Source organism: Gigantopelta aegis, chromosome 6 (genome assembly GCF_016097555.1).
Source record: "Gigantopelta aegis isolate Gae_Host chromosome 6, Gae_host_genome, whole genome shotgun sequence".
In the NCBI taxonomy this organism is placed as follows: Eukaryota; Metazoa; Mollusca; class Gastropoda; order Neomphalida; family Peltospiridae; genus Gigantopelta; species Gigantopelta aegis.
In genome coordinates, this window is record NC_054704.1 from 19,754,690 (window position 1) to 19,826,778 (window position 72,089).

The 72,089-nt window shown below is 36.1% G+C and overlaps 4 protein-coding genes across 6 annotated transcripts; 3 read left to right on the forward strand and 1 right to left on the reverse strand.

Annotated features, from left to right (window-relative positions):
• Window positions 1-3,540: 3,540 nt before the first annotated feature.
• Window positions 3,541-17,407, forward strand: LOC121376358. 3 transcript variants are annotated; one of them, XM_041504205.1, is made up of 8 exons: window positions 3,541-3,641; window positions 4,884-5,005; window positions 5,429-5,500; window positions 11,868-12,137; window positions 13,097-13,307; window positions 14,178-14,375; window positions 14,979-15,251; window positions 16,189-17,407. In XM_041504205.1, exons 3-8 carry the CDS (start codon window positions 5,435-5,437, stop codon window positions 16,455-16,457), a joined length of 1,287 nt encoding a protein of 428 aa, XP_041360139.1. In that variant the 5' UTR covers window positions 3,541-3,641; window positions 4,884-5,005; window positions 5,429-5,434; the 3' UTR covers window positions 16,458-17,407. The 3 variants fall into 3 exon arrangements, with proteins under 3 accessions (XP_041360139.1, XP_041360140.1, XP_041360141.1); XM_041504206.1 differs by having other exon boundaries at window positions 4,884-4,975; XM_041504207.1 differs by lacking the exon at window positions 4,884-5,005 and having other exon boundaries at window positions 3,560-3,641.
• Window positions 17,408-29,250: 11,843 nt separating this feature from the next.
• Window positions 29,251-39,033, forward strand: LOC121375424. The gene is made up of 6 exons (XM_041502868.1): window positions 29,251-29,388; window positions 33,182-33,906; window positions 34,319-34,514; window positions 34,810-35,010; window positions 35,508-35,780; window positions 36,771-39,033. Exons 2-6 carry the CDS (start codon window positions 33,214-33,216, stop codon window positions 37,034-37,036), a joined length of 1,629 nt encoding a protein of 542 aa, XP_041358802.1. The 5' UTR covers window positions 29,251-29,388; window positions 33,182-33,213; the 3' UTR covers window positions 37,037-39,033.
• A 9,765-nt stretch (window positions 39,034-48,798) lies between these two features.
• LOC121375429 (proteolipid protein DM beta-like) lies at window positions 48,799-59,864 on the reverse strand. Its single transcript, XM_041502877.1, has 6 exons — window positions 59,788-59,864; window positions 53,606-53,762; window positions 51,439-51,598; window positions 50,580-50,742; window positions 50,150-50,241; window positions 48,799-49,127 (listed from the first exon to the last, which is right to left on the reverse strand). The coding sequence occupies exons 1-6, from the start codon at window positions 59,795-59,797 to the stop codon at window positions 49,116-49,118; spliced, it is 594 nt and encodes a 197-aa protein (XP_041358811.1). The 5' UTR covers window positions 59,798-59,864; the 3' UTR covers window positions 48,799-49,115.
• Window positions 59,865-61,772: 1,908 nt separating this feature from the next.
• On the forward strand, window positions 61,773-68,755 carry LOC121375127 (ankyrin-3-like). The gene is made up of 3 exons (XM_041502378.1): window positions 61,773-61,798; window positions 63,780-63,866; window positions 65,806-68,755. The coding sequence occupies exon 3, from the start codon at window positions 65,824-65,826 to the stop codon at window positions 67,363-67,365; it is 1,542 nt and encodes a 513-aa protein (XP_041358312.1). The 5' UTR covers window positions 61,773-61,798; window positions 63,780-63,866; window positions 65,806-65,823; the 3' UTR covers window positions 67,366-68,755.
• The last annotated feature ends 3,334 nt before the right edge of the window (window positions 68,756-72,089 follow it).

The following is a 72,089-nucleotide window of genomic DNA, read 5'->3' on the forward strand; positions in this document are numbered from 1 at the left end:
CGCTACCCATTATTTTTGAGATCAGCAGCTTGACACCCTTTTTCTGATTCACTTTAAGGGTGAAGGATGGTAGTATTTATATCCGTGGTGTTTACGTCGATTGATACGCTGCAGGTAGGAGTTTTAGCCACATATGTTACTATTGTCGTCTACGGGATTTGATTAGGTAGTACACACCCTATATAAGACCACGCCTCAAACGTGCAATATATCAGCTTCAACCACATAATATATTATTATTGTGCAATAATTGTCGACAATGGTGCTATACATCCTCGTGAAGTGTGTCGAAAAATATATCCCATAAAACCCTCAAATATTTGAATTTGTATAAAAATAAAGAATTCCTAATGTATTAGTAATATTCCATAATTTGATTCGGTATTTGAATTATAATTATTGTATACTAGTACTTGATGATGTGAAATATTTTATTAACAACTATACATTGTCTTTTATTTATTTATTTATTTATTTATTTAATTTTTGTGTTTATTTATACATGTATGTTTATTTATTTAATTGTTTTGTTTACAAACGCTACATTTTCTTTTATTTATTTATTTATTTATTTATTTTATTTTATTTTGTGTTCACCTATACATGTATGTTTATTTTTATTAAAAAAAATTACAACTTATTTTCGTGCTTATATCCAATTAAGGTTTAAGCACGCTGTCCTAGGCACACACCTAAGCTATCTCTCCAGGACAGTGGGTTATTTGTTATTTGGTTAGTGAGGGTAGTGGCCTTACACCTACCCACTAAGCCCTCGAGAACTCGATCCGGGTTGGAACCGGTACCAGCCTGTAGTCCGATCAGGTGCGGATGCAGATTTCTGAAGGGGGGAGGGGGGTGTCCAAATGTTATGACTGATCTCTCCTTTTATACAGCGCGCCTCATACAGCATTTAGAACAGTTAATATAATCACGTTTCCCCTTAAAGGTTATGGTCGGTTTTCAAAAGGGGGGTCCGGAGCTGCCCTGGACACACCCCCCCCCCCCCCCCCCGATCCGCTATTGCCGATGGCTTAACCACTGCGCCACCAAGGCAGGTTGATACTAACTGTTAATAAAGTAGCAATAAGGGGACGTAACCACATATAGTTAATAATGCCACAGATCGAGACAGTTTGCTGCTCTTTATGAGATCAGTTGTCTATGAATTAAATAGCATGAACTACACACACACACACACACACACACACACACACACACACACAATGTTACTACCTTTTAACCAAATTATAATACCCTCCCTCTTCCAGTCACCAACTATATTGTCTTTGAGAAGGTTGAGAAAGTGTTTAACACTGAACACTGATATAACTATTATAGTTTTTTCCACAGGGGGCAATAAGATTTGCTCCACCCATGGTTGTGAAAGGGACAGCTGCTACTCCCCCATTCCCATTGCTGAAGCAAATCGTCGCATTCAATCAAAAAGATCACGACTGACGTTCAAGCAAAATGAGTCGGCCTGAAACCCTTTTCACCATGTATTTTAACCATTCTGCTCACAATATTAATTGTACACTATGTAAAAACGCGTAATGTGTATTTGCTTGATAGCAAGGAATAAACGTTGTTATTAGTGTGTGATGTTAGTACCAATATTGTTACGTACCCTTTCTGAAATATGGAGATGGTCTAAGTGAGAAAATACCAATGTTTGATCAACTGGTTGAATTTAATCCCATCTACACGCTCCTAGATATAAACCAACAAAAAAAGTGTGTTTTGTTTAACGACATCACTAGATTACGTTGATGTATTAATCATCGGCTATTGGCGCATCAAGCGAGCGCTTTACCACTGGGCTACGTCCCGCCCCCTAAACTAACAACGTGGTTGTAAAATAATTGTTGTGGCATCAAAGAAGAATGAAGGGCAAACAAGGTTGAGGTTAGATCGAATATTCCATCGTCATATATGTATGTATCTTCAACTGTGGCGGGCAAAATGTCACATAACCGAGTCCACGGTAGATGATGATGGCGTGGGGGGGGGGGGGGGGGGGGGGGGGGGAACTTCCCCCATAAACTTGTGTAAGTTTCCCACACGTTCTAGGAGCACTATGTTGAGACAGTTGAATCATCCCAACATTTAATTGTTCCCGGTTTGATACGCAAAGAATATTCGACACTAAGTGGGGACTTGTATTCTTAATTTTTAAATATTTTATTAGGTGCATCGGTGCCATCAATATAAACATCAATGATTATTTTCTGTATTTGATAATGTCAGTGAAAATTCTGTTGCGTTCGATACAATGGAATTATGGAGAAATGCAATTGTATTATAAACAAACAAACACAAACACAAACACAAACACAAACACACACACACACACACACACACACACACACACACACACATACATACATATATATATATATAGTGACCCTTATTTTGTTTTGCGTACAACATACATTTTTTGACAAATACTAATAGTCAGTGGGCCTATTTGGCTATTTCTTGTTCCAGCAAAAGCACCACGACTGGCATATCAAAGGCAGTGGTATGTGCTATCCTGCCTGTTGGATAGTCCATATAAAAGACTCTTTGCTACTAATGGAAAAATCTAGCGGGTTTCCTCTTTAGGTCTGTTAAAATTACTAAATGTACATCCAATAGGCAATAGCCGATGATTAATAAATCAATGTGCTCTAGTGAAACAAATTTTAATTTTAACTTTCTTTGACAAATAAATAATAACAATCATAACAATCGCAGGAACAATATTTTAATTTTTAATTTTTATTTTATGTTTGTGAATATACCCATTTAAATATACCTCTGCTACATGATTTGTCTAGATGGTCAGTGGTTACTGAGAGAGAAGTCAGTGTGCTGACCTTACACCTTCCTGCTGACCTATTAAAACAAAATCCCATTTTAGATGGGAGGCGGTACAGAGATGCGAGCTCAGTACCTACCTGCTGTAATTCCGGTGACAACCACACGTACGCGAACACATGTTTGGTTGTATCCATGTAGCAAAACAAATACAATGTCACGTTCTGTTGTATAAGCCAATCAACTACTGGTATCCCTGCAAAGCTGGCCTCAGATTACAGTTATCTTCCCATTTGGCGGAAATTTGACCGCGCAAGTAGTCTGCTGTTTGACTGTGATTATTTCATGGCAGACAGCTATGAAGTGGCAACTGTTTGACTGAAGTGACAGGGGATAGCATGTAGTTTGTAAACATGTGTAACTTGCTGACATTGAAGACTTGTTTGTGGTAATTCCGGCCCATGCAAAAGTAGTGCTTTTTGTGTAAAATGGGTGTACTCCGGCCTGGTTTAGAGGGTGTGTCTGTTTAAACCAATATGCTGGGAGAAAGAGATGGACAACAGGGGTTGTCCTTTTCAGGGTATGTGTCCCCCATGCAGGCAAAGGTACATACAAAACTTCACGGGCCTGCTGATATTAATAAAAATGTTATAGCCACTAAGGCTATATAGAAACATATAGCGAAATTAATTGTGGTCTGAGGCCAGCTGTCTGTTCTATTTTGGTATACTGGGGAAATACCCAAAATATCGGGTATTACCGTCCGGGATAAATACTAGCGAAGTAAATATATTAATGAAAATTACAATCTAGTTTTCGACATATGAAATTTCAGGTGTCAGGTAATTATCACCTTTTATTTATGCATTATGTTTGACAGGCAGCTACTTGTTAACACATTAACCTAAATACATCAACTAGCGACTGCAATGTCGAATCATAGACTACTCTGTCGTTAGTTATATTAGCTCTCTTCGGGCGTCAATTAATAAATATTCTTGCAATTAGCGACCAGGTGACCTATTGTTTTAACCTCGGTCACCATTTAAATTTCAAAACGTCATGCCTAACATAACAAGCAGACGCGTGTATAGGGTTAAGGTTTCGGGGGTCAAAACCCCTCACTGCTCAAGAACATTTTCTGTTTCTCAATATACCTTTATTGGGGGAGCATGACTCGACACCTTTATAAAGTTTGGTCGCCACACTCTACTACAATTCCGACACACACACCTGATAAGGAACCAAAATGTAATATCTTGCTCAGCTGGGTAATTATTACATGTAACGACATTTTTGTGCATAGGCGTATGGGGTGGAATTTTAGTTAGGGTGGCAGAAGAAATTTACCTCGAAACTATTTAAGATGCCATGATTTGCGCATAATAATCGCTATTTGTAGCATAAAATAACACAAATGTAAATTATGCCAATAGTATACACATCAGCAAGCACTTAAATATGTTCCGCCTCATGATGATGATGATGATGATGATGATATATATATATATATATATATATATATATATATATATATATATATATATATATGGCACAATTATAAATTATAGGTGTCGGGTATATGGTATATTTTTAATATAAACAATCTGATATAATGCAAACCCTCATGGTTTACATGGTTTAATAATTTTGCTATCTTTGTGGGGTTTTTTTTTTTCATTTTTCATTTTTCTTTCTTATATTTTCGTCTTGTACACTTATATATCTGGACAAATAGTTAAAGTTTGTTTTGTTTAACGACACCACTAGAGCACATTGATTATTAATCATCGGCAATTGGATGTCAAACATTTGGTAATTTTTGTCATATAGTCTTAGAGAGGAAACCCGCTACATTTTTCCATTAGTAGCAAGGGATCTTTTATGTGCACCATTCCACAGACAGGATAGCACATACCACGGCCTTAGGTATACCAGTCGTGGTGCACTGGCTGGAATGAGAAATAACCCAATGGGCCCACTGACGGGGATCGATCCCAGACCGACCGCGCATCAGGCGTGCGCTTTACGACTGGGCTACGGACAGATAGTTACTTGTACTTATTATAGTAAATTCATTCCAGCCGTTCGTGGATCTAAGACAAGTGTTTAATCCGGACTGGAAGCAGTTTGAATCAGATCACTTTACAGTGAAACACGGGAGACGAAGCTGACTGTAAGATATTAGAGGCATTCGCTAAACAATGTAAGTGGGGACACTTGAATGTTTTCAGTGCAAAGTAAATATCAGGTTTAATGTATCATAATATATCAAATCATATAGTTCGTATGCTATCATATCATATATTGTATCATATCTTATATCATATCATATCATATCATATCATATCGTATCATATCGTATCATATCATATCATATCATATATCATATCATACAACACTTGTAACTATATATGTATGTTTAAAACAAGTGTACTTGTTCAGTTTATGCTTTCATATTATTCATATTATTATATGATATACTAGTATATACATATTCATATTATTATATATATTATCATATTAGTATATATACTCTATGCCAGTTTAATTGGCTGAAGTGTTAGAGTTAATTAATGTTTTTGTTTATGTGCAGTTAGTTACTTGTATTACTGTACATTTATTTCAGTCGTTCATGGACAGAGATAGCTCCACTGAGTACAGCCAAGCTGACAGGCGGAAAATTGAAGAGCTGAAAGATGTAAGAGTGAACATCTCGAATTCTTTTACTTTATTAGCGTGCCTATATCCAAAAGAGGTTCAGGCACATCTCGAATTAAAGTTGGTTTTGTTTAACGATACCAATAGAGCACATAGATTAATTAATCATCGGCTACTGGAAAAAGAAAGAAAAAAAAAGTTTTATTTAACGACGCACTCAACACATTTTATTTATGGTTATATGACGTCAATCACGGTAAAGGACCACACAGATAATGAGAGAGGAAACCCGCTGTGACCACTTCATGGGCTACTCTTTTCGATTAGCAGCCGACTATTGGATGTCAAACAGTTGGTAATTTTTTAAACATGCAAGGTTTAAACCTTCCCTCATGATCACTCAAACCTCGTCCATAATAAACCATCGATCATTATAGATCCCATTTCACGTGTGAATTAATTATCTTGCTCAGCAAAACCTGGCTGTTCCATGTTGCATACATTTCATGTAATCCTGTTTGTTTCTTGTTTCTATCAGTCATGGCAAAACGTTGTAACAATTACAGCTCGTATGGATGGGAAATACTTATTACTTTAGTTAATGAACATCGGGATATAGTCGAGGATAAAAAACCCAGCAGAAGCAACAGCGATTGAGAAAATGCCTGGTCGTCTATAACCAATCGCTGACGAAAACACCCATACCCGAACAACCAAACAACTGAAGTTAAAGTTTGTTTTATTTAACGACATCACTAGAGCTACTGAAATGAATGAATGAATGATACCTAAGAACAAAAATACATCGGCTATTGGGTGTTAAATAATGGTAAAAAAAACAACAGAGGAAGAATTGATTATCAATATCAATATAAAATTAAAAAACAGTGTAAAGAACTGTATAATTATCACAAGTATGTCAACATTTCGTGTGTATCAGTATGACATACATATATTAAAATCTTGAACAAAAGTCAACGTGTCTTAAATATTTGATATACCAGTGTGGTGCACTGGCTAAAACTAGTTAGAAATAGCCCAATTGGCTTACCGTTGGGGATCGATCCTAGAACGACTGGACATCGGGGGACACTCTGTCACTGGCCTACGTCTCGCCATCCCAAACAAAGGCCTGCTGGAAAATATCAAAACATGGGCGAAGAAAACAAAAACCCGAATGTTAGACTGGAAACCCTCCGCACCGGTAGTTAAACTTTGGTACCTAGTTCAAATGGCGAAGAAAAGGCAGTAAAGGGAATTATTCAACATGTATATGACCCAATAAGTTTGATGATGATGCCACACCGAATGAAAATGATACGTATATATTGTATGGCACCTACACTCCCTGAAATTTACTATGGGAATTCACCAGATGGACATTTTATGTATTACCTATGCCGTGCTCCAATAGCCTATTGCACGGTTTGCACTTGCTATATTCATTGAAGTTAAATCTGCACAAACTATTTGAAAGGAACCGGTTGCAAAAAACCTCAATGTCAGTAGTATTTGCTGCATGTCTGTAATGTGATGGTCTATGCTTATAAGTTATAATTCATGGCGGAACATAATTTCCAAATTATTCACATCTTCCTTTGAAAAACGGAATCGCGGCAGGAATTCATCTACACTGTATGTGTCAAATGGGTCAGATTGTACCATAGAAACACACGACCACGGTAACGTCAAATAGGTCAAAATGACGCTATCTGTTTATAACTTTGTTGAAACCTGTACATTGTATATTAAACTATTTACTTTAATTTATAAATAAACACATTTTCAATTGTACTGTATACTTTATTTATTATAAATACTAGTATAATTATTCTCAGTTTATTACATATATGCATTGCAAATACTTGTCTTAGTGAGCAAAGTGACAGATATCAACACACTGCAATAGATCTTGGTGTTCATCTTTGCTTAAGGAAAACTAGCCATTTTCACATTTGATGTTGCGTCAGATGTACATGACAGACTTTACGTGAAACAATTGGCTGTTTTCCACGTATTACTTTATACTTTAAGTCTCCCACCTTTGCAAAATACAGTCCCTTCAGCACCACATTACCGGCTCGGTATGTAGCATTCCACGCGTCAGTTTTAGTGCGTACTAAAGTTGTTTTAGCGCTACATTTAAACGTAGTATTCTTCTGGTTCAGATAAAACAGCGATTATTGATCCGCGCTTGATATGATCTGTTTCATTGTGCTCTTCACTTCCTTCAATTAAAGAATGAGTCTCATTCTCAGCTTTCACCGTTTTTACTGTTCCGATCGTCTTCTGGTTTTCACATTTGTTCATGGAACCTTCAATACAACTGTCGCATTCGTAATATGTCGTGCTTTGATAAGTAGCTGCTTTGAATTCGCAGTTGCTCTAACTTGATGTATCTTCCGATTTTCACGAATAGCCCTGTAACTCTGAACTTTATTTCTCGGGATAATTTCAACATATCTGAATATACGACGTTTGAATTTATGTGATTTTGCTTCCCAGAAATTGCTCAGGAAAACTGGTACAAGTCATATGCACACTGAATATTAGCTTTCCCTCAAGTTACCGCGGCATATGCCTGATTGATTATTAGCTGTCCCGCCGCATATTGGGATGGGATGGGAACTCTATTTACGTGCCCATATCCACAGAGGTTCAGGCACGCCCACCTCTGACTTAGCCTCTGACTTCGCCAGTGACCAATTCCGGGGCAGAGGGAGGGGTGGGGGGGGGGGGGGTAAGTTGAGTAAGTTGAGAATAACCATGTCTGGAATCAATTAGAGGCCAAACAAAAAATTAGACTGCTCATCCAAAGTTGAAGGTGATTGGAGCAATTTAAACGGACTACCAAAAATTAAAGGGTATCAGACTATTTACAAAAAAAATAAAAATAAAAAATAAACAAAGTTTTTGAAATGAAGGCCGACAAAAGTTAAAGTCTGATTAAGTCCATACTCACAGAGGCAGAGGATGTTGGTGGGGTGGATGACGTCTAGGGAGTCCCGATAAAGTTGGCGCTGTCAAGATGCGGGAGGTACTTCCGGTACGGGTCGGACGCTAGTTGTCTGGTGAGTGGACGGTAGTCTGCCCCCGCGACTGTCTTCATGATGCGGTGAATAGTCGGGTTGTCCATCTCTTTCATGAACAGTCCTTGTTGGTAGCGACCCGCACGGCGAACGGTGATGACAATCGCGTCGTGTCCCTCCTGCAGCTTGACTTTATGGAACGCGAACTCCCCGTCTTGGTTCGTTGGAAGCTGTTGGTAAGCTTCGTGCTTTGGTGCACTAAGTAACTGTCTGACGTCATCCACGTTGGTCTTAACGAGCTGCTGGTAGCGTTGATGTAGTCTGCCGGCCTGCAGTGACCATTTTTCAGCTCGTTGGACATCGGTTTGCGGCGGTTGAGAAGACGGTCGGCTTGGCCTGGCTTGTTGGCCGCCGGGGGGGGGGGGGGGGGGGGGGGGGGGGGTTGCCTTCCGCTTCGTCACGGCTATCTTCTGGGCCTGGGCCTCAACGGTTGTCGCCTGTTTAGTCGGCGACAAGTCCGGAGGCTTGGAAGAGGCTGATGGACGAGCCGGTCGTTGATATGGCGAGTCGCAAATAGCGGTGTCCATCTCATCTACGTCGGCCATTTGTGAAGTTGAAACATCCGGGGCTGGCGCCTCTTCAGTTCCAGTCTTCTTCTGTGAGTTGGCGGCGTTGGGCGGCGAAGCAGAAGGAGCCGCCGCCGGCGGTTTAGCCGCCGGTTTTACCTCCCCCTGGACCGCCCCTGGCGCACGTCTCCTCTTCCTCCACCTTCCTTTCTTCTGAATCCTGTCTCCGTACACCAAGGTCTCGGTACTCTAGCAGCGAGCCGTATGTAACAATTAATCCCCCCAGGTGGGGGGGGGGGGTGTAATTGCACAGCGCAGTCAACAACGTCTTGTTGGATTGGCTTCATAACTGAGAATGGCCGCATATTGGGGTCCTTTGACTTGACTGCTTTCAAAGAAATTTCTGTAAATAGTTGTGTAGGCCTACTTACATTGGCTTAAGTGAGAAATAGCAATTTAAACGTGTTGGCAACCAATGCGCAATAATTTTAATTTGACTTAAGCCTCCACACAATATATTAATTTTGTGACATTTCCTTGGACATACGTAATTTGCTATATTATTTTAAAATCCATTTATTTATGAGAATGTTATACTTTTCCTGAAATTTAAGAAAAATAATATGTAGAATAAAGAGATAGATATGACAAATCAAACATTAAACATTAAATATTTGACCTTAAAATATGCATATCTACGGCAAACTGCATACTTTTCAGTTTAATTTTTCATACAATTATTTTGCGCAAACAATATGTCAAATATGACTTTATTTAGGAAGAAATGCTAAAACAGTTATTTTGCTTACAATATTACAGACTAATCCTGCTGAAATCTTGACACATTTTGCAGGCGTATATATGTCTGTCTGATCATCTTTTGCTTCCATAAATTGTTTAATTATGTAATTATGTGCAGTCATCTACTTAGTAGCCTAGTTACTTCAGTTACGTCATTTTCAGGTGATATTGTGGGCACATTTTCGAACAGTTTTCCGCGTTCATAAAGGAAATTTCAGCGCTTTTGTATAAAACGTGTTTTGCAAATGTTACCTGTCTACATAGCGTTTTCGACGTTTTTACAATGTTTTTGTCTCGTGTAAATAATTAATGTGGATTAATTCATGTTATTGAATTATAAATTCACATAGGCAAATGTTCTGGAATTAATTTGAGGCATAAAACATAAATGTACGTTCCGAATTATGCTTATTACAGGAGATTTAAAGTGATGGGACGCAAACATTATTGTGTAAGAACGAACATTGTGCGTAACGTCGGTACGTTAACGATATGGCGATTTTGTTGCAGGATTTTAAGATCCGTGGATAAACGTTAAACGCCCGATTTCGAGGTTAACCTTGAACTTGGTTTAAGAATATTTTGATCCAAGATTCAAATTTGATTTGCAAGGAGAAATGACAATTTCAGTTGAGGCGAGTTTAGCGAATCAGGTTTAAACCGGCGTTGAAAAATCGGCCCTAGAGGAAACCCGCTACATTTTTCCATTAGCAGCAAGGGATCGTTTATATGCACTTATGAGACAGGACAGCACACACCATGGCCTTTGATTGATTCATTCATTTTAACTGATTTTCGTGCTTATATCCAATTAAGGTTCAAGCACGCCGTCCTGAAACACACATCAGCTATCTGGGCTGTCTGTCCAGAACAGTGGATTAGTGGTTAGAGGGAGAGAAGAGGGTGTAGTGGTCTTACTGTCGTTAAAACTCGCTCTGGAAGGCAGCCGGTACCAGACTGCGAATCCAGTACCTACCAGCCTTATGTCCGATGGCTTAACCACGACACCACCGAGGCCTTTGATATACCAGTGGTGGTGCACTGGTTGGGATGGTAGGAACCAACCCATGGAATAGGTCCACTGAGGTGGTTCGATCTAACCAACTGAGCTAGATCCCGCTCGACATCTCGTGGTTTGTGTCAAGTATGATTTATATTTAATCGAGTGGGCTGAGACAAACAAAATCATGCATTTCTGTTTATTATATCACTTTTATAATTTTACTTTTATTCTAAAAAACCCCACAAACAAACAAAAATAACACCACCACCCCCCCCCCACAAAAAAAGAGAGCAAAACACACACACACACACACACACACACACACACCACAACACACCACAACACAACACACACACACACACACACGCAACACACGCACACACACGAATAAATCCATTAAGGAATTAGTATAAATCGTGTAACCCATGATGTAATTTTTGTATCGGACGTCACTACTGAAAATAACATTTACTATACTACTGTGGCATATAATATATTTTATGCGGGATTTTTTCACTAATAGTTGATATGACAAATCCTTACGGTCACAAGACGGGTTTTGCTAACAAAAGTGATCTAGTAAAACTTAAGGTACCGGTAATATGAATGAAGAAAACCTATCTACTTCTCTAGTTGGAGCTAAGTGTACGTATTTGATTTTAAATAATGTGCGGCAAATGAGTTTACTTCAATTTCTTGTTCATGGTTACATGTTTTTCGTGTATAAACTGTATTATATGTTTGTTACTAGTTTGTTTTGTGTTTGGTTTGTTGGAGTCTTTTTTGTTCTTTTGTTTGTTATTCTGCTTCTTTTAGCGGTGGAGAGCAGTATGTTGCGGGGTTTTTTGTGGGGTTTTTGTGGGGGTTTTGTGTTTTTTTGTGTTTGTTTAATTTATTTTGGAAGATTCTTTTGGTGTTGTTGATGGTGTTTAGTTTTTATTGTTGTTATTGTTGTTGTTGTTGTTTAGTTGGGTTTTTTAAAAGAAGTGTTTATTTTATTTCTTGAAGGAACTTAAGAACCATGTCTCAGATGTTAAATTCAATTTTGGACCGGAACTTGAAAAGTTAACCGAGGTTGGTAGCACGATATTTGATATCCAGGAGGTGACTGGCAAGATAAAATCCACTATTGAAAAATTGAATTTACCAGAGAAAGAGAAATATGAAGCCATAAACAAACAACAAATTGAAATAATAGAAGAGATGGAGAAACACATTAAACGTCTGGACGAATCTCTGAAAAAGGAAACGGAAGATCTCAACTCTCTTAGAAACGAGGTACAAGCAAAACTGAATTGATCAGTGAAAACACATTTTCTTTCAAACAATCATAGATCAAAATAATCGTAGGTTGTGACAATCATATTATTAAGTTTATCACTGCGAAAACCGGAACCATGAGGTTTAGTCGTAAAGCTAAAATCACAAACAGTCCTAACTGTATCAGTGATGTTGTTCGTAAGCCCTAATACCCACTTGTCAAATAATTATAATCTTAACTACAACACTTTATTATTTGCTGATCCTACCTTTAGTATCAAGAAAATATCTGTATATTCAAATTTGTCTACAACTTCAGTATATATAGCAAACGTTTCAAGATGTCGTAACAAATCACTGGTTTTAATTTCGCCTATACTTAAATATTGTAAATAACGTTTCCGTTCTCTCCCCCCCCCCCCCCCCTCTCTCTCTCTCTCTCTCTCTCTCTCTCTCTCTCTCTCTTTCTCTCTCTCTCTCTCACTCTTTCTCTCTCTCTCTCTCTCATTTATTATCCGTTAGCAATTTATAAATTCAATATTTATCATCTTGACTGTATACAAACCATTTGTATTTCTAAAATGTAGGGGGAGGCTCTGATCCCAAAACCTTCTATGTGATGGTAAATAAACATTGTTTAATTAAATCAAAATAGCGAAATGTGGCACTTGCAACTTTCAAAATGCACCTTAAACGTTTAAACAAATTTCTGAAAATCTTAAAAGAAAGCTTTTTTCTTCTTATTCTAAATTATATAGCTTTCTTATTACATGTGACACACCTCTCATTTTCACAGACATACAGAACCATGGATGAGCTCAGCAAAACAGGGTAAACAAATCTTCACTACACTGGTTTATGCGCTTTACGTTAAATCAAATTACCACATTTGAGACCAGTCAAATAGAGAACGCGAATGTTAACCTCGCTTGCTGTCACTGAACACAGGTTTGTCAGTCCTCGATATTTACTTACAGATAAGAAACATGAAGCCAGAAGACCTTTACAAGATGAAAGCGACAATCGATAAAATAGACGTAACAACTGGTGAGACAAAAGTAATAGTGAAGCAGAACAGAACCAGCTTAACAGAACTTTTGGCGTTGGCAGACGACATTCAAAGGCCAAACGCTGAACATCTGCCACGACATATACGTGGATTTGCAGGTCGCATCGAAAAGAAAATCAGTACGTTTACACACACCCTAACCCGAGTACTCTGACAAACAACAGCAAACAATTAGCAAGCAAACAAACAAACAACTTTACACATAATATATAACTGAATCTTACACTCCTGAATTTGGAAAGAATTATGGGGGAGAAACAGTTATATGGATTACAACTAATATTTTGGGTAGAATGATGGAAATGCATGTTAGCTCATTTTGCGAACTATTATAATGCAGATAATAATTATAACTGTCCAAATGTCCGTCATGCTCTGTTACGGTTAGAGTACTCTGGCAGATGTAAAAAAAAAATAATAATAATAATTTTGTAGAAATCCTTAACTGTATTAATGTTGGTAATCGATTGGAATTTTATCTTCGATCATCGGTTATAATCGGTTTGTTCCAATCGATCAACTTTCGATTATACCATTGTTTAGAATTATGTGAATTTATTAATGATTTCAGTTATTAAGACCCCTCAGGTGTTTACAGGGATAGCTATTACCTTTAATATTTATTCATGATTTGCTTTCTTTATGTGCATATTTATATCAGTTACATCATACATACTGTAGGAGTAATTACGGTTAACATTTTCAGCGGCAGTTGATTATGAACTTTCATAATTGATTATCACATTTGATATCAATGTTCAAGTATAATTGAATATCACTAAACTGTATTGTATTGTTATTGTATTGTTATTGTATTGTATGAAACGCCATCGCATTTCAAGGCAATTATGTAAGCATGTGTGCTACTTTCATTTCTCTTTGTTATAATATGTATTATGTTATTTCGTATATGTTTTCTATGGCGATCATTTCATGTTGTAATGAAATAGTGCTTTTGATAAACAGTTAGAGAAACCTTGTTTTCACAGCTAACATGGATATAGCAAAGAAACTTGGATGTGAGCTGGGATTAAATTCCACAAAGGTAGAAACGCTCGCTCGTGATTCTGTCGATGCCAATACACTGTTCTGGAAAGAGCTGTATGAAAGACAACTACCAGGCAGACCACTGACTATCGGGCTTTTGATTTCAGCTGGCCAGAGGGCTGGCATTGAATCAGTACAAGGTACGATCATATCATAGTCGACGGACATATTTGGGATGGGCATTTTACGTAACATAGTGGAACGTTATTCGTGCATTTTTGTAATATAGATATAAATATCTTTTTTATATTTACAAAAACAGATCTTTGAGTATTTAATACTATGCAATAAAAAGTGCAAAATCCATAGGATTATTGAGGGTATGGTGGCAGAGCATATTTTACAGTGAGCTTTTTTCTTCCAACAAACAACTGTGGGTTTTTTAATATTGCCTTTAATAAAATAAAATATTTAAAATATTTATTGTGGTTGAGTCAGATCATGTTGTTTTCAAATACAATGCATCCTAGGCGTATAATGTTCCTATTTTTCTCAACCTTTATGACCACAATGAGATATATAACTCGTCTAGAGAAAACATGGCACGCTACCCCATACGAGTTTGAATCGGATATATATATTAAAACAAAGTGTTCAGTGTTCGTTTGGATCTCCTTCGATGGATTTTGTTGACCAAATAATTAAATGACCGTGTTGGCCTTTGTATAAAAAGCGTTGAGGTGTCGTTACAAATATTTATTACCTTTCATGCTGTTTTTGGTACATTTTCGTTTTATTAACAGACGATCTAATGTCTCCAAGACACGCGGAGGCGATAGAAAATTCGTACATCAGACTTCAAAAAGACATCCGTGTAAAGGATGTTCTTCCATTCCTGCGTAACCGCGGCATAATGTCACGGGAGGACATCGACTACATTACCGAGCCCAAGACTGACCGAGAGCAGTTTAAATGCCTTGTTGACATCCTGCCACTTTTTGGAAAGAATGCTTTTGACTACTTCGTGGATGATTTAAAGAAATCGGGCCATGAACATCTAGCTGACATTTTAACAAGTAAGGATATACACATCATATACAAATATTGCATAAAACACCCCCACCAAGAATTCAGTAATGAAATAACATGCTTCTCATATATCACATTAAATGTATTATGATCGCATATCAGTCGATCATAGCTAACTGCTACGTGTTTATACAAAGAACATAACACCATGTAAACGTTCTTTCTTAATCTTTCGAATATTAGTAACGATGTCATTTATCACACAATAGTAAGAATACTATTTTAAGTCCTTTAGTTTATATACACACATATATACATATACATATATATATATACTCAGCGTCACTATTGAAGGGTCACTCATATTGTTAGTACTACACATATTAACGATGCCCATACTAATTATGAAAGAAGGAATGTATCGCCTTCGTGAATTAGGCCAAGAGTGAAGTTTCCTAAGTGTACACAACGCATTTTCAACTGAAGTGCGCGTGAAAAGGTGGATGGCAATCATGCACACTTTTATACCCATGGTAAGAACGCATTGCACGGGCACAACATACAGAATTTCAAACACGGGTGCGTTGAGACAACCCATTTGTTGGGGTAATAATAGGTACATGTGTTTGCATAACTTTTACCATTTTGTTGTGGCCTCTAACCGGAAGTACCATTACACATATTCAAATCCAAACATAACATAATATACATGTATACATATATATATATATATATATATATATATATATATATATATATGTGTGTGTGTGTGTGTATGTGTGTGTGTGTGTGTAAACCATTTTGTGAATGATTTGCTCTTTATTAATAATGAAGTTTGATCATTTGAAAATAAAGATATCTAATCATGACTCCATAAAGGAACATAATAAAGGAATTTAAACTAGTCAGATTATCCAACTACGGTAATTGTCTGATCTCTCCAAGTAACACCCAGTTGTAACGAACATTCTTCTGTTTATTCAGATGAGTTGGAAGACCTTTCGAGAGAGTCCGACATCAGCTCTGCAGTAGAAAATGATATCGGCTTTGAAGTAGAAAATGGTGTTGGCTTTGAAGCAGAAGATGGTGTCGGCTTTGAAGCAGAAGATGGTGTCGGCTTTGAAGCAGAAGATGGTTTCGGCTTTGAAGTACAAGATGGTGTCGGCTTTGAAGTACAAGATGATGTCAGATTTGAAGCAGAAAATGATGTCGACTTTGAAGCAGAAAATGATGTCGACTCTAAGAGAAAGTGAATTTATGATGTTCTGCACTCTACTTAACCTGGATACTCTTTGTTCCCAGATTGTGGATTAAGTTCAACAACAAAGCACTAGTTTCGGTGTTAGAAATTGTATTTCAGGATCGTACCTAGCCCAAACTGACCAGGTAAAGAAAGCACCAGGATAATACAGTCTTCTCCAGTTAGTCAAAAATGGACCTTGTTTCCTTCCCTCTACTAGGTACGGCCCTGTATTGGATTATTTGGTAATCAATTCCTCAGTAATTTGTCTGTTAGATTAACATTATCTCACACTACTTGTGATTATTTATAAATCAATAAACAGAGTATTGCGAGTACCTAAATTAATTCAGTCTTATGAAAGGCTAGTGACAACTGATTTGCAGCCATAGGCGTATGGTCTCTCTTTTTTGTATGGTGGGGTGGGGGGAGGGGCTGCCTGAATGTTTGCCCGAATTAAACAAAAATGCCTACATTTACTAATATTAGCATTACTACCAAACGGCTATGTAGTGTTGCAAACAAATCACTATGCATTTTTACATGTATCACAACTAATGATGTGATTAGAATGATGAAAATACATGGTGAAAGGGTTTCAGGTCTACTAATTTTGCCCGAATATCCCTATCGTTTTTGCCCGAATTGAGGATTTGCTCCAGGAATGACTGCTATACCATGTTCTATGGCTGCACTTTACGCGGAGATAAATACAGGCCCTCAGTGTTGTAACACTATTTGTTTATTTCCAACTAACAATTTTGTCTCATAAATATATATATATTTTATCTACAGCTCATTACTCTGGAATAATACAAATCAACTGACGATGGTCGTATGCTATACGGAACAGAACAGAACAGAATTTATTTACACTTAGGCCGTTCAGCAACGGCATAGGAGGGCTACATAATATAAAGGAATATATATATATATATATATATATATATATATATATATATATATATATATATATATATATATATATATACATACATGAAGAATTTGGGATTTACAATATAAATGTATATATATATTTCACTTTCACTTCACAATATACACATGACAAGATGGTGGTTGACAATATATGCAGTAAATAAGTTATTTTCCAGTATAAACAGTACAATCCTTAAATACTGTTAGTTTGGGTGCATTTTGAGCGTTTAAAGATATTAGTAATAACATTGATTAATTTTGATAAATTCTTTAATACACTGATTCGTTTACTGTTCATGAGTTGTTTGAATTTGAAAGTATTTGGTCGTGTATAATAATATGGATGTAAAAACTGGACCCTGGAATCATGAAAATATTTACAGACGAAAATATAATGGTATTCGTCACCAATGTCTATTTCATCACATAGGTTACATAGCCTGTCTTTCTTAGGTATGTTATTCCAGCGTCCAGTTTCAATAGGCAAATAGTGATTAGATAATCTGAATTTCAAAATAATTGTCCACATCTTTTCAGGGATAATAGTAAAATATTTTTCTAGACTGAGGTGTTCTTTGTAATATCTGTATGTAGTGCCTTTCGATGAGAGTTCTATTTCGTTACTCCATGTTTGTAAATATTGGTCATATTGTCTATTTTTTATTTGTTGAGAGAGGACCTTAACTGATACAAAAGATTGGGAAAGCCAGACATCGTTCATTCCTAAATTATTCAGGATATTTTTTACTGTAGTGATCCAGTTATAATTGGTATTATTGCTAAGATGGTCTAATAACATTGCTCTATATAATAAGAAAGATAGTTTAGATTGTTTCCCCGATACGATTCGTGCCCAATAACAGACCATTAGTCTGTATATAGTTAGCTCGATAGGCATTCTCCCCAGCTCTCCATATAACATAAATAGTGGTGTCGATTTTTTTACTGGTAAAATATGTCTGAAAAAATGTATTTGGAAAGCGTTTAAGATTTCAGTTTTCTCATGTCCCCAAATTTCGCACCCATGTAGTAAAACTGGAAGGATCATCGAGTCGAACATTTTAAGTTTACAGTCGACTGACAAAAAATGTTCTTTGGCTTTTGCAAGTACAAAATACATTGCTTTGGTAGCTTGTTGTTTAAGTCTCATCTTTGTAATTCGGAAGTTATTTTTATTAGTAAATGTAATTCCTAGATATTTATACTCTTTAATGTTTTCTAAAGCAGTGTTTCCTATCTTGAAAATATGTCTGTAGTCTTTAGCTGTACCGTTAAAAATAATTACCTTCATTTTACTGATATTAATTTTAAGTTTCCATGTCTTGCAATATTCATAAAAGGTGTTTAACGTATGCTGTAGGTCAGATGCAGTTGTTGCTAAGAGGGCTGTATCATCAGCATATAGCAGACAGATAAGTTGAAGACCAACGTCAATTGGGTTTTCGGAATTATCTGGGATAGGGGAAAGCCCTTCACATCCATGATTGAATAAGTAGTCTTCTAAATCATTTACATATAAAGAAAATAAAACAGGTGAAAATTTTCGCCTTGCCGGATACCGTTGTTGCATGGAAATAGCCCGGAGTGTTGGTTGTTTACGTATATAAGTGATTTAAGGCCTTGGGACATCTGGTGTATGATTCTAAAGAATTTGCCGTTTATATTATCGTGACGTGTTCTTCAATGCTGATTGTCCTATAATATACGGAGATATCGTCTAATGTCCTGAAGTGTCGATTGTCCTATAATATACGGAGATATCGTCTAATGTCCCGAAGTGTCGATTGTCCTATAATATACGGAGATGTCGTCTAATGTCCCGAAGTGTCGATTGTCCTATAATATACGGAGATGTCGTCTAATGTCCCGAAGTAACGATTGTCCTATAATATACGGAGATATCGTCTAATGTCCCGAAGTAACGATTGTCCTATAATATACGGAGATATCGTCTAATGTCCCGAAGTGTCGATTGTCCTATAATATACGGAGATGTCGTCTAATGTCCCGAAGTAACGATTGTCCTATAATATACGGAGATATCGTCTAATGTCCCGAAGTGTCGATTGTCCTATAATATACGGAGATGTCGTCTAATGTCCCGAAGTGTCGATTGTCCTATAATATACGGAGATATCGTCTAATGTCCCGAAGTGTCGATTGTCCTATAATATACGGAGATATCGTCTAATGTCCCGAAGTAACGATTGTCCTATAATATACGGAGATATCGTCTAATGTCCCGAAGTGTCGATTGTCGTAGAATATATGGAGATATCGTATAATGTGCTGTTCAGTGTTGATTGTCGTAGAATATACGGATGTATCGTATAATGTGCTGGTATAGTTAAACAAATAGTCCATTTCATTATTTTACAAAATTTTGATGATCATATTTATTCTGTATTAAATGTGTGTGTTTTTAATCAGCACTATGGTTGTGTGAATTTTAACGAGCGTATTTGGTTTTACTTTAACTATTACGAGTGAGTTGTTTTAACTGTGATAGTTTATTTACAAATATAGTGGGGGGTTTTGACACGTACAACATTTCAATAATTTTCAAATTAGTTGGCTTTTGCCCGAATTAAACCAAAAATGCCCGAATCTGGATAACGACATTTATTCATATTTGTATTACTACCAAACAGCTATATAGGTTTACAAACGAACCACTACGCATTTTTACATGGAATACAACTAAATGTGAAGGTAGAATGATAAAAATACATGGTAAAAAGGTCTCAGATTAGCACATTTTACCTGAATATCTGTATCATTTTCCCCCGAATTTGACGTTTTGCTCCAGGACTAGGGGGCAGGTGCCTCCCCACCCCACCCCACCCCCCACGCCCCCTGTCTCGTACGATTATATGTATACATTTGTGTATTTATATTAAAACCTATTTTAGTAGATCATCACTATCATTTACTTAGTATCTGGAAGATCTTATTTGGTGAGTCAAACCTTGGTGTCCAAGAAAATAGTTCATTATTACAAGCAAGAGGGGTCTACAATCAATTAACCGTTCATCATTTTATTATTTATATTTGTAATGAAACTAAATAATGCACTAGAGCACATTGATTTTAATCATCAGCTATTGGATGTCAAATATTTCGTAATTTTGGCATGTAAACTTAGAGAGGAAAGCAGTTTTCCATTAGTAGCAAGGGATCTTTAATTATGCAACAACCCACAGACAGGATAGCACATATCACGACCTTTGATATACCAGTTGTGGTGCACTGGCGGGAACGAGAAATAGCCCAATGGGCCCACCGACGAGGATCGATCCTAGACCGACCGCGTATCAAGCGAGCATTTTACCACTGAGCTACGTCCCGCCCCTTATTACGAATGTCATCTTAATAATATTGTTTTAAATATGTGTATTTGTTTAAATATAGAGCCTTTCACTAATCTCGATGGACTTATTTTGTACTGTAATACATTAAAGAAATAGTTTAAATTTTATATATTGTTTTTTTGTTTTGTTTTTGTTTGTTTTATTGGGGGATTCGGGTGTGTGTGTATTCTTGGGGTTTTATGGTGTGTGTTGTTTATGCAGTTTGTGTGTGTGTGTGTGTGTGTGTGTGTGTGTGTGTGTGTGTTTGGTTAGGTATTTTTTCTTCTTGTTACCAGAAACAGTTATAGTCGATGTTAGTGCTCGTTTAACTGACAAAACCCCAACAGAGAGAGAGAGAGAGAGAGAGAGAGAGAGAGAGAGAGAGAGAGAGAGAGAGAGAGAGAGAGAGAGAGAGAGTTAGTTTATATTGAGGGCACCCACTGTTTATTATGAGTCAACAAGAAAATACAAATAGGTGTGGGGGGGGGGGACTGTTGGTGGTATTTGTTGTTGGGCTTTTGGGGGGATGTGTAGGTCACACGCATTCATAAAATGTCAGCTTATCCGTTTTCAACATAATCTACGTTCCTTGAAGATAAATACATATTTGTAAGGGATGGGCACATATATTTAATAGGACGTTGCAAGTATTTGAAATGTTATACTTTTAACAATGCTGACACCTGTTTCAAACCACAGGTATCCCCAAACAAGAAAGAAGTGTTTTATTTAACGACGCACTCAACACATTTTATTTACGGTTATATGGCGTCAGACATATGGTTAAGGACCACACAGATTTTGAGAGGAAACCCGCTGTCGCCACTACATGGGCTACTCTTCCGATTAGCAGCAAGGGATCTTTTATTTGCGCTTCCCACAGGCAGGATAGCACAAGCCATGGCCTTTGTTGAACCAGTTATGGATCACTGGTCGGTGCAAGTGGTTTACACCTACCCATTGAGCCTTGCGGAGCACTCACTCAGGGTTTGGAGTCGGTATCTGGATTAAAAATCCCATGCCTCGACTGGGATCCGAACCCAGTACCTACCAGCCTGTAGACCGATGGCCTGCCACGACGCTACCGAGGCCGGTTTATCCCCAAACAATAACGTCAGATATTATGTTATATGATAATAGTAACGTTATATAATCTTTATTTATGAAACTATAGTATTTGTATTAGGGGTTTCTGTTTGGGGGATACCTGTGCTCCAAACCAGTTCGTTATTACAAATACCTGGACTGTTCAGGTAATCATCTGTTTATGAATTGGTATCAGGAAAACAGTTATATTGTAAATGTAATTCAGATCGGGTGGCGTTACATTTTCCGTCACCTTAGCAAAATACAGTCTTGTAACCACACAGTAGACCATTCCATTCAACAGGCGGCATACATACAGGTCTGGTTATTTGTGAGAGAAATACTTCATTTTACACCACCAAGGTTAAACTCAACTCCAAAACTCAACTAATTGCAATAATCTATTATTTGTCCACACTGATGAAGTATCAGCCTTTCAAAAAAGTGTCAACAGAGATATATGTAGAGTTACCACTGATGAGCCAATTGTTAATCGCCGATTACAAATTTAAAGCTATCTCCTATAGGTATGAGATCAAAGAAAGATGACACCTACACAGTACTAAATGATGACTGTGAAAAGTGGGGCCTCGTTAAGTCAATCGTCACGAACGTGTACACATGGAATTCTGTAAACAAATCTATGATGTAAAACGAAGCACATCACACATGATAGTATATTATGGACTAGTCCGTTCCCCTTATATAAGCAGAAATATCCGCATTGTAAAATATTGGTTAAAACCAATAAACGCTTGTTGATGAATGAATAAGAAAAGTACACACAACTATATGTAATTGGGACAGTCAAGTGTGGGATTTATTGTTCAACATTTGCATCACGGTTAACAGAAGTGCTGAGAAATGTGTTTCTTCACAATTAAAACAGAGGATAGCAGTTCAGTTTATCCGGTCTGTGTTACTGTCGTATTGGGAATCGTATTTACATCAGTTCCATCGTCTGAACTGTAGGAACAATTATTATTAACATTTTCCGCGACAATCGATTTTGAATTTTATAATCTATCATCACATCGGTACAGCCAAACCGATCAGTTTTCAGTTATAATTTATCACTGGAACTTCACTAGTTTACTGTACTAGTATAGATACATCACCGTAATGAATTTACCAATCTAATTAAAATTACCTCCACTATTACATGTGGATCTAACAGCAGCCCGTTGGAGCTCATGTCCAGTTGACCTTTTATTCGACCTATCAAAACCTTACTTGCAAAATCATGCCAGTGATTTGAGTGCGAGTGCGAATAATTTTTAAATGCTCATATACCACTAGAGTTTCGTTAAGGCCGTTAGGGTGCACAGCTTGTAAGGACGAGATGGGTTGCATCCCGTCAAGAAAAACCCCTAGATTGACAGTCAATAGACGTTGAAAGTGTAGTGCTGTGCTGAAATACAGATCTTGAGAAGCCGGATTCGTCTGAACGAGAGAGAAAAAGAAAGAAAGAAAGAAATGTTTTATTTAACGACGCACTCAACACATTTTATTTACGGTTATATGGCGTCAGACATATGGTTAAGGACCACACAGATTTGGAGAGGTAACCCGCTGTCGCCACATAGGCTATTCTTTTAAGACAGGCAGCAAGGGATCTTTTATTTGAGCTTCCCCCAGGCAGGATAGCACAAACCATGGCCTTTGTTGAACCAGTTATGGATTACTGGTCGGTGCAAGTGGTTTACACCTACCCATTGAGCCTTGCGGAGCACTCACTCAGGGTTTGGAGTCGGTATCTGGATTAAAAATCCCATGCCTCGACTGGGATCCGAACCCAGTACCTACCAGCCTGTAGACCGATGACCTGCCACGACGCCACCGAGGCCGGTGAACGAGAGAGAGAATCAGACTAGAGTATAGTCCAGTCGCCATGGGTTGGTATAGTGGTGCGGACTGGGCTCGACTCCGGAGGATACGAGATGGTATCACAATAAAACAAAGTAAAGTCTAGAAAAGTGTAGTAGGGGCTGATCCCGCTTCCCATTTCTTCATAGAGTGGGGCGGTTAATATTTCAGTGCTGCTAGGATAGGCTCGGACATGTAGAGACTAAACGCGAACAACCGTGGCGGCCTGTAGAATGGCCGTCATACGAGTCAACATAGTCAGACGGAGAAATGACGTGGAGGCAAGGAATCTCGCTAAAAAATAATCCAAAACTAAAAGCGTTCCAGCGTTCAATCAGTTCCAATGACCGCATACATCCCAGTAGAAAATTTCACTTCTCTGACAAAAATAACGAAGTAAAGGATCCCCAAGTCGAGCCGCGAAAGCACGTGCAGTGTGCACAAGCGAAACAAACACGTCTTACCGCGTCGAGCTGCAGACTGGGAATGCAGTGATTTGAAAAGAATTACGAAATGATTCGGGTGAATTTCAATATAAAATTTGATATAAAATTCGTTTCAAGACGGAAAAAAAACCGTGATGGTATAGCCATGAAATCTGTTTATACCAGTATACAATCCAGAGTTTATTGCTGAACTTTTCCCCCTGTTTTTTCAATGTTGAAATAGACCAACAAGTTCGTCTATTGCATAAATAGTCTCGCACGATATTTTTAGAATTTGTATGTTTCCGAATGACGCTATAAAAGGCGAAGTGTAATTGGTCGATATTTAAATTGTTATTTATAGACGGAATGTCACATGGACGTGGGAGTCCGCGCAATGCTGTTTGATTTTAATTTTAATCAGATTGTGAATTTACAAACATATTGCTAATAGTGTATCCTTTAAATCTTATCTACAGACACCTACTGCATTTAAATACAAACAGTTTTTGTAAATACAAGATACCTGCATGTAGCCTTTCTATATAAACAGCAGATATAATATAGACATAAATGGTAGAATCAACTCTCTGTAATATCAATGGTGTAAAGAACAATTACCATTTCATCACAGTTTTAGAGTATTTATAGGGCAGATACATTAAACCAAAACAAATTATATCTTTGCACAACGTAGTCGAAAATATATTACGCAAAGTATTTAATAGATTATTGTTTCCATGATCCAATATCAAGTGCTCGTCCTTAGGAAAACTTTAGGACATTCGTAACATGTAGGATTACTGCCACTCCCAAGAATAGCTTAAAAAACCCAACTTTTCCTTACAATAAACCATCAATATATAAATTAAATCAACTACTTTCCATTGATAACACTACAGTTGATTAAACTATGTGGATTTTAGATTAAGCTACCAAATACAAAACAGATTATCACACGTGAAAACGGAGTGTATACATGTGTAAATATTACATAAATGTAAACTACACATTTCTTAAATTCTTAGTGTATATCGTGCACGTTTGTGAACATTATTAGTCTGTATATAATATGTTCATGTCGCGACCGAGATCGGGATGGACGTGCACGAACCTTCAGTCGATTTAGGCATGTAAACACAGTTTTGGTTAGTTGGTATACATGTCTATCTTACGCCTCAAACTGGGGATCTTACGGTGGCTGATTTCCGCCAAAACAAATAAATCACTACTTTTAGTACGGCGTTTTAATGCCGTAATAGGGCATTATAACGCCGTATTACAGCGTTATAATGCCCTCTTACGGCGTTATAACGCTATAATAGTGTAGGGGCATATGTAGCTAAAACAGGTGCCGTTGGAATCTCATGTTAATTTTTGGAACCAGTGATATTAATAATCATTAATGTTAATGTTATAATGGGAAATTAAAGTTGCTGCAACTTCCGCATGGGTATACCCAAGTTTAAAATATTTCTTGATAATTGCATCAAAGTCATCCATTTTAATCTGGAAGGCGTGGGTAAAGATACTATAAGATTGCAATTTTTTAGTACGGCGTTATAACGCCATATACAGCATTATAATGCCCTATACAGCGTTATAACGCCTTATTTTACGGCATTACAACGCCCTAAATTAGAGCGTTGTAATGCCGTAAAATAAGGCGTTATAACGCTGTATAGGGCATTATAATGCTGTATATGGCGTTATAACGCCGTACTAAAAAGTTGTAAGTTTGTTCGGCGGAAATCAGCCACCGTAGGATCTAGCCTGGATGAGAGTTTAATCATATTTACTATATAACGAACCGGCAGTTTCTCGCTCGCTCAACAACAGTACCGTTTATTTATTTATTTATTTATTTATTTATTTATTTGCCTATTTATTGAATTGGATGAATAATTTCATTTACCCAGACCGCAGTTCCGTTAATTATTGCACATTTGATAAAGCAATCAAAACGGTAAATAGTTTGGGACATGGTACTTTGATAGGCAAGATGAATATCAAATCAGCTTTTAACACTTTCAAAATTTCTATCAGATTTTGAACTTTTTTCAAGTTACTTGAACACATATTTATAGATAATATTAAATGTTTGCCAATAGGCTGTTCAGTATCTGCCTTGTTCTTCATATTTAGAATGAATATTTAAATTTCATTAACAAAAGGAAACTGATCGATTATTTATATGATTATGTATTTAGTGGTCGAAAAATACACAGATCCAATGGCGTAGCCAGCACGAGGCAGACGAGGCGCTTGTCTCTTCTGAAATTTCCCCAGATTTATTTAATTTTTCCCATGACACTGATATTTATTTTACAGATCTGGGTTTTCCTCGGCGTTTTTTCCTCTCTGGCTACGCCCCAGAGAACATATTTCATTGATTTTTAATTATGAAATTGAGGTTTGATGTACTTGAGAAAGCCAGAATTAGGGTTGCAGAATTAATTCGTTTGGATGGATACATAAAATACCTTGAAATTATAGCCTCAAATTCTAATTTATTTTCCCCGACCAGGTTCATTTATCTTTTCCTGGTAACAACTGCAAATTTTTTCAGTGCTTTGTAACTACCACCGATAATGTATGTCATTCATGTGGAGAAGTCGGTCCATTGCAGTTTTGTGGGTAGCCGCTGGCTGGCATGGCATATATACAATTGGCCACGGCTCGGTTCTGTTGGCGGTGGCTGAGATCCGCATGGTGACGCTAGAACTCGCAGTTTTTCGCTCAACAACAGTATCGTTTATTTATTTATTTGGATTTTATTTAAATTGGATTTTGCTATATTTTCATTGATAATTTATTTGCATATTTTCGGCATGTGTATATCTGGTTCCAGTGTACACTGTTGCTGAATTTATCTATTTATCAATTTGTGTCCATTTATTTATATTTGGGTTGCCCAACTGCCATATTTTCGGGTGGTAACCTTAAATAAAGCCGTGGCTAATTCAGCCAATAAACACATAAACACAATATTTTGAATTGTTATCTTTGATAATAACATTTAATCTTTCTATTAAATGAAGATATATATATATATATATATATATATATATATATATATATATATATATATATACTCTTCAAAAGAAGAAACGCAAAACCACATTGTCGTAACATTTGGAGAATTGATTTAATTATTGAATGGTGAGTCCGATAATTACCAAATGTTGCAGGATTGTTCACAATTCACTCTAGTCCATTGTGAGTAAGTGATAGGACACACCACCAAGGTCAAGGTCATCTGGAGTCAATACCGAGTGTGGCCTCCGCGTGTGTTGACAACTGCCTGGCACCGCCTGCCCATTGAAGCAACCAGAGTACGGATGACGTCCCGGGGGATGGTGGCCCACTCGGCCTGCAAGGCTGCTGCCAGCTCGGCAGGGTCTGGGGCTGTGGTTGTCGCTGTCGGAGGCGTCGGTCCAACTCGTCCCATAGATGCTCAATTGGGTTCAAATCCGGTGATGTCGATGGCCAAGGAAGGACATTAATGTTGTTGTTCTGTAGGAAAGCCGCTGTGAGACGTGCTGTGTGAGGCCTGGCGTTGTCATGTTGGAACACTGCGTTGGCGTTGGCCATAACTGGAACGATGTGTGGCCGGAGGATCTGGTCAATGTAGCCCTGTGCATTCAGGTTGCCCTGCACGTGGACCAGGTCAGTTCTGCCAGTGTGTGAGATGGCTGCCCACACCATGACACTACCCCCGCCGAATCTGTCCACTTCCTGCACGCAGTTTGCCGCATAACGTTCACCACGACGCCTATACACGCGACATCTTCCATCATGACGTCGGAGCAGAAATCAGGACTCGTCACTGAACCACACCTGTCTCCATCGCAGTTGAGGCCATTGTCGATGAATCTGGCACCACTGCAGTCGGAGTCGACGGTGTTGTGGTGTTAAGATGACACCTCGAACTGGACGACTGGCACGAATTCCTACCTCACGTAGGCGGTTCCGTACGGTCTGGTCGGATATCCTGCGCAAACCTGGTATTGCTGCGGCTGTGGAGGTGGCAGTAGTCAATCGTTCCCGAAGGTGGCGTACCCGGATGTAGCGGTCCTGCCCGGGGGTAGTGACCCGTGGTCGACCGGATCTAGGGAGGTCACGTGTTGATCCATGTTGCTGGTAACGGTCCCACAGTCTGGAGATGGTGCTTGGGGACACATGGAATGCCCTGGCAACGGCCGTTCTGGATTCGCCTGCGTCTAGTCGGCCGATGGCATTGTTTCTCTGCGGTTCACTGAGACGTGGCATGTCCTGGATTGTCAACTGTCGGCCAGATACAGAGGCCAGGCAAGCGAACACCCTGCACTTTTATACTGTCGGTGTTCATGTTGCACGTGCAGACAACGCACGTGCAGTGGTGACATGGTTTGCACGTGGCTGCGTTTTTGCGAATATTCACATTTTGGAACTTTATTGTACAGTAGCTGCGTTTTATCGAATGTAACCGTGGGAATGTGTTTGGGACATCCAATGACCTTATATTCACAAAGCATGAACCGGTAGGAAACAAAATCGGAGTTATAACCCATTTGTACCCTTTTGCGTTTCTTTTTTTGAAGAGTATATAAACTGGGGGCGTAGCCAGAGAGGAAAAAACGCCGAGGCAAACCCAGAACTGTAAAATAAATATCAGTGTCATGGGAAAAATATGTATGTATGTATGTATGTATGTAGTGATATATATATATATATATATATATATATATATATATATATATATATATATATATATATATATATATATATATATACACATACACACACACACACATTGGGGAGGGGGGGGGTATATGTATAGCATTACATTATACACTGTCGCGTGGCATGTAATATTCGTAAGAAAAAACAACTTAATTTGAATAAGTAAACTGCGTTACGTAACGCTGTTCGGCATACATGTATACATACATACACACACGCACATGTATGCACAATATACCCTCGCCACGCCACATGACGTTTAGACCTACGTCTCACCAACCTGAGCGTAATGTAATGTTTGAATAGCACTTAACAATACAAAATCATCCAGGCACATATTCAGTCTTATCAAAAGCATAATAAATAGAAATCGTCTGTTTTGTATAAGCCAATCACTGCCATGCTGACGTTCTATTTTGGTGTATTGTGGAAATACCTAGAGTACCCATTTAAATAAATAAGCTATAATTCATGGCTCCTACTTATGTTTCTTAAAACATTCAAAAGCTAAGATGTCATATGGATGAAACTCAGCAACGAATGAAAGAGATATCAGGTAGGCTAATGAATGGTGACATTAAGACAACTTTAAGACAGCTTTATTTACTACTATATGTTTAAAATGCAGTTACCTGTTAACACACTGACCTAAATTTACCTGTATCATCTGTTGAATCATTACTAGCGGTTTTCTTTGATCACGTCGATTATAGAAATGTGTATCAGGACCCCGTTCCACGAAGCCCTGATAAAAATGTCCTGTCCTAGGTGGGGTCGCTGGCCATGCCAGAGATCGGACCTGCGACAGACGTGCCTGAAAGCTTCGGTATATGGGCACATAAACAGAGTTCCGAGTCCAATAACAATGTAGTGAAAAATCTCCGAGAAGAGCCAAGCTCTTTAAGACTGACGTTACTATGGTGTTGTATCACTATCAGCTAACACGGCACTAAATTACCTGTATTAAGATAACTGTTGGTTGCTTAAAGGGACAATCTCAAAGTTACATAATGACCAAAAATATTCATTAATTTTTTTTTGTGATATGTAAAAATTACACCTTGAATTACATCCAAATAATGACATTTATTACTACATATTTTATTTATAAATTCATACTATTGGAAAATAAGAGTGATCGGTTGGTCAGTTTCAGTTTGGATTTATCACTGACAAATTTACAGCTGCCATTTTGGTGGATGTGTTGGGGGGTGGGGGGGGGGGGTTTCCATGCTTATGTACCACGAAGGTTTCGAGCATATTTGTCCCGGGTTCCGTATCTGGAGAGCCAGAAACCCAACCCGGGACAGAGGATACATAATGCAGATTTTTCATGCACATGTACTTTATATTTTAGCCAAGGATTCTTAAGGAAACACTGTTTACGTCGAGTCGCAGCGCATTGCAATTTTTATATTTTCGAGTTAATTATGCAAATATTTAATGTGGTATTGATTAATTTGCAGTTATTTATAGCAAATAAATATTTTTAAAAAAATAGAGAAATGTAGCAACAATAAGAATACACCTTTAATACCATATTTAACATATGTTTACGGTTAAAACGATGTCAAATAAAATAAAAAAATTAATTATTTAAAACATTTAGGGCCAATTTTGTTTTCTTAAAAGCAGATGGATAAGTATTGTAAATATATGTAGCTATACGCGTTTAGTAATTTTTAAAAAAAACCCAATCTTTTAAACAAATATTTGATTATATAATTATATCGGGTGATTTTATTTTTATTTTGCCCCAAACCGGTTTTTATATTGATTGATTATTATGCTGTTCATCACTTAATTGTTGCATCTTCCTTAATTTGACACCAAATAGCCTATGTATTTTTCGTACTGGCGTATCGTTAGACATTCATTCATTCGTTTATTCACTCGTTCATTCATTCGTTCATCCATTCATTCTCGGAGAGACAGTTTCATACTGAATAATCCACCGGGTTGCAGTCGGGGGACATAAAAAGTAAATTTCGAAACGCTGGGGTCAAAAATAACACTCAAAGGAACAAAGATTTTTTTGTAATCCTAGAAAAAATTATTTGCTGCGTAAAAAGTAAATGGTGCGATAATCGGCCATCGTTGGTAGTACTTTATGTACGGTAGATGTTGAGTAGGTTCTCATTGGTACAGCAAATTTCACCATCAGTACAAAATATAATAAACTGCTTTTGTGCAAAATATCAATCATCTGCTTTGCAAATTTATCCTGCATGTTACTTAACTTGAAAAAGTGGGACGTTTTTGTTTTGTTTTTTAATCCCTTGACATATATACGAGTACATAAAAACCATGTTATCGATGAGTCACTCATTCTTAAGAAATGACAAATGCCCCAGTATTTGTACAGTAAGTTCCCGTTTCCCGAGAAAGTCTGTCAGATTACGACACCTACCTGTGAAGGTATATTTATTTATACCTTATGATACATTATCATGTGTTGAATATTTTATCATTCTTTCTTTTATTTGTAATAATTAGTCTTATAACTCTGTGGTGAGTGGACTTTAAAATACTTATAATAGTATTATTTATAAATAGTGATATATTATAGATACGGCAATAAAACATTGGATAATGAAACATTATTAGATAAACAGAAATAAACAGACAAGACAGACAGACGTATTCATTGTGTACATATTATTATTATTATTATTATTATTATTGTCAATATTATTATATACAGGCGTGTGTGCAGGGATTTATGCAGGTGGGGTCTAAAATGTGGCGAGTCTAGGTGGGTAAGCGTGTGTGGGGGTGGGGGTGGGCTCGATATATGCTACCCTAGAAAATACCGATCCTTGAAACTCCTCCCTGTACATGCACCTAATATATTATTGTATTTAATTTTTATTGAATAATAATACTTATATAATATATAGCACTTATATGATAATATAATCATTATTCTAGTATGTTACTGTTTTTATAATAATAATAATAATACTTATATAATATATAGCACTTATATGATAATATAATCATTATTCTAGTATGTTACTGTTTTTATAATAATAATAATAATAATAATAATAATAATAAGAGAATAGCACAGAACAGGAAAGGACAGAGTAGAATAAAAAAAAGAACATATGAGAATAAATCGTATATAGGAAAGGATGGACGGTTAGAGCTAACATTACACACACACACACACACACACATTACACACACACACACACACACATACATACACACACACATACATACACATACACACACACACACACACATATATACACACACATTACACACACATACACACACACACACACACACACACACACACACACACACACACACACACGAACACACATATACACACACACACACACACACACACACACACACACAACACACACACACATACACACACACACACACACAACACACACATACACAAACACACACACACACACACACACACACACACACACACACACACACACACACACACACACACACACACACACACACACACACACACACACACACACACACACACACACACACACACACACACACACACACACACACACACACACACACACACACACACACACACACACACACACACACACACACACAAACACACACACACACACACACACACACACACACACACACACACACACACACACACACACACAACACACACACACACACACACACACACACACACACACACACACACGTTCCCTTTCATAACCCCTTCCATCCTTTCAAGATAACACGGATACATATTATCACCATTTTATTAGGGAGGCGAGACGTAGCCCAGTGGCAAAGTGGTCGTTTGATGCGCGGTCGGTCTAGGATCCATCCCCGTCGATGGGCCCATTGCGCTATTTCTCGTTCCAGCCAATGCACCACGTCTGGTGTATCAAAGGCCGTGGATTGTGCTATCCTGTCTGTGGGATAGTGCATATAAAAGATCATTTGCTGCTAATGGAAAAATTTAGCGAGTTTCGTCTCAAAGACTATATGTTACAGTTAAGAAATGTTTCACATCCAAAAGCCGATCATTAATAAATCAATGTGTTCTAATGGTGTCGTTAAACAAAACAACCGACACCATATAACCGTAAATAAAATGTGTTGAGTGCATCATTAAATAAAATATTTCCTTCCTTCCTTCTTTAAACAAAACAAATTTAAACATTTAACTTTTCATTTATTCGTTCATCCATTTATTCTCATATTGAATAATCCACCTGGTTGCAGTCGGGGAGCATAAAAAGTAAATTTCGAAACGCTGGGGTTAAAAATAACAAACTTTAACTTTTATTATCACCAGTTGTAAAGAATGCGTCTTTCTCCTTATTTTGCAGTTCCTCGTCAGTGAATAAAAATAAATGGAATAATGTTTAGAAGATCTTTCCGTAAGAAGAAACCCAAGAGAGATGAAAATTACCAAGAGCCAAGTTCAACCGAATCATCTCGTACAGTTAACAAACTAAGTAATTACAGCGACGCACTTCAGCTAGCTGAAGGTTTGAAAACCGAAAACCGTAAACTGAGGCTTGAAAACGAGTACCTCAAACACGCTAATAATCAAAGTCTCTCGGGAAACAACTTTGGATCAGTCCAGTTTTCTGCAGGACCGAGGTCCACCGACAACCAAGCCAATGCGAGTGCAGATCGCCCAGACAACGAAGTTCGTGTTCAGCAACGAATAGAAGAACTGGAAGACAGGTTAAAAGAAGCAAATGAAAAGCTCATTCAGAAAGATGACGAACAGAAAAGGATGCTTCTTGAAATGACAGACAAGCTGGATGCCACACTGAGACACCTACAGAAGGATGAGGAGAAGAACGCACTCTATGACACACTAAACAGATTGGAAAACACACTCAAACGTCTGGAGAAAGATTCTGATACAATACACAGATTGGACCCCGCACTGGAACGTTTAGGTAACGGCAATACCCTACAGAGATATGATGCTTCGCTCAGACGTCTAGAGCAGCATTTAAGTGCCAGCACAAAGAGATGTGAAGTGATGGAAGAAAGCCTTACACGAGAAATACGAAACCACAGTGACCTGCAAATAAAGGTAATCACTCAATGGCATGATGTAAATTAGCACATAGCTGCTTTTAAAATGTATATATATGTATGTATGTATATATGTATGTATGTATGTATTATGTATGTATTTAAGAATTAATGTATGTTGTATGTATGTATGTATGTATGTATTTAAGAATGAATGTATGTTGTATGTATGTATGTGTATGTATGTATGTATAGTGCAGGTAAAGTCCAATTTTGCTCTCTCTCTCTCTCTCTCTCTCTCTCTCTCTCTCTCTCTCTCTCTCTCTCTCTTTCTTTTTATCTTTGCCATTATTAGAAATATATATTTTGCTATGTATGTAATCATCATGTGAAGTCAGTACAGCATTTGTGATGCAGCAGTTACAAAATAATATGTCAAATTTATATTTATCGTATATATCAACTTTCAGATAAGCAAAGCGATTTCAAATGGACAATCGGGAATTCAAGATATTGTCAGTCAAATACAAGAATTATCAAGAGAGACCAATAGCACATTGACAGAACTTTTGAAACTAGCAGATGCTAAAGCTGTTTCAAATGCAAACATTGAAAAGCTGCCATTACATCTGTTTGGTTTTGCTCTTCGAATTGAAAATGAGATCAGTAAGTTTAACACACACACACACGCACACACACACACACACACAATGACAGCTGCATAAAAAAAACCCACCTAAAAAAACCCATAAGATAATAATCATTAATAATCATTATTACATTATTTAGAAATATGCTCAACTTCCATTATTATACAGCAATCATTTCAATTTGTGTCACTGTTATAGTAATTTGTAAAAAAAAAGAAAAAAAAAAGAAAGAAATGTAAATAAAAATAAACAAACAAATAAACAAAACAACCAAACAAACAAATAAATAAATACCATTACTATTTCAACAGATACTATGGATAAATCCAAGAACCTCGGACTGGCACTGGGATTAAATCCTGACAGTGTTGAAGAACTTGCTAATACAGAAGATGACCCCAAGGAACTGTTCTGGAGAGAGCTGCATGAATGGAACCACGGGTCAGGAGAGAAGCATTCGCTTGCAGTTTTGATTGCAGCCAGTCAGAAGCTTGGCATTTGTCCATTCCAAGGTATGACCTCATCTTCATATTCAGTTTCAGTAGTTTTTAACTATCATTGCTTTACAAGAAATTCAAACTATTTACCAAGACTATAGCTTCAGCCACTGTACTAAATTATTATCATTATTGGTTTATTGTCACTTTGAAAGAATTTTTTTTTGTAATAAATGGAATGTTGTTTTAGCATAATAGCAGGTGCTGCAAGAGTAAGATATGAGATATGAACCTTAAAGGCAGGACAATGAAATTGAGCAGTAGATATAAAACAAAAATAAAAACTTGAAAAGGAAACTGAGCAGTAGATCAAAAACAAAAAGGAAAACTAGAAAAGGAAATTGGGCAGTAGATCAAAAACAAAAATGTAAACTAGTTTTTATAATTAATATTATTTTAATATATTTTATGAAAATATCTATAATTAGGAAGCATTTGGTAAGTGATGTTTTGATGTGTATATTCTTTTGGGATCGTTTAAACCATTGATATTCTTGTAATGTTATTTTCAGATGGTATAATGGGTCCAAACCACAGCAAGGCAATAGAAATATCATACAGCAGACTTGAAGCAGACATCTTTGTAGGCTACGTGGTTTCGCATCTACGAGATCAAGGTGTGCTGTCAGCCCATGATGTGGACTACATCCTTAGTCCCAAAACAAGGCGAAGCCAGTTTCGGTGCCTCGTAGATATTCTGCCACTTTTCGGAGAGAAGGCATTTGACTACTTTGTGGATTCTCTAAAGAAGTCAGGTCAAAAACATCTAGCTGATGTGCTGTTAGGTGAGATCAGATAGTGTATTATCATTGATTATCATTAACTATGTAATATTCCATTTTCATTATCTTACAATATTCAGTATTTTTAATTACCTTCCACCTCACACATCTAGGAAGGCAGACAAACATTGATTTCAGTACTTGATAGTTATGATGAATAGAACACACTTGCAAAAAATGTTTGGGTAAAAATAAAGCATTATGGTAAAAAAATGTACTTATGCACAGCTTTAATATATCAGCATTTATAAAACAAAAAATTATACATGTATTTATTTCAATTTCAACATGATGAGGTATACTGGCATGAGAACTACCAAAAATTTCCACTTCAAAAAGAAATAGGTTACTAGTTAGCACTGAAGAAATGCTGACCTAAATACACATATTATAAGAAATATTTTCTTGAAGGTTTTTTTTAAAAGACAATCTCAAGATACATGCCATTCACTTCATCTCACTCTATACAATGGCAGCTGCTAGGACCATGGTCATTCTCAAAACTCTTGTCCTCCATGTTTAAAACATATTGACCATTTAATAAATGTTTGCTGATACCATGTGGTCATTTTAATATTAAAAATCTGATGACTGTCAAGATATTATTTTCAAAGGTCATGGATATGATAATTTTCAGCTACGTAATTACATGTAATTACATGTACCCTAACGCTAAGTATGACTGCAGTTTGGTGGATAGCATATTACAAATATTTCTGTTAGCTTTTTAACAGGTGCACAGATATTGACAAGTCTTTTTAAACATGCTTTCTTTTTAAACAGATGAATTAACAAAACTATCCCAGTATCAACGTGAACCTCAGAGAAAACTTTCTTTTTTAAAAAACAAAGGACAGCATATTACGAATATTTCAGAGGAAACTTTTTTAAAAAGCCCAAAGGATAGCATATTACGAATATTTCTGTTAGCTTTTGAACAGGTGAACAACTTTTGGGATATATTTTTAAACATGCTTTCTTTTTATATAACAGATGAATTAACAAAACTAACTGAGGATCAACGCAAACCTCAAACAGAGGAAACATTGAAAAAAGGACCGAAGGATGACTTCAAAACAGAGGATTCTGTGACGATGTTAAACTTGGAAGCCTGGACCCCAGACGAATATGATTTGATGGACCTGGACACAAAAACGTTACTGGTAAAACTGCTGGCCACTATAATCACAAATGTCAACCACAACAAGGAGATGCTGACAAATCTGTCATCAAATGAGAATACGCTAATCAAAAAATAACATTAATGTTTTACATCCACTAAAATGATGACAGTATGAATTAAACCACCCACCATTTAAAGACTAATGTTATCCCTAAACTTGACAGTAGGGAGCTTATTATGTACACTAAACTGATGACAGTATGAATTAAGCCATCCACCCTGGTGTGATACCACCAGTGAATAATTCTGTGAATCATTTACACTCTTAATGTTATCCCTATACTTGACTGTAGTGCTATTATACATATTGTGAAAACTTAAAAAAACATGTATGTATTTAAATTCCACGTTCTTGACATCAAGGTGCATTAAGGTGTATATATTCGTGAAAAAAAACCCCATCTTAATGTTGACTAGGGTGTGGAAATAAAATCAGTGCAAATAATGATGGGTTTTTGTGGGGAGAATTGAGGTTGTTTTTCCGGGTGGGTTTTTGTTGTTTGTTGCTTTGTTGTTTTTCTTGTCTATTTTTTTAGGGTGGGGGAGAGAGAGGGAGAAGAGTTAAAAATAATTTTTTGACTGTTACATATACAGATATATTACCTGGTGAGGATTTTGTCACATTAACAGTCATATATATCATATGTTTTTGTAAAAACAATCTGTTTTAAAAATACATTAGTGTTAAAAAGTGTCCATTTGTCATGATAGTATATTAATACATTCAGTACTTGATAGTAAAAATCAGGGTAACATTACTGATTTGGGCGACTGCCTGGAGGGATTTTTTGTTGTCGTTTATATTTTTTTCTTATTTCAAACTGCCCCTTTTCTTTCTCTCCTTTAAATTCCATCTGACAGCTTCTCCCATCTTTCAACTTTTTCTGTCAATCTCCACATACCAGTCCTTGTCTCTCCAACCACAACCGATCTCTAAGGATGTGTCTGGTAAGTTCAATCATCATGTTGGCTATCATCTATACAGATTACAAGAAAAAACCCACACAGTAGGTGTAGCTCTGATTATTTTCAGTATAATGTACTATTCTTATTGCAAGATTGTTACTATTTTCTGCATGGTATGTAAATTTTATAGAAATGTACATTCAGTGCTATTTACACCAGTAAGTGTAGATCTGACCATTTATAGTAAGATGGGGTGGGATATAGCCCAAAGGTAAAGCCCTCACCTGGTGCATGGCTGGACTAGGAATGATCCCCATCAGTGGGTCTATTGGGCTATTTCTTGTTCCAGCCAGTGCTCCACAACTGGTATAAAAAAGCCCAGTTATGTTTTATTGTATCTGTGAGATGCTGCATATAAAAGATCCCTTGCTGCTGCTGGCAGTGGATTTCCTCTCTTATTATCTCTGGGGTCCTTAACCATATAACCGTAATTAAAATGTGTTGAGTGCATCATTAAATAAAACATTCCTTTCTTCATTTCTTATAGTATGGTGTATGTTAATTGTTCTTATTGTCAAATTGTTATTTGTTTGTTTTTTTTTGTTCAGTGGAGGGTTGTAGAAGCCATGCAGACTTTATGACTGGGAAACTTTTTTTTATGTTTTTGACAAACTCCACAAATAGTTTGGTTTATGTTTTAGAAGTGTACCATCAGATCAGTGCTATTTCTATCAGAGAGAGAGAGAGAGAGAGAGAGAGAGAGAGAGAGAGAGAGAGAGAGAGAGAGAGAGAGAGAGAGAGAGAGAGAGAGAGAGAGAGAGAGAGGGAGGGAGGGAGGGAGGGAGGGAGGGAGAGTATATATATTTATTTTGTATTGACATGTTGAATTTTATTAATATACTTCCAGAAATTATGCAGTCATGGTTGTGATATCCAAAAGTTCCAGTATTTTGGATATTCACTGTATAGCTAAGTCACATGCATGTGTCTGCCTCTGTGTGCGCACAAGTGTGTATGCATGTGTCTATTTTTGGGTTTAGAGGATTTTTTTTTTTTTTTAAGTTGTTATCCGTTATCATTTAATATTCAAGAGTCATATTTTTATATGCAAATGTGGATCACTTGTTTGTTTTGTGATAAAAGAGTGATTAAACTATTTTTGGTGATTTTATGAAAATGTTATATTATTTAAAATATTGCCAACAATCAGGCTATGTATTTTCAAAGTTATCTTGGTGCTACAATATCATAAAATCATCGTAACCTATGACACCATTATGACAGATGCCATAGCTTTATTGTAGTGCTAAGATGGCTTTGAAAATATGGGCCCAGATTCTTACTGTATAATGCTTAGTTGTTGTTATGTTATGTTGAGTGCTATACGTAACACTTGGTTCTAAGTGTGAGAGAGGAAACCCGCTGCAACATAGGCTACTCACACCAAACACAATGACTTGATGAATGTTTATCGACATGCAGTATCAAAAAACACGTCGAGTGTAGTTACATGAAATATGGATGACTGATACAAAGAGCAACAAGGATTTTTATATGCACATTTCCCCCAGACAGAACAGTACATACCACAACATTTGATATATGACTGGTATACAGTCTTTTTTTTAAATGTTACACACATTTTATAACCACATGAAAAATTAATGAATGAATGAATGAATGTTTAACGACACCATCGGCTATTGCGTGTCAAACTCTGGTAAATGCAAAAATGACCACATGAAAAAAGCAAACCAGACCAAGTTTGCGAGAAATTCTTTAATAAAATGGATTATGTTGTTAGATTTCAGTGAATGTCTCAACTCTTGGGTGTTTTCCCATTCCAATCAGTGTTCCACAATTGGTACACCAAAAGCTGTTTTCTGTTTTTTGTCTGTGGGAAAGTGCACATAAAAGATATTCAGTAGAAGTAGCCTATGTTGCAGCAGTTGTACAGACCCCCCCCCCCCCCCCCCCCCCCCCCACCCACACTTAATATTGTTGGGTGCTGTTCTGTAACTAATGAACCCGGTAGTCTTAAAAGACCCATTGTATGTTGACCAAAATCGTTATCCGAGTTTATATGTTGCTTATATTTGTCTGTTGACTATTTGCATTTATCATTTATCATGACCAATATATTTTAATATTGCTTTGTACATTTTTTGATAATTATTTTACAATACTGACAGATAACTGAATTTTTTAAAATATTCTTTTGATTTGACAATTTACAACTCATTCATATTTTATTGTTGATTTTTGTTAATAAATATATTTCCAAACATTCAGTGTTTTGCATCCATGTTAGTGTAATGACTACTGGTACTATATCAACAAGGTGTAAAGTTGATTAAAATTCTAGTTCTTGAAAATATTAGACTTTAAGGCAAGTAATATTTGAACAAATGCCTAAGATTTTTTTCTCAAAATGGCTGCCAGTGTCTACTGTGTGAAAGAAGCCAGCTTTCCAGCCAACTCTGCCAGACAATAGTCGACTGAAACAAGTCTTTTGAGAGAAACTTCTAAAGCAATGTCTCCTACCACGCCCAACACATTTCTGTATCTCATAAGTTCCAGAGCTGGTTTATTCTAGTAGCATGTGCTATGGTCCCCGCACTTCAGGGGCCCCACAGTGATGTGTACATTTATTTTCCCCAGATCATTCCACCTCCTCTCCGAGGGGGTTGCAAAATATATATATCCTAGGATGGGAACCCTACTGTTATTTGTGCTACAGGCCCTGTAGATCCTTAAACTGGCTCTACTAATTTAAGGTGCAATAATTGTCAAAAATGGGCCAATCTCCAAGAAAGTCAAACTTGATATGTAACTCTACATAATAAAGCTATACACAAAATGTCAGCTCAAGATCTTGAGGCACTGTGGGGGGAAAAAGTCCAGAAAACTATATGTGGGACAGACAGACAAAAACTTGTGTAGTACACCAGGGTCAATGCTCGGGCCATAGTGTCAGTCTAGTCTCCTCCGATTGTTGCAATAAGGGACTAATAATGTTTTGTAAAAATATATAAAAGGAAATAAAATTCAAATTGCTTTCTTTAAATCTTTTGGTTCTATGGCTAATGATTATCATTGGGAAATTAAAATGAAATAGTTATTAAATAGCAGAATGTTGACATATAATAAAACAAAAAACTCGCAGCATGCCATATTGAAAAGAATAATTGACCTAAAGACAGAGTTTGCAAAATCTGCTAGCCTGACACCCGTGGCTAGTGCTTTTTAACACAGGGCTAGTGACAAATGCACACCCAATAGCCCAATGGGCTAGTGGGTTTAAACAAAATAAAAAATAAAAAACCCAGCTAGCTCTCAATGGGTTTTTTTCTAGGTCAGATATAAAACAAAAATGCCATTCATTGAAAACATTATATATTCTTTAAGACAAATATACATTTACAATGTAAAAGGACATTTATTTCAAATATTTGGTGTATATGTGTTCATGCATGCATGTAATAATAGTAAAAGATGACAAGGAAACTATAACCCTGTACCTTCATGGAACCATCATGACTTTCCTTTCTTTAAAACAGGTTTCCAACTAATAGATCCTTTTTACTGATTACAATTACATTTTTTTTTCCACGAATTTAATGTCTATATCAAATGTTTTTAATCATCCTAAAGTTTGTGGTAATTCAAACTGTATTTTACATCTCAACAATATATATAATACTGAGATGTATAATGCAGTGTTATGTACTACAAATATTAGGATGGTAGAAACGCACTGATAATCGTACAATGTAACTGAAAATAAAACCGGAATAATAGGTTTTCTTTCTCTAAATATTTTATGAATTACAGTATGAAGATAACCAGTTTATGACATAGGTCACATAGGATATTGGCTTTATCCTGTACAGTGCCCAGATTAGGTTTCTTTTCTCTCATTTTTTGATGGATTACAGTATAAAGATAATTAGTTAAAGCCGCACACCCTAGTTCCATCCAGCGAAAATAAATTATAATTTGGTTAATCTACAAACCTGTAACACACTTAGATCACGTTTTTATCAAATGGAGTGAAAAAGCAAGTTTTATATCGATAAATACCATGGGAATCCCCATGTCCCAATTGCTTGAAATAATTTTGAGTTAGTATTCTGTCACCGGTAGATGTCGCTCGAAGCACAACAATGCCTACGTCACGACAAATTTCACAGAGTGCGCACAGACTTGGGGTGTGTTCTTTTCACCTCTCCTGGACATGTTCCAACTGTTCTGTCCTGGTTGTATCCCCTTTCCAGATATTGTAAGACTTAGCAAAATTATTGGTTTTAAGGGTTTGTAACGTTTTGTATTGAGACACTTACTTGTCTGAACTTTATTGTTACTGAAAATGTTCATGAACTGTGAAGAAAAATCTCACAAATGAACAACAACAAATCGGATGTTGATTGCGCGAACCGTGCACGAGAAAACAAACCGAACCAAAATGATAACGGTCACGTGGTATACCAACGTCTGTGACATTGAAATGGAAATATCCCATCTAAAAATAGATTAGACCTTGTCTGCTCAACGGTTTTTTCTCAAACGTGCGTCCGTTTTTAAGAAATACGAAAAATGCATTTTGTGGTATTGCAAAAACCAGGATTACCAAAAAACACTTCAGGTGAATGGAAATGTATATTCTAAATAATAAACGGTAAGTAAAGTGCAATTTTATTTGTGAAAAAATGGGTTTAATAGCGAAAGACAACACCGTAATGGTTAACAACTAGCCGTAACTAGGGTGTGTCCCTTTAATAATGTTGGCTATTGACTTTATCCTGTTAAGCTACCATATTTTCAGATCTATCTTAGTGCTACCATATCATAAAACCATTGTAGGCTATGGTGTGTCATAGTGACATCACAACCTACAACAGTTTTCTGATATCTGAAAAAAAGAAAGAAGTGTTTTATTTAACGACGCACTCAACACATTTTATTTACGGTTATATAGCGTCAGACATATGGTCAAGGACCACACAGATTTTTTTAGAGGAAACCCGCTGTCGCCACATAGGCTACTCTTTTACGACAGGCAGCAAGGGATCTTTTATTTGCGCTTCCCACAGGCAGGATAGCACAAACCATGGCCTTTGTTGAACCAGTTATGGATCACTGGTCGGTGCAAGTGGTTTACACCTACCCACTGAGCCTTGCGGAGCACTCACTCAGGGTTTGGAGTCGATATCTGGATTAAAAATCCCATGCCTCGACTGGGATCCGAACCCAGTACCTACCAGCCTGTAGACCGATGGCCTGCCACGACGCCACCGAGGCCGGTCCTGATATCTGATATCGTAGTGCTAAGATAGTTTTGAAAATCTTTAGCCTCATCATTAACTAGTTATTATTAATTAAATTGTCAAAAAAGCTCTGTTAGCCTGAAACTTACAGTTACAGTGACATTCAAAAAGACTGTAAAGTACTTAATTATGGCTGGGTTAGGGCAGCTGTGTATACTGCTACAATGTTGTCAAATACAGTGACAAACAACATTTATTATAAGATATAATTTTTTTTATTAAAAATAACCTAATTGCTATTTAAATAATTTTATAAAATGACAACTAGTACCTACTAATAGTATAACACACACAACCATCAAGTATTACTATTACTGTATGTAAGTGATGCTGCAGTCATGTTTTTACCTTGTATGAGGCCAGCTGGTGACAATGGTTTATAATAATTATATAAGTATGAGAAATTGTTTTCTGAATAATGGAAACCACTATTCTAAATAATACAAAAGCATGCTGGAATCTAGGAGTCAAAATAAAATATCTTACAGATTAAAGTAAACTTGCTACATTGAATATTTTATAATGATTAATGAAAACCATTGACTATTAAACAACTACAATGCCAAAACACAAAGGTTCTGCAAAGACACCGGGGACATTAATCCCACTAATATGAAATTTAGTCCAGATGCATGGATCCTGTGATAAAAACAGATTCTCTGTTAAATCACCTTATTTTTGGAGTCACCGAGATCGAAGCACAATCTACACAAATACTACATCATAATGTACTTCCTAAAACACAAGGGATATTTTATAAAAGTAATATGACGTTTTTTTTAAAGATAAACATGATTTTATTTTTGTTTTTGTTACCACAGTACAGATGAGACAAAAACCAAAACAAAATGGACACAAATGCCGCACTGTAAAAACGATTAACATAATGATATAAAAAAAATACAATAAAAATTTGTATTAAAAAATAACATTTTAGACCCGAGTACTTAAGTCCTGTGAACAGACTCGAATCACGCTAGACTCGGCCCGTACCCGAGTACTCAAGTACTCGTGGAGACCCAACTTTGTTTCCATTATTTAAATGAACCAGAACATGATTACAGTCTTGCATAAAATGTAGGTACAAGCGCAAAATAATAAACATACTTATAATATGATCCATGATCTGATGACAATACTATATTTACAACAACAAAACAATAAGTACATAATACAACCAGTATAAAAAGACGTACAAAAACTAAAACTTAATTGAATAATATCGATAAATACAAAATATTATTTAAATGTGTACTGTGATATGCAATACATTTAAGATCACCATCAAGGTGTAATTGTAACAATTATAAGACACAACCAAGTATGTATTGTATGTATACATGTCAATAAGTGACACAATAAGGAAATACAAGTAACAACCATGAGCACAATGTAGAATTTCTTGGAATGTAGGTTTTTGATATGTTATATGGAAACATTACACAGATGTAAAATCACTTTGTGATATCAATAGTTGGTAACAATGAAAACTAGAATGTTTTTATCAGCCTGGGAATATGATCATTTTTCTTACTACAGTCTGTGAATACGAAAACGTGTTTTTTTCAACAGTTTTTGCCCTTAGTCGGAGCAGATTTTGCCCTTAGTCGAATCTTCTGTACTTTTTATATGCAATAATATATCTGTAAAAATAACTTTATAAAAATGTAAAGACTTAATATGTCAAATTCAAATACAATGTAACACTTTTTTAAAGACACATTTCTGGTTCCGAATGTCCTATTTTCCTATCAATCCTGACTTTTTATTTCTGAAACTATTAAAATTTAAGAATTACATATATACTGATGAGTATACAACATGAATGTGGGTCTTTTCACCTGAAGGAAATGTATGGTATTGGCCCTATGTGTGTATATATACAGCATAGAATACAATGGATAAAAACAATATAATTCCACACAATGGCATGGACCAGGTAATTTCACATTTCAAACCACCAACACATCTTGATGATGGCAATCATGGCATTCTCATCAAAAGCACCAATATAGGCAGAAATTAAGAATATGGTTTCATCTGCCAGGCTGCATGTTTCAATGATCCGATGTTTCACTCGAGTGAAATACTAAAATGAGATGCGTCAATATGCCTAGAGCTGATGAATAAAGAGACGTCGTCAAGGGTGTTGAATACAAACTTGTAGCCAGTTATTTTAACTTAAATGATGCTAATTATCAGATAGCAATACGACCATTTTCTGTTGTATTAAAACTACAATTATTTTACATATTTTTATTGCACAAAAGAATAATTGGTTTGAGGTGACTAAAAAACCAGAGTATTTGTTTAGGTTAGGTAACTACTGTTACGAACGAGTCCCTGTATTGTGTAAACACATTTTTAAGTAAATAGAAAATGTGACAGAGAACCGGTAATCACATGTGAGACACCTGTCCACCTATGCTCAGCACCACAATGTTAAAATAGAGGATCATACAAGACAGGTTTCGAAGCCAATGAACACTTTTATGACAAAATATCTCTTGTGAGAACAGTAATAAAAGTACTTTTGTCAAGAGACACATCACAATGATTTTTTCATTTCTAATGGTTTTCAATGCTAATAACATGATTAAGTAGCATTTTAACAATGATGGCTGAGGTCATTCTTAAAAATATTCTGGATCTGTTGTGGCCAAACTAATCATTTCAGCAGTGGGACATGATGGTCAGTACAGTTAGTGAGACAGAATGGTCAGAAGGTCAGTGGGTCACTATGATCAGTACATCAGTATGGTCAGTGGTTAGGTATGGTCAGTGAATCAATATGATTAGTGCTTGAGTATTTTAGGGAAAATATTTAAAAATAAATAGTTATGGCTGGAAAAAAAAGAAGCAAACAACTAATAATAGAAATTGGTCAGATGACAGTTATAAATCATATTTTCAAAAGATGTTTATCCTCAAGTCTTGCTAAACCTTGCATTTATATGCTGTTTTAATGATGATAAACACAGGTGTTTGGCCACATGCACATGCTAACTTTTCTTTCTGTTTAGGACTTAAATGTGTTTAAAATAAACACCCAATGATTAGAGTTGTAAATTTTTCCAAGTATGCCTGGTTTAGACACCTGTAAGAGCCCATCAAGACACCATCAACACCCTTGACTGATTCCCTTTATCAGCCATCAACGGCCAAGGTACGGCGGTGGCCCTTTCTGGCTTCTGTCATGAATGCTGTTCAATTCCAGTTCCTCCATCTCAACAGCGTCTCGGTATTCAGTGAGTTCCTTCGATATCTTGATACGAGTGTAGTTAGCTGCCAGACATATCATGAAATGTGTCTGCAAACAGATAAAGTTATTAAACAACTTCAGTGAAATTGGTCTGAACCGGATCACACAAGGGACATAATATTTATTCAATTTAGACAGGATCTGATGTTAAGTGGGTGACGTTTTAGAATTTATAAAATTCGGAACCATGATATTTGGCTTGTTTTGACAAAATTCCTGTTTATTCAGGGTCCGGTATAGATAGGTTTCACTGTATTACTATTAACATATCTGATGATAAACTAATGATAATCCCTGTTAAAGTTTTCTTACACATCTGTTGGTGAGAACACCATGTGTTGTTTTTGGTTACACATGGTTGTTAACACATGTACGTGTGTTAACAATTTCAAGACATATGACTGGCTGCTCCTAGGTGATGACCAGGTCACCAATGCCAATAGGGAAGGTGCATGTCAATGCTGATGAAGTAAATTAAGCAACTTCTTTAGCAATTAATCACTACATGTTCTTCATAAAAGTTATCTTAATATGAATATACTTTACTTTCAGACATATCATGAAGTGTGTCTGGGGAAAGATTAATTCAGTTATTAATATCTACTAATAAATTAAAGTCACTAATCCTAGTTATCTTCTTTTTTCTCTCTCTCTTTCTTCATTTAATGCATTTTGACGTACCACAAAGACCAGAATGATCAGAAACACATTGAGTTTTTCCAATTTAATAATTTAAGCAAGAAGTAGTGAGTAATGTGTAATTTAAGGGTACATTAGAATGGCAAAGCTATGACAGATAGCATGTCATATATAGAGGATAATAAACGAGTTACCAGTTATTATCAAATTCATGTCCAGAGTGAAATAAATTTCAGTTGTCACGAGCTTTAGCGAGTGACAAATGAAAATTATTTCACTCGGGACATAAATTGATAATAACTGGTACCGAGTTTGTTATTCTATTTATTACCTCAGCTATTTTTCTCTAAAAGCCTTTAATTTCGACGCACATGCACGAAGGCCAACCTGTATAGGAACAATGTAAACCACTTTACGCACTGTTCTGAGAATTACTATAATGTTGTAATTTAATCACGTTCATAGATAATTTTTAAAAACACAAGTTCTCTTTATTCTGCTTCCAAATTTATAATGAATTGCATTAAAATGATATTTTGTTATTAATTTAACACCAAAAACAGAGACCCATAAAGGCAAACTCTTTAAAGTACATGAATTAATTTTGTGTGTTTGTCAAATCGTGATGACGTCATATTTAGTACCGACAAAGTCATTGGTTTGTAAGCGTCAAATTGTCCAATAGTATTGTTCGTTAGACCAATGCATGATAATTTCTCAGTGAGAAATTATGATTTTTATTTTCCCTGTTATGAGTGACCGCTGGGGTAATAAATTGATTATGTATATATTTTAAAAGTACAAGATACAAACAATATTTAAAAAATTAGGTGTACATTTATACAAGTAGAAATACAGAGGCTAAGTAAAATGGCTGAAAGTTATTTTTAAATATACTGTTATTGTCATCAAAACATCACATACTAATGTACCACAATATCTGGCAGAACATGGGTAGTAGCTGAAAGTTATTTTTAAATATACTGTTATTGTCATCAAAACATCACATACTAATGTACCACAATATCTGACAGAACATGGGTAGTAGCTGAATTTTTTTTATTTTGCTTTCTTGCTTGCCTACAACATATAAAAACATTTTCCCATCCAAAATAAATAAATTAAATAATATATATATATACACATACATACATACATACATATATATACATCCACATATATATATATATATATACACACAGTCAAACCTGTCTAAACCAGATCATGTCGGGGACGTAATATTTATCCAGTTTAGACAGAATCCAATGTTTAGTGTTACATTGTAGAATACAGAGTTATTTCCCTTGACATCCGCATTGAATTTGTAACTGTCAACGAACAAGTCCGAGAATTACCAAATGAATGCGACTGTCGGACTAATAATAATGTTGTTATATCCCAATTTTGTTATATATCTTTCTTATTTATAAACCAACATTAAAACATAAATAAAAATAACAAATTTCAATGTAATTTAGTTTTAACCTCAATTAAGGTTGCAAAATGACATAATTCCACCCGCCTACATTTAGCCTGTGGTGGCAGAGACATTTTCATTCTTTCTTAGCAAAATTTATTGCAGAAAAAATAACATTTTCTGTTTGTATTTAGTGTATAAAATACAAATTAAGTCACGTGTGTGTATTTTACTCCAATTTTAGTTGTTTCTAGCTATTTTACTATCAGTGTGACAGTATTTCATTTTCAAAGCGCATTAACAAAAAATCAATGGTGGAAACCCTAATGTGTAAGTATCTGAGATTTGTCTGAAGCTGCAAGGAATTTGCCCTGCACCAGACAGTACAATTGAAAACAACTGAGCATTAATTACTCTGTCTGCTAAACAGGACTGAGACCGCGGAAATCGGTGACCTGTGACGTAACACTGAATGCTGCACAAGATATATTCCAGTCAGCATTGTTTCCTGGTAGTCGTGTTTTCATTAAGTTGACTCTTCATTCATTTACACTACGCTGGTTTGTTCAGGTTAATTGAGGATTTTACATTTCTGAATCAAAAATCAGTCCAGTTTCTGAAATAGACAGGTTCTGGTTTTATCAGGATTTTAATACATGGTTTAAATAAAGAGAAAATTTGGGGCCGTGAACTTTGGCCGGTTTTGACAGCATTTCAGTGTGTTCAGGGTCCGGTTTAGACAGGTTTCACTGTGTGAGTATATATATTTATCCAGCAATCACTGTATACATTGGAAAGATATGATGACTAGATAAATCTCTATATTTTCGGTTACTGACCAAAAATATAGGTCATGTGACATAAGCCCGACTGGACTTCAGAGTAGTTTTCAGTAAACATACTCTTCAAATAATTTGTTGAAGTACAGTAAATACAAATAACTTTTAGTTTTGCGATAACAATACAAAACTTGTATATTTATTTATGAATTAGAGTTTAGAAATGCCTTTTTAATGTGATAGAATGTAGCTAGTGTAATAATATAGCAAAAGCCTTGCTAGTTTGACAATATTCAATTTGCGTACACAAAACTAGAATAAATAATGGATTTCCGAATATTCCTGTAGAATTGCAGGCTAAAAGAAATAACTGGTTACTGTCTTAAGATATTGGCTTTATCCTGCTCAGGATGAATGGTGAATGTGGCTTGGCAGAGCCTCCCCGCATTCGTCATTCTAACCTTCTCAGGATAAAGCCAATATCTTAAGACAGTAATCAGTTATTCCCTATATATATGTATTTATAATTATATATACATGTATATGTTTTGGGCAATGGTATTTTTTAAACTCTGATGGGTTTAAGAATATGCCACTATAATTTTAAAATCAAACAAATAATTTTAGTACTAAATATTTGATCAATCCATTAGTAGCACGGGATCTTTTATATGCACCATCCCACAGACAGGATAGCACATACCACTGCCTCTCATATACCAGTCGTGGTGTACTGGCTGGAACGAGAAATAGCCCAATGGGCCGACCGACGGGGATTGATCACTAACTGCCCCCACAGAAATAAAGCACTATGCCAATCTAGATTTGATAGTAAAATCCCTGCATTCAGTCAATATACCTTGTCACACATTCTTTTCACTTCACCTTCACAAATAGAATCTTTCCCTGGTGATGAAAAACTGGTTGAATAGGTGGACCCTCGGTAAACACCTAATTAAACACAAACAAAATAATCTCATGAGAAATTATCATAGATATCAATTGTTACTTATTACTATCCTACAGTTACTTTTTGGAATGGCTGTAAAGCTTACATAAAACTAACCATAAGTCACTGCAATCAACTGGAGATAGGACTATTTCGTAAAACGGGGTCTAGCATTTTAATATGCATCTCAAACAGTGAGGCATTTTCAAAATAAGAATTTACTCTTAACTCACACAAAATATTGTGTCTGTTAAAATGACCAACTGTTTATGTAGTTCTGTTTCGTTTAGAAATGAGTGTGCTAGCACGTTCATGTATTTCACAAGAATAAACAGCTTACCGAACTGAGTCAGATTGAAGCAGTAGGTCAGGGTATCAGCGTTTCTGTTGTAAACCTCATTGTTACATATGGAGTAAATAGCTGTGTAGAGAATAATTGGGACAATGGAAAAACACATTATCACAATCCAGCCAAGGTTCAGAATATAGGTGATCACTGTGAACTGAAAGATACGGCATTTAATAATGTTTAATAGACTAGTTAATTCATTGTATTATTTATATAAGTAAATGAAAAATATCCTCCACATTTTCAATTTGCATGTTATTTAAAAAATATAATTACAGAGATAGTATACTATACTGGGAACTTTTTGGTTTTTTCAAAGTCTGGAATTTACTACAAGTTATTTATTTCCAAGCCGAATGTTTTCTAAATTGTATATAAAAACAGTAGTTTTTCATCATTTCCCAAAAACTTTTACTTTTCTTCCAAACTGAAATTATTTACAAAAAACATTTTTGTAGGAGGTTGGGATGGACTATAGACATTTTCTAGTTTACAGAAAAAAACAATGCACAAATTTAAGTTAGTATTTTTTGCAGACGAAACCATTAAATATGAAAAAATATATAATAATACACAGGATTTCTCTCTTTAAAAACCATACACAGTCAAACTTTCTCATCATCAACAATGATTTTAGTACCGTACTACTTTACTGTGTCACAATATATTTAGAAATACTGTTGACTATCTTGGGAATTGTTTTTAAGGCAAATGCATATTATTCATCCGTAACTTGTAATTTTAAGCAAAACAATTCTTCAAATTGACTTCAGGATAACAAAAACATCACCTGTAAAAACAAACTGTGAACACAAACAACATTTAATGAAAATAATCACAAGATACTAACAAATGCAGCAGACACTCTGCCTCCCATAATGCACTTGGCACCAGAGTACACATTCTGACGTGTTGCACCAGTTGCCAGGAATCCAAATACCAGTAGAATAACTGCAAACACTGCCATGGCAACAGCAATGACAACAAAAACAACCTGAATAACCTCCAACCTATAAAAGAAAATGTTTGTTATTTATTATAGCTGATGACTGATGATAAATCTGCCACTGATTCCCAACATTACCCATTGTAAACATCGATTTAAACATTAGCAGTAGCACAACTCCACTCCTTTACAAGGTTGAATAGTCAGATAAAATATAAGAGCCTCAAACATTTATTGGACAAGCTTAAGCTCAATAATACTACAATTATAATCAGTGATAGAAATAAGCAGAATTTTTCACTAGTGCAGTGGACAAGTACATCTACAAATCTACTTGTCCATCAATATTTTTACTTGTCCAAATAAGTTGTTAGTTTTATTCAAGAGCAAGGACAATGTTTTTGATTGCTCAAAATGAAACAGCATTATACATTTTTACTTGTCCACTGGACAACTACTAAGGTACATTTTGCTTGTCCCAGCAGATTATCACTTGTCGGAACAAACAGATAAGTGCTTATTTCGAACACTGATATAAGTTTATAGACTGTGTTAAAAATGTCATTTGTATTCAATATTTATGCACTGGAATCAATTCTGTAAACAACAGAAATAAAGGGATTTTTTTTATATGCCTAAAGAATGGACCTAGAACTTTAAAATTAAATATTATACAGTGGACTCTGTCTAAACCGGACTCACTTCGTACCGTCGAAATAGTCCGATTTACATAGAGGACCGGTTTAGACAGAGTTCTTCCAGAGTTATGGTTCTTGAATGATCGACAACTCGCGATCAACAATGAAATTTGAACCCATGGATGGTTGGGAAACACAGACCCAGACTTGCAATCGATTATTTCACAGACATAAAAAAATATACTTAAAGGGACATTCCTGAGTTTGCTGCAATTTTTAAGATGTTATAGACTAACAGAGATTTTTTAACGATTAATTACGTATCAAATATATTTTTCTGCATAAAATATTAGTGGCTGCATATTAAACGTGTTCCTGGTCGTTCTAATATTTGTACTAGGTTAAATGTCATTTTATTTGCCTAAAACATTATTTATTCGTACGTACAAATTAAAAAAGATTTGCTAAATCTTTTTGTTTTGACTAATTTTTGTATTAATTTGACTTTAGTTTCTAACGAAAGTTTGAGACGTTGCCGTGTTTTGGGTCGCTCCACCATTATAAATGAAATAAGACAACACAAAATATACGAGCGACTCGCACCTATTTAGACATACGTTAAGTTAACAAGTAAAACTCGCCGAATTCATAAGAGTGAAATCAGTTAAATCAACACACACACTAATATTAATCCGATTGATCTACCGGCCCACCGCAATAAGAGTAAACTTCACACGAGTGCGGTTACATTTTGTATTTGATCTTGCGACGGCGTCCTGAGTACTTGGCAATTGACGACCATTGTTTAACTAATTAAGCAGCCCGTCGTTCAGTCAAATCCCAGTCCGATGTAGACAGAGGTAATTAATACATGAATGGTTCTTTTGTTCTTGATTTTTGATCCGGAGTCCGGAGTAGACAGAATACGGATTAGGCAGAAATTTATACCTAAGAGATAAACGGTAGCTGGACGGGGATTTAGAAATGGACCGGTTTATGCAGAGATCCGGATTACACAGAATCCGGTTTAGACAGAGTCCACTGTATATCATAAAAAAACTAAAATTTAGTATTTACATTACAAGTAGCAGGGGTGTACAAATGGAAAATATTTCACTAGCCCGTCAGACCAGAACCAACTACAATTTAGTAACCTGCCAGAATTTCTACTAGTCCGCCAGTCTATAGAACAATATATCATTAACACTATTATAATATACAATGTGTTCACTTCTAATGATATATATATATTGACAAAATATTATTAAGAATACATGGTAAGTGATCAACATCACGTGGCAAAGGTAATCAAAAAGACAGATAAACCACCGGACTTGTAGTTTTTAACTCGTCAGTCAGAATTTTTACTCTCACTTGGCAAGCGGGCGAGTATTTTCTGCAGCCCTGAATAGTATGCATGTATATGTACTAACCAACCAACATTGAACTCGAAGAGGTCATTCAGGACATCATTGATAATGAGGCTGAGCGCCTTGTAGGATGTTCCACAGAAAACACCAACTCCTATGATACATATGACAGTCGCCATCAAAGAGGCAAAGGGTGTTCGCCCTAGACACTCCATACACTCTGAAACATGACAAACATATAAGTTTAAAAAAATATATACCAATGACTGATACACAAAGAAACCCTAACCCCATGTGTAAAATTGCATTATTCTTGTGCTGATGTACTGGTTTAACTTGAGAATAATCAAACTGTGTTTCTATGGAAACTATGGCAATAACTTTTATCCAATAGCAAAAAACTGCCATCGGTAAAGTCCCTGACCTATAGCAATTCATAGCAGTTACCCGAAATATGCCAAAAACCGGGGTTTTGGCATATTTACAATCAAAAAACTTTTTCCCAATCAAAAAACTCGCTAAGAAAATAATTCTTCCAAAATCGTATCCAATAAGTGTTTTTTTTTTACTTTGTTGACAGTTTATCAATATCATATAATTCAATCTAATTAGCTCCACTATTACATGTGGATCTAACAGCAGCCAGTTGTAGCTCATGTCCACCAATCAAAACCTTACTTGCAGAATCATGCCAGTGATTTGAAAATAATTTGAAAATATTCTGAATTATCCTGAGAGTATACAACATGTTTCGTGTGAATTACGAATTCCTTAAAACATGTTTTATTTTATAAAATAAATAATTTGTAATGTAAAACTGAAGACTGATTTCCCATCCCGTACGTATTGGTATGGTTCGCTGTACTGTGGCCACTAAAATAGACTCGCCCGATATTTTTAGAATTTGTATGCTCCCAAATAACGTTATAAAAGGCGAAGTGTGATTGGTCAATATTTAAATTATTATTTACAGACGAAATGTTACCTGGACATTGGAGACTATGCAGTGTTGTTAGCAATCTGATTAAAATTAGTTCTACTGGTCTAAATAAGGCATTTGTAATTCACATGAAACATATTGTATACCCTCAGGATAATTCAGAATATTTTCAAATCACTGGCATGATTCTGCAAGTAAGGTTTTGATTGGTGGACACGAGCTCCAACTGGCTGCTGTTAGATTGCATATAATTTACACCAAGCACAAAAAAATAGTCGTAATAATAATCTTGTCGGGCCTAAACATGTGCATTTGTCCGTTTCCGCCTTGTTGGTAAATGTGTGTGTGTGTGTGTGTGTGTGTGTGTGTAAAATGCAGAACAGAAAACCTATTAAATGTGATTTTAGGGTTTATGCAACATCAAATGTGAGTAGACCTAACAATACATGAATCTAATTAATAAAATAATATCCATTTGTATTTTGTTTTGGTCTACTCACATTAATTTTGATGTTTCATAAACTCTAAAATCTGTTCTGTTCCACATTTTACCAACAAGGGGGAAACGGACAGATGTGCATGTTTAGGCCCGACAACATTATTATTATGACAAGCCCTGCATTTGTATTTGTGTAATTTAAAATGGCTGGCAAATGTTTTATGTTGTCATTGGAAGATTTATTTCTTAATAATGATGCAATAATGACTTCAATAACATTTTTGGTTTGTGTGTCCATTTGTTGCACTATTTCGGTTGAGAAACAGTTGAAACATGGTGCAATGAGTTTTGAATACCAGCTATATATATAGGGTATGTAACAATATTCGGACATAGAAAGAACCACATTGTCTATGTCCCTTTAGACTAATTTACATGTTGCTCACACATATCTTAGTTTTGTGTAACCCATTACTTGTTCGCATATTAAATTTAGGACATTATTTACAATTTTACATGGGTTACTGAATTTGTTTTTGCATAACCTATACTTAGTTCATCAAGATTAACCTCAAGTGCAAGCACAATGCGAGGTTTATCCTGCTGAGGCATTAAGCCATTAGCAGATCTCAACGGTTCTGAGGAATCTTGCTCAGAACGAATTGTGGTCAAAATAACGACTACCATCATGTTTTCCCACCCTAATCATGTATTGTGATCTATTTTGAGCTCATGGAGACCAAGACCAATAAAAACCTGATTGACCGATAAATATGTTGATGGTTTTTAATAAATATTAATTTCATCCATCTGCAGGCCCTTTTATAACGTGTGACAGGTTGTGGTCTTTACGAAGCTACTTGAACACCCCCATCTTACTGTAGTACAGAATGATTTTAAAGTGATACTTCAGATGTTAAAAAAGTACTTCAGACCTTCGTTTTTGAAAAACCCAGGAGTGCTAAAAATGCACTCCTCAAAATGCTTATGAGGGGAGTGGGAATGACACTCCTCAAAATGCAGAGGAGGGAAAAATCACACCCATCAAAATAATCAGAATTAGAGGCAAGAGACCAAGAGGAATTGCACCCATGAACATGATTAAGTTTGAGGAGTAATGATTTCTAAATTAAATATCTTAAGAGTTAATGTTTTGTGTTTTCAAAATAAATATCCTAATTGAATGAATATAATAGTTGTTCTCAAAGATGGAAGGAATGGGCCATTGCAGTCTTTCACAAGAAAACGAAACACCATGAATACAACATTTATCGATTTCTTATGTATTATATGCATATCATGTTGCATTAAAATTCTGAATCATGATAACCTGTTGACTATTTATGAATAAAGAATTGAAACTGATTTGTTTGTGCTTATTATGTTTTATTTAAAACAAGTACAATAATTTTTGTCTTCATCGCAGAATGATATGATTTTTCCATGGACACAAACCTATGAATTGAATGTGAATTGACATTGTAACAACTATGGTATTGTTATTAAGAATTCTAACTGTAAATCATTTAAACTAAAAAAAAAAAAAAAAGGTGTAACAACCACATATATACTTGTTATGAACCTGCAAATTCTCTATTAAAAAATAAAAATAAAATAATAATGTCATAACTGAGAAAATGTCAATATCTATTGTTTTCTACCCAAAAATATCTTACTACAATTTTTTTTATAAATATATGTTTTTACAAACAGGATTAACTTTCATTATCGTTGTACTATAGTTAACACGTCACTTATTATACTACTAACTCGAATCATAGCAACCCATCCAAAAAACAACACCTCCCCCCCCCCTCCCCCAACAAAACCACCCTAAGGTAAATTTAATTTTAAAATATACATGCTTTACACTCGGTAAATTCAAATTACTGACTTGAAATTAAATCGGTGTAATGTTTGTTTCAGGTGCCCGTCAACTGATTACATGTACTACCAAAGTCAATGTTCTTGGCTTTAAATCACATGGCAGTATCGTGAATCAGAAAGTAGAAATGTCTGCGAGTACATCGCTATGTTATTAACGAAAACGAAACCTGCTTTACTAAATTTAATTTTTTGTTGGTGCACGCGTTTACTGTGATATCAACATGTATTTAACATTACACACATCATAGAATTATTGGACAACGCACCGACGAAATCTTAATAATAAGTGAACTCCTAGCTGATTGGTTGAACAGTGTAAAAATAACCAACCAATCGTGTTTCAATATGTTAAAAAAGTATTATAGGATGTTCATTGTCAACAGAATGGAAAGGTTTGTGGCGTTGTGGATCGGATTCAATAAACAATTAAAATGACGGAGTTAAAAATAAATAAAATACAAGCATGATTTGTTCGATTTAGGAGCGCGTTATTTTGCGCCCGTCAGATTGAGTTGACGGGGGTTGACAGGCGTGATAGCGCTCTCGCGCCCGTCAAAAACAAAGGTCTGGTACTTAATAAAACTGTTATGTTGTATAAATTATACAGATATTAGTAACAATATAAGATTATGAAAATGAGTCTTGGTTGTTATTTTGTTTTTGTGTGGTTTTTTATATGAAGATACTCTTTAAAAATCTGAAACTGTTAAGTTATAGTGAATACTAAAAATTAGCAAAACATTGTTTAGAAGTATGGGAAATACAGATAACAACTGAAAGGCGTATGAGTCCAGTGTTTAGAACGTAACCATGCGTGTCTGCCAATGTAATTAGCTGCTAGAATCCGTTCGGTGCAAAAAAAAAACCAGTTAGACTTTTTTTCTTTAATTCAAAGTGAAGATCGTTTCAAAGTAAGTATTTCTTGGTCTCCATGAACTCGAAATAGATCACAATACACGATTAGGGTGGGAAAACGTGATGGTAGTCGTTATTTTGACCACAATTCGCAAAATTACTCGGTACCGTTCAGATCTGCTTATGTCTTAATGCCTCGGCAGAAGAAACCTCTCATTGTGCTTACATTCGTGGTTAATCTTGATGAATAAACCTATATCCTGGACCTATCGAATTCCGTCCCATTACCAGGAAAACGCTTCTGCGCATGTTCAGTCCAACAACCGAATACATTTAACGACATCATTGGTTACCTTGTCCAATACAAGGTAAAAAAAATATATATATATATATTATTACTTACCTTTACTGTCAACGAATGTAAAATTCCCACCAGGAAGTGAATATTTGTTAACACCATCGAAATCCGTCCCATGTGAACGTCACAAACGCGGAATGTATGAAAGACCACACCCATCATAAAATTGAGGGAACAACAACACAACAGATTGTCAACGAAGCAAATGTAAATGAATTATGAAAATATCTACACGTATTTGGTGAACATTGGTTGTCGACCAACACCAGTGTTCGAGGTTAGAAAGTTCCCCTTGCTTTGAATTTGAATTTTTTTTAGATCTTTTGTAAACAGTCATGCCTCTTAACGGCTTTTCAAGTAGTCAATAAATTTCCATGAATATAAGAAAATGGGTTTTTTGTGCTAACAACTTTTATAGGTGGCTGAAAAAGGAAGTAAAAGCTTCCATCTACAAACAGTAAAAAATCCACTAATTTTGTCTCTCAATAACAGTTGTGGATCGGACACAAACAACCTTCCATACACCTCCTCTCCCACACACACACACCCACACATACACTAAGAGTGTTAGTCATGTGACTTGTTACTAAATATAGACAAAACTCATGCAGATGACAGTCATTACTGATCTGTCAAATCTAGTCTCTTCATTTATAAAGGTTTTAATATATTATAACCTTTGGATATGGTTCCTGTATGCAATAATAGAATCACCGGTACTGTACAAGGGAGAGAATAAAAATCCTACCATTTTCCACCCTCATTTTCAATGTTGATTGATCAAGGCTTGGTTAGTTGATACATATGCAGTGGTATTAAAGTTCATGCTTGCGCAGTGTGATTAAAAAGAGTGCAGAAGTGATATGGGACGGAATTCGATGGGGAACGGAATTCAATAGTTTAGGATACTAGGCTATAGGGAATCTGGGTCATTTCGCCCTCTGCGTTGTTTCGCCCTTAGTCCTATTCACCCAGGGTTGGTTCGCCCTAAATCTCATTCGTCCCGAGTCGTTTTGCCCCCACCCTAATAAATATATTTATTATGGTTTTGAAGTATCTTTTTCTTCTGTTTATTCATTATTCATTACCAAATGTTAGGTAATTTTCTGTCTTTGGATATTAATGCCGTATCAGCTGTTTACTTTCTGTCAACTGAAGCTAGGCGAAATCAACATACCATACTCGGCATTTGAACCTCAGCTGGTTATGTAGTATATTTAATAAGAAACCACAGCACATCAGTAGTACTTATGCAGTGTGACTGTTCATAAATTAATTATTGATGTGAATACATTGTTTGTATATTATCTAAGGCCTGTACGTATTTTGTGTATATGGCTTGAAAAAAAGTAAATGATATTGGAAATAAACAAAATTATATTATTTTTATCTGTAAATATAGATAGCAATGTGTGACATCTAAAAAGCAATGGACATAGGCCAAATCAATGAATAAATGTACTTTATAAACAAAATAAAATTAGGGCGAATCGAAACATGGGACGAAATGACTCGGTTGGAGGTACGAATCGACCCTGTTCAAACCGACTCGGGTGAACTAGTAATAAGGGCGAAACGACAATTCAAAACAGATGATCGTGAAAGTTGGAAAGCTTAGCTTGAAGTTGAACTGAGGAAGCAGTGAATAAACTATAAAGGAAATAAATGTTCTGGTATTCTAAGTTCTTTGCGTTATACGAGTGGGAAAAGTTCAGATTGTTTTCTGCCATCATACTATTTATAGAGCAGATGAGGGAAATACTCACCCATAGCCATGATTAAATGAAACAGTAGATTTTTATTTACTAGTTATTTTATTCTTTATTGCATCCTGAAATCAACTGTTTGATTTTCAAATTACGCATTTATGACCGGATATCTACAGCGAACTAACAATCTACCAATAGCCAGTTGATTAACAAGGGAGATAACTCTAAAATGAATTAAAATCAAAGGTTTCTTAACACTAAATTAATTTTCATTGCTGATAATGTTACCAGTTTCTACTTATATCATCTCACTAATGCTGTACACATATTAAAATGCGACATTTTCATTTAATCTACCCGCAAAAACGCCGTGTTACATTTGATTGAAGTGATTTATATGACGTTGAATTACTAATTAGCAACTCGCATGTTGGGGGGGGGGGGGGGGAGACGTAGCCCAATGGTAAAGTGCTCGCTTAAAGCGCGGTCGGTTTGGGATCGATCCATTGGGCTATTTCTCGTTCCAGCCAGTGCACCATGACTGGTATATAAGAGACTGTGGTATGTGCTATCCTGTCTATAGGATGGTGCATATAAAAGAACTCTTGCTACTAATGGAAATATTTAGCGGGTTTCCTCTCTAAGACTATATATCAGAATAACCATATGTTTGACCTCCAATAGCCGATGATTAATAGTCATTGTTCTCTAGTGGTGTTGTTAAATAAACAAACTTTAACTCACATTTTGGTAAATAATGGCATATATAGCCTACATTTTATTTGTAATATATTGTACACTATTATAATAAATCCTTCTGCTCGTTCGCCCCATGTGGAGCCCATGGATGAGCACGTTGTCCACGTGGAAGTCCCGCAGCCTTTCCGTTGGTGGACACCCCCACTTGCACACAGTTCACAAGATGCTCAGGATTATGCTATAGGGAAAGAGGACTACAGGATCTTCATCCGGGAGAAAGAACTCTCAGCAGTTTTCCCCAACTTCACCAACAGCTTCGCCGTAATCCTGCACCAACCTCTACATAAGCCAAGCACTCAAAGTTTATTTTTGGACTTAAGATTTTTGTTTTTTGTTTTTTTGTTCCAGACATGAGCCGAATGATCGTTTCTCCATTTTTGGTCTTAGGTCTTTGACCTAACTATTAAATTTATTTCAAATTCCACACACCTAAAAGTTCACCTCCCTCCTCTTTTCCCGGACTCAGTCACTGGCGATGTCAAGGGCTAAGTCCGTGATGGGCGTGCGCGAAATCTCCGTGGTGTATGGGCACGTTGACAGAATTACAAGTATTATGATTTTAACATTTAAAAAACCTCGAACTACCTGTTTTCCCTTCTCTGTTGATTTTTGTCTCACATTTTCCAGATCGGGTGGGTTTTTCTTATCTTTCAACTCCACACCCTAGTCCTAGTGTTTTTAACTGTGACAGAAGCACGATTGTCACCTGTAACAATCCCTACACATACCTAGAGCCAGTGCCTTTAATGCGATATATTTTAGGTTAACAATACAAAGTGTTAACTTGTTACAACCTATAAACTGGATATGCTAAAACAGTGGTTATTAAATTGGGGGTGGCTCATCTTTTCCACGTTTTTAAAAATATATAGTTGTTTCTGTGTTAACACACACACACACACACACACACACACACACACCAGGCCCGTAGCCAGGATTTTGTTTGGGGGGGGGGGGGTCGTTTAGGCTTATGGTGAGGCACGAATAGTTCATTAAGATTAACCTCGAATGCGAGTTAGTTCATCAAGATTAACCTCGAATGCGATGCGCCCGAGTTGCTTGGGGAGTGGATCCGGGGGCATATTGAAAAAAAGCCACCGGTGTGGGGGGGGGGGGGGTCGACCGACCTCCCATTGGCTACGGGCCTGCACACACATCCAGAGAGAGAGAGAGGGGGGGGAGAGAGAGAGAGAGACGGAGAGGGAGAGAGAGAGAAGGAGCCTTTATTTGTAAGGTCCCTGGACATATTGGTAGTGTGTTTTGTGTAGGAGGATCATGCAGAAGAAGAAACGTAATGGCGATCATCGAGGTAAATCTTGTCACTTATGCAGTTTGTTTTATCAACTTTATACTTTTATGGGAATTATTTTTCTTTTGTGAAGTAATATCATTATTTCTCATTGTTATAACCAAATTATTAATTTCGTAAAATCTCTAAAACGAACACAACTTCGTTCAAAAACCAACAAAGAAATTAAACAATTTATTTTTGGAATTCGACCCGTGAGTGGCATGACCAAGTCATATTAATTATTATAAACAGTTACCGATTCAGTGACTCGTGTTATTCCCCTTTGAAGATTGAATTGTTAACAAGTGGTTCAATGGACTTTAAAGCATTACATAATTGTTGATTTATTGGGGGGGGGGGGGGGCGCTAGAGCCTTTCCACCCCTGCTTCGCTGTGCCTGTAACGCTACTTTAGGTATCATCGGGAGACCAGTTTCGTAGAGCATAAGCATTCAGTGGTATAATATCCACCCGGTGCCCCCCCTTTATTATTTTTAGTTAGAGTTAGGGTATGGGGAGGCGGGGACCGGGCGGATATTTTTCCACCATAAATATTGTTAACTATGTTATTAACCCAAATACTCTTGATGGTAAGGACTAGGTAAACATTTGAACAGTTATCACGCTCTCTAACCATCAGATACTAATCTGTATCAATATTGCGCAATCAAAGATTCCCTCTCTAATGTACTATAACAATCCTATGTTTGACGTTGAATGTTCACATATTAATCACTAATACACACACTACAGGAAGAAACTCATCAGCAAATACGTATTTAACCGGAAGATTATTGAAAGGGGTTAACAGACATTCTTGGAAAACGAATATATACGAATATTTTCTGATGTCTTGCAAACATGACATAATTTGAGCAATAAAGTAAAAAAGTTTGGTTAAAGATACAAGATTCATTCTCTGTTTTAATAAATATATAAAGAGACATGCAGAAAGATATTTATGCTATTAAAAACATACATTTTTGTATCTATTATAGAGACCATATATTTTTGGCAAGTATCTGTGAAGAGTGTTAACTTGCCAGCAAACACAGTGACAATCATGTGACTCAATAATTCTATTCCAGGAGAACTGAGAACAGACAAATATAGTTTTTAAAATTAATTTCCTTTCAAATTGTAGTTTTTGAAAAAATATAAAAATGTATGAGTTAAATCTTGCTTTCTTGGCTTGTTTTAACATGATTTTTATGAACATTTCAATGATTGTGACAAAGTCAGACATCTTCAAATCACTGAAACAGGTTCCTCACCTAATCAGGGCAACAATTTTGATACTTTTTTTTTTGAGGGGGGAGGGGGTGTATGGGGATATGGAAGTATGCATGTATAGATGTACACAAGTTTTCATTTTCTTGGTTCTAAGCTTGTTTGACATTTTCGGGAACATTTTGTTTTCAAAATATTGATTACATTGAACTTGAACATGTATTTGAGCATTGTAATATATTTCATGTTGTCAGTGGCAAATATATATTTGCATATAATATAACAAAAAAACCTCGGTTGGAACTCCAAGATGTTTTAAATATTCACGAGCTAAGACTATAATTGTGTTATCAAGACCATGTTTATTTAACTCGCCACCCACAATATTTGTAGAAAATGTTGTAATGCAAACCTGCTGATTTTGTTTTATTGAAGTACAACAGTTGCTGAAACAGATAACCACCAAGATAGATTGTGCTTGTCCAAGGAAATTTTCACTTGTCAAGACAAACAGATGATTATTTGCTAACTTGACTGTGTGCATACTACTAGTAAGTTTATGCAGTAACTTTAACATATTTATTGACAAGGGATGCAATATAAGTTATGTACCTTGTCTGAACTCTTGTGCACTACTACATATTGAGGGACATATTTCAGGAAATGCATTTAGTTTGCTAACTTCCTTCTTAAAGTTTTCAAGTGGATGACTTGCAAAAAGCTACAAAATGTATTTCTTGTGATATGTTTTATTTTTTAATTATTTGCAGAATTTTAAAGTAAAAAGTGAACAAGCTTGCTTGGCTGCTGAGGAGTTCTCCAAGCTTTTCTATGAACATTTTGACAAGAAACGAGATGTGAGTTTGGCATATCTATAGTGCAGTTTATATACCTAATAATGTAAGAGTTTCTATAGGGTAGCTTTTAAAAAGTGATTTTATATATGATAATGTAATAGTGTATGATGTTTGGTGTAAATGTTGGTAATCTGTCCAGGACACAAACTTAATGACAGCAGTGACGACATTTGCCATAGCTGTGATATGAAATATCTGTCAGGTCAGCAGGGCATAAAATTTGGCACAAACAATTTTGTCATTTGTCTTTCGGTTATGCAAAACCAATATCAACATGAACAACAGATTGCTTGTACAAAAGCTGTAATTAGTGTAAATCGTTCATCAAAAATTCTTTAAAAAAAAAATATATCACTGTTTTTGGAAGAAAATAAGGCTACATTGCCAGTGTGAGAAAGATATTGCAAAACAAATATCAACATAAACAACGGATTGTGCGTGCAAAAGCTGTAATTTTGTTAGAAAATCCAAACAAATGTGTGTTGGCTAATATCATCAATGTTTTGGAAAACTCTGCAATGGGAAATCCCTGACCTAGATGTTCGTCATATGTGCTTGATGGTAATGTTCTAACCAGCTTTTTTTCCATCGTTCAATGTGTCCAGCTATTTCCTTCACGACCACCATCTAATTTCATTATAAAATGCTACATGCATTAGCATGCAACAGACATATGCAAGTGTGCTGAAATTTTCAAAGTCCTGACGTTACGATATTCAGTGTTTGAAGCACGTCACAGAACCTGTATGTGTAGTTTCTTGGAAGATTATATTATTATATACCGATGCAATTTAATGACACTTATGAAAACAAAATATGTTTATAGACAGGTGTTATGAAAATCACTCTAACCACTATTTCAAGCCAATCGCAATAGGTCTAAGCCAATCGGAATAGGACTATACCTACTGCTAGTGTCAGACAAAATGATCGCTTATATTAACTTTGTGACTGTCAAAGCAAGGGCAAGAGAGCACTAGCAGCCCGACCAGGGTCAGTAGTGGGCGGGGGTTAGTTTTGGTGCTATGGAATTTGGAAAGTCCCATATGATTAAATGCCAAAAAGAAAGGCTGCACAGTTTTAATGAAGGAATTTGGGTGCTTTTTTTAACAGTCCACCAAAAAATAAAGGGTATCTACAGTAAAAGATTGCTTTTTTGTGTTTAAGCCCTGCTGTCAATACATTATTTTCTAACAACCTTAGAAAAAGCTTGAGCTAAGTGGAATTTTATTAGTTATTAATTGAAGCATTGCCATTGCTAACCAAGGTTGACAAGGTTTTATTATAATGATAAATATAGGCATTTTATTGTGAACTTAAATTATTTGGTACAATTGGTTTGTTTAGTTTATAATTTTTGCAATTTGTCACATTTTGCAGATGTTTTTATATTTTTGCAGAAAATCCATAATATATTTTTATAATTGTTTATTGGTTTGAGCATTTAACCTGGAATGAAAAAAGCATTAATTAGTCAGTGGGCTAAATCAAACCATATTTAATGTTTGGAGCTCAGAATTGGTGATCTGTGACATAATACCAATTTCTTGTTGTCTTTAATAGAGTTGATTTTTTTGTCAGTTCAGTTTGGGCACTCTGGTTTCTTCAAAATCTTAAGGATAATATTAATGCCTTTGTCATCACAAAATCAATCCAGTTTTTCTAATTAACAGGTACCTGTTTATTCATGTTTTTAATACATGGAATAAATATGAGACATATGTCATCAAGAAGAATCAGGCTTGTATGAGGTCCCCTATTGCCCCCATTGGCATATTCATCTTGGTTTAAAGATATTGTCCTCATGTTACATCGCATTACCAGAAGTTACTGAAACTCCAAAATGGTCTGTCAAAACCTAAGATGTTTATAGGAAACTTGCTGGTCGTTTTGTAGCCAATATGCATAGCTATCAATTGCTTTTTCCTTCTTCCAACAGGACTGGTTGAGATAAAGCATGAATGACCAGGGCAGTATGGTCGACCCTGCAAATGATAGCACTACTGTTGCCATGGAAACTCCATTGGTAGAGAGTGAAGCGCATACAGATGTGTTAAGAGACTTCTTTTGTGCTTTGGTTGACAATGACATGAAAGTAATCACCATCATTTTAGAGTCCAAAAAGGCTGATGTTAACATGATGTTTGATGAACCTTACGACTTTGTTGTCCCACGATACAAAGGCTGGGGTCCAATTCATATCATCACTAAACACGGAAACATCATGTCGCTGAAACTGCTCGTAAGACTGGGTGCAGATGTGGCTCTTCACAATAAAGATGGGGACACCGCCCTTCACATAGCTAGTCGGTACGGCTCTGTTCACTGTGTTGAGTTCCTTCTCGCCTGTAACAAGAGTCTGATAAACAATGTTAACAATCAGGGCTTATCTCCCCTCCTCCGTGCTGTCTTCAAGTTTGAGTTTGCCTTCAAGGGGCAATACAACAAGACGATACAGGCCTTGCTGTCGGTGGGGTGTGATACGAACATCTGCTCGTCCGCCAAGATCACCGCCTTGCACCTTGCAGCCAGCAGGGGCGATGCCTCACTGTCCAGGCTGTTGCTTAACGGCGGTGCGAACGTCAATGCTGTTTGTTGTCAGGGCTCCACGCCGCTGCTCAAGGCTCTCTATGCAATGCGTGTGAACGTTCAGTGTGTAAAGGTGCTGCTTGATGCAGGGGCAGATGTGGAGGTGCAGACTATCTCTGGAAGATCAGTACTGCATTTGGCTATTATAAAATGTGACGAGGCCTGCGTTGAAAGCATTCTCCTGGCCGGAGCCAACCCCAATGTACAAGACAACTACGGGAAGACGCCTCTGTGGATATCTGTTCAGGAGAATAATGTGCGTTTGGTTCCAATCATCGTTAAGTATGGTGGTGATGTCAACTACTGTCGTCCTCCTCAGAACCTTTCGTTGTTGTCGCTGGCCATTACCTGCCAGTCGGTGAGCATGGTGGAGCAGCTTATAAGACTTGGAGCTTCAGTCGATACTGAGACTGCGTTGTGTGCCACGCCTCTTTCTCTCGCAGTCGACGTCCAAAACATTCCCATAATTAAGCTCTTGCTGCACGAAAACTGCCGGTTAAACATTGTCGGCAATTCTAACCACACACTCATCCCACAGACTCCACTGCAGATAGCGTTTGAGCGTGCCAATCTGAATGTGATTAAACTGTTGATGAAGGCTGGATGCAAGGTGGAGGCATCCTGGCTAAAGCCCAGAAATCTTTCAGCCAGTCTGCTTCAGAACCAGTGTGTCCTACACTGGATTGAAGACTACTGCAGAACAGTGCAGCCATTGTTACATATGTGTCGAGTTACTGTTCGGAACACCATCGGGCCAGGCATCAAAGATAAATTGGAAAATTTGTGTGCAGAGGCAGTGATACCAAGACGACTTGCCGATTACCTAATGTTGACAGATTTGTTAGCAGATGATAAAATCAGTAACAATCAGTTACATTTGGGTAGAGGAAATAGGTTGAATGATTCGTGATTAATTCATTAGAGTTAGACGTATGGAAGAATTATCTCATATCTTCTTAGAACTGTCGTGTTACTTTTATAGGTTCATCCTGTACTCAATCTCTGTTAGAGTAAATAGTCATATATACAGTGACTGGTCAGCTGGTTCGGTTTTCAAAGATGATAGAAAAACTAAACTATATATCAACCAATGAAGGAAAAATATATTGTCTGGTTTAATTTAGTGAAATATTGCTACAGACATTCATGCGACTTCTCCCATGCACCTCCATCACTTTAATTAATTATGTTAACTGCATATGCCCGATGCCAAGTGACTAATTAACACCTAAAACTGGATTTTACTAAAAAAAATTGTTACAAATCTCAGTAAAACCTTTGGAAAGAGTTCCGATCGTTCGAGTATTTACATAGCTCTAAGGAGAACTAACCCTAACTCTAAATGCTGGAACTATCGGAACTCTTGCCAGTGTGTTAACACCAAAATGGAAAACAATGTGTTGAAAAGTTTAATAACAACTTTAGAGTTATTCCCCTTTTACTATCGACTAAGATCGGTAATTTCCGCCACTGAACATTTGACTGAATTTGTACAAATAATCAGTTTGATCATCTTCAAACATGGAAATAGCGTCCAATACGTTTTACAGCTTATGTATAGGGGAATGTCCTCCATAACTCTCCATTCCTGAAAAATAATGGAGACGAGTCCCATTATTTTTCAGGAATGGAGAGTTACGAGGATATTCCCCTACTTAAAATACACCACTGAGTGATAACTTTATGTGAATATATTATATTAGTATGGAAATTAACACCAATGATTTTGGGGGGTTAATTAAGTAGGGTTTCATCTCTCCATTACTGAAAAATAATGGAGTGTTCAGACAATACTGTGACTTTGCAGGTATATTTAAAATAAAAATAAAATATCCATGTCTTGTGGATGCAATCAAAATGTTTAATCCTTGCGAAAATTGACATATTCAAATTATATTAGACGTTAACGCGGTGTACTCTGGAATCTACTCTTTGCAAATGAACGGGGGCATAAAGCATGTTTATAATTTCCGAGTTCACTTGAACAAAGCATAAATATTATGAACTGTATTCTTATAACGTTGCAAGATATTTTAGTTTAGATATCATAAACCTTGTAGCAGAACATACTTAATGTTTTTCAGTACTTTGCAAATGTAAATCTACGTCCGTGTAAAATGAATGGGTAAGGTGAAGTTAGATTTCATTAGCCCTACGTCATAATCGTGACAAGTTAGATTTCATTAGCCCTACGCCATAATCATGATGGTGCAATGCCAGCTAAGCATACATGAATATATTTATTTTTTCTGCTTGATTAATAGTTTTTAACAAATAAATTATGCTCAATAAATTAAAAATACACGGCTGCAATCAATGTACACTCCTTCTGTTGTTTACCAATCATGCACTATTTAAAAACCATTAACAGAGCTCATGTTTACTTTGAGCCCAGCCACGGCTGTTTGCGGGAGATTTTTCTCAGCTATGAACAGGGTAAAAACATCCCAGAGAAGTGTTTTGGGGCAGAGAATGTTAAATAATATACTCACAATAAATAATGAATAAACATTTGTCAACCAATGCCAGCCATAAAAGAATGGCTCACAAGTGGAAAGGGTTCTCGCCACATCCACGGCCACTAATACATACATTGACACAATAATTATATTGAGATGAACAAGTGGACACTACCAAACAAATAACAAATTTTAAACCAACAGATGGACACTATTTTAAAAAATAAAGTTTAAATCAACAAATAGAGAAGACCGTGGATATTACTGGACAGACGTATACATTTAGTACTTCCTGAGTAAGTGTTGTAACCTGCTGGCAAATTTCTTTATTTGTGCAATCAAACCAATTACTTTTAATATTATTACATTATTAAGCACTGTATTAAATTAAATAGGAGTAACACAACTGGTTACTTAAGAAGTATGGGCAAGTGTAAAAATATATGGGGCAAGTGAATATCTGATTGGCACTTGCCCACTTGAAAAATTTTGAACCCCTGGTATGTCAGTGTATATACATCTGATATTCTCCAACTTTGCAGTTTTAATTTACTGTATCCAATTTACAATAATAACAACAGCTTCCTTACATATATATATACATGTAGGTTATATATTAATAATTTTCAAGGGGTGATTCTTATCCAGTTATTTTGGTTAGTGCAATTTCCCCTCTTCAACATTTGGAAGAGTACAATTGTTCATTCTTCTGAGTTTTTGAAAAATGCATGTCTTGATTTTGCATTTATTTCTTTACTTTAGGTTATTGTGACTCAGGTTCAACTGTTAAATCAATATTCATGCCTGTTTCTTCTTAAAAAGAAACTGCTACGTGAGACCAAATTTGATTCCCTGTCTGTGTCCACTTTTTTTTCACTCATTTTACAAAGCTTGTTAACATTGGGATGTAAGATGAAAATGTTGTGACATTAATATTACCATAATCACTAATCAATGCATATTTTACTGTCCTACTTCTTAAAATATTAAAAGATCAAAAATTAGAAGTCATAATTGATTTGATATTTCTGTCATAATTATATATTACATAATAATAAATTTTTGCTTCAGTTTTTGCAAGTCTCCCTCCTGTTCCTACAAACTAAACCTATCTGTACCATCACCTTTCATAATATTAGAGAGACGGACAGACACACACATACCTTATACACAGTGAAATCCCACCTAATGACCACCGTGCTTCTAAGACCAAGAGCTGGATTTACAAAGCCAGTTTATGTCTTACAGGTGTGTAACTACATACATTTACAATGCTTAAACTCCTGGGGCCCTATTTTCGAAGCCATCTTAGCGCTACGAAATCGTAAAACCGTCGTAGGTTGTGACGTCACTACAGCACACGCCATAGTGACGTCATAGCTTACGATGATTTCACGATTTCGTTGGCTAAGATAGCTTCGAAAATATGGGCCCTGTTTTGTAAAAACAGGCTTTGTATATTCAGCACCAACATTTAAAGGACTGGCATATTTTCTTATGATTTTATAGTAAAAATGCTCCAGGAATTTAAATGGGTTTTTTAATAAAATACAAATGATCAAAATGTATCACTATATGTGTTTTTGTTAATTTGATATTGGAAACAAAATACTGTTCTCAACTTTACTATCATGAGCTAACCTGGTAAACTGAATGGCTGTTCTTGATTTATTTTATTTTGATGTCAGCGTTTGCTACATACCTGTTCACGATTATAACAGATTTTATTTTGTTGTGTGTGTTGTCTAGCTGGATATGTAGCCAGTTTGGTTGTAGTTTTTGTTAAGGTATGTTTCAAAAGTTATTTCATAATGAGTATTGGAAGGGAATTTTTTTTAGTACAGGTATGCCCTTGATGCACAAATAAGGTTGGAAGGTTGGGTGGGGTTTTTTTAAAAATCCATATATGCACAGAGAAAAACATAGTGTCAGAAACACCAGGTATCTCACCATTATTCTTGTCTTACCTTTACAAAGAAAAAAGGCGAGATATAGGTATTACTTTTCCTACTTTTCCGTTAAAGTTTTTTGTTAACGTTTCACATTTAGATCAGTTTCTTACAAACAGTATTAAGTCCTAGATAAGTGAAACTTGGTTTATAGTTTCACCTATGGATGTTCATCATTATGCATGTCACAAAAACAACCCCAAAAAATTAATTAAGTTGAAATTTTAATTGAAATGTTTGTTTATTTAATAGAATGGCTTCTTTTTTTTAAACGTGCATTGAGATGAACATCTTATGGATGCAGCTGTTTGTGACACTGAATTAAGTTTATGGTAGGCTAGACATTTAATTCCACAGAATTCTTGTTTTTGCTCAACCGGGCATACAAACTGCCAGTGTAGCATTTAAACCTTAAAAACAATTGTTTAACTTTATACTTTACAAGAAGAAAATAAGCCATGTGATGTTATTCTGCTTTTTAAAAAATAACAAAATCACCACCTGGAGTTTGAAATGTTACAACTCTACTTCAAGAAGTTTGAAAACTCAGTAGACGGGTAACATAATTCATGTACATGTATGCTACATGGCATTCAGTTCTAAATAGTGGTGTGAACCCACCAGGCATAAAATAATAATTACATTGCTTTCCACCTCCCTACTCCCCACTGCATGAGATAGGTTAGGAAGTGATGCCCGAGTTGAATGATTCAATCTGAAAGATCTCCGATATCAAATTCATGTACATCTCTTGTCATTATTCTAGTAAAAAGATAGACTCATTTTAACTTTGGTTAAAGCATAAATTACATATAAACATATACAGTCAGACCTCGTTACAATGACCATCGTTACTACGACATTTACACCATCCGACCACAAATTGTCAGGAATGAACGTACACCAATGTTATTCTGTTCAATACACCGGAATTCACACCTTCCGAAACTGACTGAGCAAATCAGGAACAAATGTGCATCCGACATCTGAAGATACCGTTGCACATTGGCAGTACACATAGCCGTTTGGCATCTTTGATTTCGTCGCGAGCTGACAATGTGACATGATATCCGAGTGACTGATATCGGCTATATTTGTAGACAGGGGCATAGGTTTGGAGGATTTGGACACTAAAAAGATGTGCCTCTTTTATTATGATCACAGGGTATTGTGTGTTAACTGCACGGACACCTCTCTAATCTAATTGACCAGCCATCCTTCTTTAT

What these genes read in the sequence shown, in the direction of transcription:
- LOC121375424 (XM_041502868.1), top strand. Translation starts at nt 33,214, where the DNA reads ATGTTTAGAAGATCTTTCCGTAAGAAGAAACCCAAGAGAGATGAAAAT. An exon ending in ACAGTGACCTGCAAATAAAG is followed by an intron (nt 33,907 to 34,318) that starts GTAATCACTCAA and finishes ATCAACTTTCAG; the next exon opens with ATAAGCAAAGCGATTTCAAA. An exon ending in TCTAGCTGATGTGCTGTTAG is followed by an intron (nt 35,781 to 36,770) that starts GTGAGATCAGAT and finishes TTTATATAACAG; the next exon opens with ATGAATTAACAAAACTAACT.
- LOC121375429 (XM_041502877.1), bottom strand. An exon ending in TTCGAGTTCAATGTTGGTTG is followed by an intron (nt 51,599 to 53,605) that starts GTTAGTACATAT and finishes TTTCTTTTATAG; the next exon opens with GTTGGAGGTTATTCAGGTTG. An exon ending in GCAGAGTGTCTGCTGCATTT is followed by an intron (nt 50,743 to 51,438) that starts GTTAGTATCTTG and finishes CGTATCTTTCAG; the next exon opens with TTCACAGTGATCACCTATAT.
- LOC121375127 (XM_041502378.1), top strand. Translation starts at nt 65,824, where the DNA reads ATGAATGACCAGGGCAGTATGGTCGACCCTGCAAATGATAGCACTACT.
- LOC121376358 (XM_041504205.1), top strand. Translation starts at nt 5,435, where the DNA reads ATGGACAGAGATAGCTCCACTGAGTACAGCCAAGCTGACAGGCGGAAA. An exon ending in AAATTGAAGAGCTGAAAGAT is followed by an intron (nt 5,501 to 11,867) that starts GTAAGAGTGAAC and finishes TATTTCTTGAAG; the next exon opens with GAACTTAAGAACCATGTCTC. An exon ending in TCAACTCTCTTAGAAACGAG is followed by an intron (nt 12,138 to 13,096) that starts GTACAAGCAAAA and finishes ATTTACTTACAG; the next exon opens with ATAAGAAACATGAAGCCAGA.